Source organism: Gobio gobio (assembly GCF_949357685.1).
Source record: "Gobio gobio genome assembly, chromosome: 7".
NCBI classification, from domain to species: domain Eukaryota; kingdom Metazoa; phylum Chordata; class Actinopteri; order Cypriniformes; family Gobionidae; genus Gobio; species Gobio gobio.
This window is the reverse complement of record NC_137103.1, coordinates 2248142-2320230: the sequence shown is the minus strand read 5'-3', so window position 1 is coordinate 2320230 and position 72089 is coordinate 2248142. Positions and strand designations below refer to the sequence as shown.

The window sequence follows — 72089 nt, the reverse complement described above, 5'->3', positions numbered from 1 at the left end:
GGGAACGAGTCTTGCGTAGCATGCCGTGCTAGTGCTAGCTCAGTGTGTCTCTTCAGTCGATTTTATGAACTGAGTCCCTATGGCGAGACACGGCCTTTTATAGGCTCGCTATGCAAATTGAGGGCTATGCGGGCGGGAACAAAGAAGACGTCCCATTGGCTCCCCCCGCTCAGCCGCCTCGCCATAGGTTGCCTGCAGTTGCAGCAGCACAGCCAATCAGCGCACCTGCGCTCTGCTAGGTGTACTGAGCAGCTACACTGCGTTTTACATGGAATATTTTAAGGATAAAATTTACTTCAGTCTCGAGGAAATACGGAGTACCCCTGCGTTATGCTAACGCAAGACTCGTTCCCTACTCTCAGGGAACCGAGGTTATGTTAATAACCGAGTCGTTTTCTTAATTTGTTTGTCCTTATGGACATTTTTGTCTTTCTGATAATTTTGCCTGTGTTAATGCTAATGTAGCCAATGGTGCTTTTCTTTAGAGGTTGGTTTTGGCTCACGTGGTTTATTTGATCTATAAAGGCAGTGGTTGGCGTTTAGGGTGTGTGCGTTTCACGGTCACGAGTGACGTCATCGGATTTCCGGCGTGGTGCGGGAGTGTTTGTGCGGTAAGGAGCTGCTGGCTGTGGCTGTATTTTATTGCTGGTGTGGACGGGGGTATGATACGCTTGTTTCTTTTAGTGTGGACTGAGGAATCCTGGGGCACTGTTGCAAACCATGATTTGCACTGGATTTTAGTGGCTTGGAGTTTCCCAGGTAATGTGGGATATTCGAACCGGTAAGTTGTTTTAATCACCGAGCCCCGTTTTATTGTGCATTAGCTTGATAGGTCATTCCGAGTTTTGTTATTTTCTACAGTTAACCACGTAGGTAGAGGCAGAGACAGACGTTGCAGTGGGTTTATCGTGAGGACTTCGGCGGCTTCACGCTCGTATATGGGTGTACCGCTTTCCGTGCATCAGAGTGGTGCAGACGACCTTGTGACGCGGCGCCGTGTATAACCGGCAGCCGGATCGGTGGTCTAACGCCGGTGGATTACTGAGTGCTACAGAATCGGGCCTGCTTCAGACTGTTACCCTTGCCGGTGGTTTCAGGGACGGACACTGAGTATCAGCCAAGTGGTAGTTTGGATGGCCGCAACCTAATCCAATTCAACTAACGTTAACGTAGATCCTGTACATTGCCTCGTTGATGAGTTTTTAACCATTTGGGATGACCTTCCAGCAGTGCTCACGGTGTTCTGTGTTTTATCTTGTATTGGAGTTCATTGGTTTATTTATTCGAACGCTTTGTTTATTTACTTTTTTTTTTCCTTTATGAACAATTTCAGAGTATTGGTTTTATGTGGCGTTGTGCTGAACTGTTCCTTCTGTTTTAATTTTTTTTTGTTATATTTCGTTTCGGGTGGCCAAGTGTCACTAGTTGTGTTTTGTTTGATTTAATGTTAGTTTCGCTTTCTCTCCAGGAGTTGGGGTTACCAGCGTTCTGCTCCGTGCGAGGGACGAGTCTTTCCCTCTCTTTAGTGGCGGTACTTTCCGCGTGCAGTGTTCGACACTTTGGTGTGTGTGTGTGTGTGTGTGTGCGCGTGTTTTGCTGTGTTTTTGCTGTGTTTTGCATTCTTATTTCAGAGAATGGGAAAGCTGGGTCCCCAACCCTGGAGTGGAGGTATACGTGTATTTGAATATTGTTTTGATTTGTTTATTATTCATCATTTGGTTTAATTTGATTCATCATTTGATTTGATTCATTGTTTGATTCAGTTTTTGATTTGAATCATTATTTGATTCAACTTTTCATTTGATTTATTTGAGTCATTGTTTGATTCAGCTTTTGATTTTAATCATTATTTGATTCGATTCCTCATTTGATTTATTATTTTACTTGATTCATTATTTGCTCCATCACTTGATTAATTTGATTTGACTCTTTATTTCCTTCATTATTTGATCGGATTCAGTATTTGGTTTAATTCAATTGATTTGATTTATTATTTGATTCGATTTATTATTTGATTCATTTTGCTGATACAATAAAGTTTTATATATTTGTGTATTCCATTTGTCTCATGTCTTGACTCAGCCGTAATCGAGCTTGAGTGCCTTAAGTGTTGTTTTGGTGAAGGGCAATTCCCTGGTATTTGAGCCCCCGGGGTGGCGTAGTCGGCTATTATTGGAGGTGTGGCTTACCCCTACCCGCTAGGGGTGGGTTACCTGTATGGATAACTCCCCTCCCGGATTAACGTATACCAAATTGTGACGTAGCTCCCTTTGATGGATTAGCACTCCGCCACACTAACTACATAAATGTTGGTACAGGTGTGTATTTTTATTGGATTTGTTCATCCAGTAACACACAACAGTTCCTCTCGGGACCTTCTGGTCAAAAATGTCCCCATTTAAACCCATTAAAACTTGTGAAAAATGTTTAATCCCAGGGCAATCTTTGTTAATAGGCTTTCATTCTGTTGGCAAGATTCACAATTAAAATTAGTAATTTTTCACCAAATAGAGCCATTCTCAGTTTTGGCCTATAAAGCAAATACTGTAATTCCCCTTCAACTCTATCAACCATTTTCTGCCAATAGTCACGACCTGCTTCCTTCTTGTTTTTAACACCATTCAAGACTAGTAAAGACAAGTATGTGGACATAATCTTTTATACATTTTGTTTATAATGTTGACAAGTTGCCTCCCAAAACACATATTTCCTTCATCTGTTTAACTTTCATTTCTACACACAGTTTCTGTTCCGGGAAACCTCTTTGTTCAAATGCAGGAATAACAGGTTTTGCTGTGTGACAGAAAAACAACACTGTGTTATCAGTTCACATTTTTAACATGTTTCCAGAACACCTCACAAAATATTGTGTTGTAAAGAGGGAAGTCTGAAGCTGAATGTGAAGCGGTATCTAGTGTTTATAAGGGTTGATCCCCTGAAGGATGTCAAAGCAAGATTTGGGCGTTCACTCATGCCATGTCACAAATATGCTCTTTACTGTTCTCTCATTATTACTGATCACCTGCCACGTTTTTGCTGATCAAGTAGAGCCGGTTCAAGAATCTGATCTGTTTGCTTTCTTTGTTTCACGATTCATGTATAACCATACATCTGTCATCTATAATCTTCAGCTGCTGATGAATTTGTTGTCATTGAATGAAAGGACGGATGAGTTTAATTCACACAATGGCTAAGACGACTGCTTTCTCAGCACTTTAGCAGATAGCAGCGTTTTAAATCATTAAATAATTTTAGACAATCATGACCTTTCCTGATGTTTGTACATCTTTATAGTCATTTCTCCTGTAATAGAATAGAACATCTAGATTGGGACATTTTATTTCATTTGCAAATTGTAATATCACTAATGTTTGATCAAGATTAGAAACTAAGTCAATACATTGGCCATGTGTGTGTGTGTGTGTGTGTGTGTGTGTGTGTGTGTGTGTGTGTGTGTGTGTGTGTGTGATGTCTGTCCAGGGGGTTTCCGATGGATGGAGATTTCCCTCAAGGCTTTAATGTCCATAAAACTCATAATTTTGTGTTTATTTGGCCTCTTTAGCATAGTAATAGCAATATAGTGTATATTTCTATAACTATAACTCTATAACTAGTTTGTTTGTCGTCTCATTAATTATCTCATTAGTTCCCTTTGTTTGTTCTCCTTCATTCTCTGTCCGTTCTTGTGAGTGTTACGTCCATGTTGAGATGGATGTGCTTCAGTTTCCCTGAGTAATCCATGAATTAAAGACTGTTCCTGTATTTTTTACTCGTCTTCGTGAGCTCCAACCGTACCGTGGCAATCGAGGGCATAATGTATTATGTGCAGTTTGTGATTACAGTTGTTTGACTTGTTTATAATAGCCAAGGTCTTGTAAAGCTGTTCTGTATAGGATGTGTTGTGTCTATGCCACTGCTATTCGCCTTATTCCCCTGGCGGCCATTTTGAAAACTCGAACGCCGTTGAGGGGTACACAAACCCAGAAGTTGGACTCCGATACGGTAGCAGCAATGGAAAGTTTGTGGACTACGAATCTAACCGGTCTGCCTGAATTAACAATGCAAAATGTGGAGCAGTGGGCCGATACGGACTGCAACATCCCCCGGGCTGTGTTACTGAAGGGATACAGTAACTGGATCGAAGGATATATCCACAACGTGGAAGGTAAGCAAACTTACAAACTTTTCCGCTAGCTTGTTATGCTAGGATAGATAGCTTAGATGTGATATGGAGTTGTTGACTGTCTGTCTGCTATGTTAGATTTTTTTATACACTTAATGTGTAATTGACAGTTAGTAGGAGCCCATCACACATTTTCATGAGTGTCTTTTCCCTCTGTGCGAAAAAATGAGGTACCTTAACGTTACACCATACAGGTTTCTCAGAGTATGTTCCCGGTTAACACACAAGACATCCTCAACAGAGCGACGAATCGATGATTCACCATGGAAACAGACGCTAAGGAAAAAGCGCGCCTTTCTACTTCCTCTTCTTTTTTTGTTTAATGGCTATTTACATAACCTACTTAGCGCACATCGCCACCTATTTGGTGGTTATGCAATCATGTTTTCACACAGTGCAGCGCCATTGCCGCTAAGAGAAATCGTGACGTGAGAATTCCCGGAAGTGGTAGGTGTACCCTAGCCGGGTCTCACAGACTCTCGTACATTTCATTTGTACAGAGGCTGCGTCTGAAACCTGGAAAATGCTGCCTTCGGAGGACACATTTCAAGGCACCAAGGCACGTCTGAATCTAATGTTAGCGTGCTGTCTCCTGAGATCCCTTCATCTGATTGATTTTTGAAGGCAGCATATTTGTATCCTTCGCTGCCTTTGATATCCCACAATCCTGTGCGTTCCATTCTGTGATAGTTGAGCTGGGGAAAAAGATTGCGTCCGAAAGTTGCGTTTGCTGGTCAGTTTGTGTGTAAATGTACGGGTTTTTTTTACCAACATTTTCCACTTCTGATGTCATTTCTAGCGAGAAATTACTACTGTAGTAATTAAATATGCGTTTAGTTCTCACCAAAGCTCTCTCTATTTAGCTGTAGATCAGTAAACTGTTACACTGCCTTGGAAGTTTCGTGAGGTGCCTTCATGCAGTGAGGCAATGAGTCAGCTGCCTAGGTTTTCAGAAGCAGCGCAAATTTGCCAGAGCTGTCCTAAATTCCTCCCACTACTCATGTGCGCTCAATCATAAACCCATTTGAACCTAGGTGACGATATATAATAAATACTTGTGTATTTTCCTCATATCTACACAACTGTACAGGCTAGAATCAAATTCAGAACAAAACACATATCTTCTTTTATTGAGCAGTATACTTTAATGAAAACCAACTCAAAATAATACTTCCCAGAGTAACAGAATACTAAAAACAGTGAACAGAACAAGCACTTTATAATGACGAGATCAGACGATGAGCAGAGCAAACACGGGGCTATATATGCAAAGACAGACTAATGAACGGAAACAAGAAACAGGTGCATATCATAATCAAACAATGAGTAACTAAGGAAACAAAATGCCAACACAAGAACCAGATCAGGGACCTGTACCATGAAGCCGGTTTAGCTGCTAGCCAGATGTGTTTAAGCTTTGTTTGTGCTAATCCTGGGTTTTAGGTACCATTAAAGTGGTTTGGCTTTTAGCTGTGTTCATCTCCATAGTAACTTACGCTCCACGGCTAACCTGCTCCAGGGCAGGTCATGTTCTGGATAAGAGATCAAACTGAAATTAGACCAATCAGCTGTGAGCAAAGTGACACGCCTCTGATGCAATGAGGCCACGCCCCCTGTTTCTACTCCACATTAAAGGGCACTATAGCAAATGGCTATTAAAGACTAAAGCGTCTGGCTTTTAACAATGCTTATTTATTATAATAATAATTTTTAATGACTTAGATATCATTTAAGTAATTATTATACCCTTAATCAATTACACATGAATCATTTTAGTTAATCAACCATTAATAGGCACTTAGTTAAAATTAATATAAATAGCGTATATAAAGGTCATACAAATAAGCTTTAAAATCAGTAAATAAAGCTATACAAATGACTACATGTGAGTTTAAATGTTCAATTCTCTCTATATATCAACTAAACTAACTTCATAACTTTTACTTGCACTAAGTAAGACCTTTCTTAAAGTTGTCCACTTTCATAGACAGCTCTTTTCTTCTTGCTGTGTAAATTTGTTTAAATTCTTAATATTTTTCAATCATGTAATATTCTGCAGAAGAGAGAAATTAATTTCGCTGCTTCTCTCACGAGAAGTGAATCTCAGTTTGACTGATCCACAGCGTGTGATTGGCTGTTCACTGCTGATGTCACAGCTAAACTCCTAAACTCAGGATCAAAGCCTGAGTTAACAGAGAAAGCTGAATAGATTGGTTTGGTTTTGTCAACTCTAAATTAATCCTTTAACCCTGAGTTTGTTAAACTACCGTCACGGTACAGGCCCAGACCAAGAGGTGCGCTGCGACATAAAAAGTGAGTGCACTGAGTGAAACATGAGTGTGCTGTAAATAAAATGTCATATGCTTGGCATGATGAGAATAAATGCTGCCGTAAATAACGGCCTTTGTTTGAGCGGTGATGAAATATATTGCTCTTGTAAACACTTTTCACAGCATTTAAAGAAATACAAGTTTAGAAACGCATCCAAATGACAGCGAAGCGCAGCCGTACGGTGTTCTGCAGGGGTCAAAAGGATATAAACAGTGAATTTTGAAGTGATATATTCTTGAAAACTCAGAGATGTGGATTCGGAGAGCAGTTAAATGACCACACGAGCTGGTGTTTGTCTAAAGCAGGAGGTCCTTCAGCCGGGGATTTTTACACGGGTGGTGGGAGACGGACGGCAATCACATGACTAGCCGCTGTAAATGATGACCATACCTTCTGACCGCACGAGAAACAATTACCGTCCGAATAGAGCTTCAGCAACTCCTTCAGCACTAACAGAGCGAGCTGGAGAATCACACTTTCCCCGGGACACAACATCACGGCCACCAACAGAACTCAGCACAGATTGTTCTTGCTCCGCTATAACTTCTGGATACTCGGTAGCGGTGCCACGACCGACCGAACGGCTTCGCTCGCATCTTTCTCCACCGCCATTACTGAACTACAACTCAAACTAGCGCACGACATCAACGCCATCGCTCTCAGCCACGCCCTCTGTTCACTGATTGGACCGGCTAAAATTTGTTCGGAGAAAACCTAAGAATATACTGCAGTCCCAGACGGAGAACTGAAGGAAAATGAACATTGAGCAGAAGTAGGAGGGCGGAGCCAGGCTAGGTGGACCCCTCAAGCTCTTTACAACGTTGGAGGTGAATAAGGCATAGGCAGTACCTTGGTCCGTATAATACACAAAAATCATTTGACATCCGTATTCATTATCATGGACTTGACTGCAAAGTAAAAAATGATGTGTCCTAACATTGTAATATACATTGTATACATAATTCACTCACTATATTGCTAAATGCACCTAATTTTCATAAACAATAGAAAAATATATACGCAATATCAAATCGTTCGCTGTAGTTTTAAGGAGAAAATACTCAGCAAAGGTGTTGACTGATGAATTTGCACATGGTTTGTCTCAAAGCATATTAATAAACACCACATAGACATACAAACAACATTAAAAAACTTTATTTTCACCACAGGGGGACTTTATAAGGCTCACATTCATACCAGCAACAATTTTGATTCCATGGGGACTTTAACCATAATATTAGTAAAACCATAATAAAAATCATAATCTGCCAAAAAACGTATATAGTTTTACTATAGTAACACCATTATTAAACCCGAAAGTGACCATTATTATGCAACAGCTATAGGACTTTTATTATGAAAACGCGTTCGTCGGTTTGGTGTTGTGCTTCATTGAGGCTTCCGTAAAACTAAAGGCGCGAGTTCAGCTGCGGTCCCCATATTTACCTCAGAAAGTGAGTAACGCACAACAACACACTTGTGAGGCTAAAGATCACGTTTAAAGCCTGATTGTGTTTGCTGGTCATGCGTGTGTGTGATATCCTCCTGCGGAAGTGAATGAGAATGTGATTGTGTGTGTTTTGTGTAGATGTGTTCACTCAGCCTGTTCCGCGCGCCCGTGACCGCCGGACTGACGCTGCGCGAGCACAACAACGAGCTCGTGCCCGGACTGCCCGACACACAGGTGCGCGTGACACACTGCTTTCTCATCTTCTACTGTTTCAACACAACTTTCAGTTTTTTTTGTCACGATATGAAGACATCAGAGAGTTTACTGTAAAGGGGCCATGCAATGCATTATTTTATAATGCATACATTTATGCATAAATAAATTTACATTGCGCTTTGGACGAGGATTCGAATAGAACTACAAACACGAATAAAAAACTACAAACATGGCGGGTGTGTCAGACTGACGGTTATGCTGCCTTCACAGGCTTTCTGTTTTTTGATATTTAGTCGATTGATACGACATCAGATATTAATGTAAAGATAGTCAATAACACATTCACAACATGCTTTAACATTTCACTAAATATTTTGAGCAAAATAAAAAATAGATTTGTTTAGACTTAAGATAATTCTTTCTGTACACATAATGGCTAATATTGGACTACAAACACGAATAAAACTACAGACACAAATGAAAAGTGTTAAACTACAAACATGGCTGATGTACATAATATCAGAGTTATCATAAATACCAGTTTCCTAGTTAAAAACTGGACATGAACGCCCTCTCAAGTCAAAATTTGAATGCGACTTCCGAAGTGGGAAGTAGGAAATTTCCCAGAGGCAGAGGGTGAAGATGATTATACCCGAGTTCCAGCCAATCACACGTCACGCTCACATGATGCACACACGATGTCGCCACGACACAACGAGAGCGTTGTGTGTTTTTGTGTGAATGATGTCAAAAGCAGGATATAATGGTGTGTGTGTGTGTGTGTGTGTTCAGTGGTCGGATCTGCCCAGTCCTCAGTTCACCAGAGACACTCTGAAGGGTCACAGCCGTCCTGAGAGCAGCAGTAAATCCGCCTTCCTGGACCAGAGGGACACACTGTGGATGAGGAGCGCTGGAGCCTGGTGAGTGTGTGTGTGTGTGTGTGTGTGTGTGTGTGTGTGTGTGTGTGTGAGTGAGTGTGTGTGTGTGTGTGTGTGTCCATCAGACACTAACAGTCCTCTCTCTCTCTCTCAGGCGAGATGCGGGCCTGTACGGTCTTCTGGACGAGATCACGAACAGCGCTGAGGAAGGTGAGTGGCGTTCACATGTCCGTGTGTCACGCGTGTGTTGTGGCGTGTGCTGTGACGTGTGTGTCGTGGCGTGTGCTGTGACGTGTGTCACGCGTGTGTTTCAGTGCCCAGGTTCCTGTCGGTGGGCTCGGCCTGTGCGCTGGCTCTGCTGAGATGGGCGTCTTCCTTCCACGGCTCTCTGTTTCCTCATCTGACCGTGAGTATGAGCCGATACACACACACACACACACACACACACACACACACACACACACACACACACACACACACACACACACACACACACACACACACACACACTCTCACTAACGCTCTGCTTCTGTTTGTAGTTGAGCAGTGATGAGATGGTGGCAGAGTTCTCACAGATGCTGGATTGGTACGTCCTAAAGCTTCACGGCTGCTTTGTTTTACTGCGTGTTTGGAAAAGTTCTGGGAAATTTCCATGGGTACTTAAAGGGTTAGTTCACCCAAAACTGTAAATTGTGTCGTTAATGACTGAGCCTCATGTGGTTGGACACCCGTCAGACCTCCGTTCATCTTCAGACACAAATGAAGATATTTTAGTGTAAATCTGATGCTCTGAAAGGCCTCCATTGGCTCAACTTTACACTCTCAAGACCCTTAAAAGACACTAAAGACTAAAGTTACAAAGTCCATCTCACTACAGCGGCTCTACAATAACTTTATGAAGACGAGAATAGTTTCTGTGCGCAAAAAAACCCTAAATAACGACTTATATAGTGATGACGATTTCAAAACACGGCCTCATGAAGATTCGAAGCGTTATGAATCAGTGAGTCAATTCATGATTTGGATCGCGTGTCAAACTGCTGAAATTTGGCGATTCAAACCACTGAATCGACTCACTGATTCATAACGCTCTGAACCGCTGAATCGACTCACTGATTCATAACGCTCTGAACTGATGAATCGACTCACTAATTCATAACACTCTGAACCGCTGAATCGACTCACTGATTCATAACGCACTGAACCGCTGAATCGACTCACTGATTCATAACGCTCTGAACTGATGAATCGACTCACTAATTCATAACACTCTGAACTGCTGAATCGACTCACTGATTCATAACGCTTCGAAGCTTCATGAGGCCGTGTTTTGAAATCGTCATCACTATATAAGTCGTTATTTAGGGTTTTTTTGCGCACAGAAACTATTGTCGTCTTCATAAAGTTATTGTAGAGCCGCTGTAGTGAGATGGACTTTGTAACTTTAGTCTTTAGTGTCTTTAAGGGTCTTGAGAGTGTAAAGTTGAGCCAATGGAGGCCTTTCAGAGCATCAGATTTACACTAAAATATCTTCATTTGTGTCTGAAGATGAACGGAGGTCTGACGGGTGTCCAACCACATGAGGCTCAGTCATTAATGACACAATTTACAGTTTTGGCTGAACTAACCCTTTAATCTGGGGAATTTTAGATATATTCCAAGTTGGAAACTTAACAGGAACTTACAGGAATTTATGGGAATTAATTGGAAATGAAAGTGTATCATATACACACACAAATATAATCAAAAAGGTAATTTCTGACGGATTTAACTACAAGAAGAGCTTTAATTCTTTCATTGAGCACAGATGTTGACTGTATGAATCATATTCCTGTGATTGCTGTAAATCGTTCTGATGTGCTGATGGGATGCTCAGATTGCCAATGTTGGGAGCAGCTGCTCAATATCTGCGCTAGGGCTGTCAAAAGTGCTCAAAAATAACGTTCAAATATTCCCTCTAAAAACTATTCGAATATTTGGTTGCGCATTTTATCAATGACGCGCATTACGTCAATAACAGGACAAATGAATACACAGAGACATAACTACTTGTATAGGTAGGCTATTTAAGATTCAACATATTTGACAACGTATTACCTACACACAACGAACAAATGAACACACACATTCATGTATATATTTATGAAATATTTGCATGTATATACATTTATATAATCTATAATAAATATAAATGTTTTATATATAAAAATAATATATTTTTCTTTAATATATACATGCTTGTGTGTGTATTTATATATAAATAATAATTAACAGAGTACACACACATATTATGTAAACACAAACTTTTATTTTGGATGCGATTAATCGCGATTAATCTTTTGACAGCCCTAATTTCTACACACATTTTGTTCTCATGTCACAAGTTATATCAAGGTTTATTTTGATCTGTTGTACATGATTCTTCTGTAGTAAATATCGTCACCTGTGTAGATTAGCCACTTCTTCTCCACGCTTTTCCTGATGGTGTATAATTACTCCGAGTCGCCCTCTGTGGTTTCAGAGAACAGCTCAGCGGCCAGTATAAGAATAATCAAGGCTTCAGCCGCCCATCGCCTCTACCACTGCGGCCGTTTATTACACTTTTTTTTTTATTTGAATATTAATTTTCACCTTCAAAATTCTTTTTTTTTAAACTATTTGAATATATATTCAAATTTAGAATATTGGTTGACAGCCCTAGTGTGATGTGTGTGTGATTCAGAGATGAATAAAGTGAAAAAGATCCGCATTTATTCTCAATAGTTCTCTACTGACAACACAAGCCTTTACTTTATCACTTTAACACATCCTTGCTGAATAAAAGTGTTCATGTCTTCCATCAGAAGAGCAATACGAGCAGGACGTGGTGTAGATTGTAGAGGTCATGTGGTTCGAGGCCTTGTGTTGACACTGTGTGTGTGTGTGTGTGTGTGTGTGTGTGTGTGTGTGTGTGTGTGTGTGTGTGTGTGTGTGTGTGTGTGTGTGTGTGGCAGGTCTGACGGCGCTCTGAGGAGCTTCGCTTGGCATCCTCACACTGATAAGTTCGCTGTGGCGTTACTGGACGACTCCATCAAGATCTACAAATCCCACAGGTGCAAACACTGCACTGTTACAACAGCCAATCACAACACACTGCTGTTAAGGGCAAAGGTCAGATCAGTGGGAAGAAGTGTAATTCCGTCTCACGCAGGTGTGTGACTCATTAGCATAATGCCCGCCTCTGCTGGTGATGTGCCCCGCCCTCACACACACTAGTTGAGACTGGAAGAGTTCGGCTGGTGTTGTTCATGTGGAGAATACACAGAAATTCAGATATGATAATGAGCGTGTGCTCTCTGACCAATCACAGCAGAGCAGTTCTCAGAGAGGCGGGGCTTAGACAGACTGAAGTGTTTCAGACACTAGCCGCGTTTCCATTACAGATTTGCGCAAAACTTTTGCAATATTTTCTAAAAGTCGACAAAAAATGTTGCGAAATGACAGCGTTTCCATTAACTGATGTTATGCGACTAAAAAAAATGTTTTCCTCTCGTGATAAATCATTCCAAAAATCATGCTACGTATGTTGTTAGGTTTATGTTTATCCCAGCCACTGCGCGCCATTATTATTAATGGAAAGAGACGTGTGTGTGTGTGTGTGTGTGTGTTATAGCACTGATGGCCAGGAAAGCACCTTATACTGGAGCGGCACATATGACAAATTGTGGCATTTTATATTCTATTGTTTTTTGAGTTTAATAAAGAACTCGTCTTCTGTCCAAACATACCATCATCTGTAAAGAATGATCGACTTTTACATGCGCAGGTCATTGTGACGCATTGCCACATACAGAGACGAGCGAAAAGTTTGAATCTTTATGGTGGTAACTCAACGTTTTTTTTACCACTTCGTTATTTTGGCTCGGAATTTCGTTTTTTGGAAATAGAAACTGAATTTAGAAATGCTTTTGAAATGAAAAACTTTGCGTTTAATAAACAAAATATATATTTGAAATGAAGACAGCGTTTGGAGTGGAGAATAATCTGTTCCCTGAGTCACGGGCTTTGCTGTTATCGTGAGTGTACACTAATAAAAGTAGACGGTTTATAGTTTATAATTATGTCTTGCACTGATCTGTATGGCTAAACATGACGGAGTATTTTAAGTTTCCACTGGAATAGCCTAAGGAAAAAATTCATCAAAAGGCGACGACTTCGTCAGAAAGAGGGTTAAAGAAAACGTAGCCTATTTAGTTTCATATAGTTAGGCTATGTCCAAATATTATAATATTGTAATTTCATATGTTGATTATGAAAAGTGAGCAGCATGAGTAAAGCTAATCAGATGCGCATATGTCTGGAGACATGGATTTTGAGCACAATTGAATTGTGTTTTCTAGAAAGTCTTTCTTTAAAATTAATTTTGTTTAGTATAAATTGTATTTTAATTTTGATCAATGTTTAATCCACTATTTGGCTGTAGGCTATATTTAATAAATAAGAAGCAAACCAAGATCGCTGGGAATGGATTGACCTAGTCTTTGAGTATGGCTGAAACTATAGCGTCTTTCTGTTTTAATACATTTCTGGAATATATGTCATAATTACAGTAGGCCTATAGATAGTTATGATATTTGTGGCTGCACCGGGTCCGTCATTATAAAGTTACACTTTCCTTATTAGGAGAAAATATGTCGTTTTAATGGCATAAGATCTCGTACATACTTGAGTGGAAAAAAAATGATATGTAGGCCGTGTGTGAGAGCAATGCGTGACCGTACCAGGTGACCTGTAAATGCGAAAAAACTGTTTCCATTGCAGTTTTGCGAACATTTCCTTTTTCGAATTGCCTGAAAAACCACCTCATGCGAGCGTAAAAACTTTTTTGCGATATATGGGAGTTTTTGCGAAATTGACGCGTTTCTATTAGGCGTATTTTCAATTCACAATTTCAATTTGCGCAATTTGAAGGGTAATGGAAACGCGGCTACTGAGAGAAGAGCTGAAGCGTCAGATTATGAGAACATTACAGTGTGTGTGAGCCTGTTGGAGATGCCAGAAGAACATTGTGTGTGTGTGTGTGTGTGTGTGTGTGTGTGTGTGTGTGTGTGTGTGTGTGTGTGTGTGTGTGTGTGTGTGTGTGTGTGTGCAGCTCCACCAGCCCGACGCTGAAGCACCGCTGTCAGAGGTCAGTGTGTGCGCTGCAGTGGAAGCCTCTGTGCGGCTCCGCTCTGGCTGTGGCCTGTCAGTCCTGCCTGCTCATCTGGCACGTGGACCCCGCCTCGCTCTCCACCAGGTACAGCATCACACACACACACACACACACACACACACACACACACACACACACACACACACACACACACACACACTGCTGTGGCCTGTCAGTCCTGCCTGCTCATCTGGCACGTGGACCCCGCCTCGCTCTCCACCAGGTACAGCATCACACACGCACGCGCGGACACACACACACACACACACACACACACACACACACACACACACACACACACACACACACACACACACACACACACACACACACACACACACACACTGCCCCTGCCCCTAAACCTAACCCTCACAGGAGACTGTGCAGTTCACTTTCTGTGAAAAAAACCTCATTGTGTGTGATTTATAAGCATTTTGAAAAGTGAGGACATGGGGAACGTCCTCATATTTCACCCTCTTTTTGTAATAACCATGTCATTATACACATTTGTGTCCTGATATTTCACAAAAACATGCCCACACACACACTCACTCACTCACACACTCACTCACTCACACACACACACACACACACACACACACACACACACACACACACACACACAAACACTCACTCACTCACTCACTCACTCACTCACTCACTCACACATACACGTGCACACACACACGCACACGCTCTCACACGCACACGCTCTCACACGCACACACACGCTCTCACACGCTCTCACACGCTCACACACACACACTCACTCACTCACTCACTCACTCACACACACACACGCGTGCACACGCACACACACACACACTCACACATACACACACACACACACACACTCGCACACACACACACACACACACACACACACACACACACGCTCTCACACGCTCACACACTCACACTCACACACTCACACACACACACACACACACACACACACACACACACACGCTTCTGAACGCCTGCTCCCGTCTCTCAGGATCATCTTTTATTGCTTCAGCTCACTCTTATAGTCATGGAGAGCTTCGTGCCTGATCCAGACATCACAGCTCTTCACAGTACACTTTAAATACACTTAACAACACTATATATATAACAACTATACTATATACTCAAGCAATAATGAGTTCATATGACTAATGATACACCGGGTGTTGAATATGTGCACGTTTAGGGAGCCCGGCCAGAGTCCGACTGGAGCCTGTGTGTTTTTTATCCTCCCTATTACACATTGTTGCAGCCATTAAAATAGTTCACTTTTGTTTTTAATGTCAAAGTAGTTATATTTCGTTTTGTTTTTTTATTAAGTTAATTTAGAAAAATGTTTGTAGCATTTTGTAGTTTGTTAAATTAAAGTTTTTGCTTTTTAAAGTGGCGGCCAGCGGTAGTGAGTTAACCCAACGCTTTAGCCTCTCATATCAACACTGGACTTGTCTTGCTTATAAAGTCCATATAAACACTTAAAGCATGGTTTAAACGTTTAGCCTCTATCACCACACTCACAGTAAAAAAGCCCTTTTTGACAAGATGAGGCAGGCAGATCGCAACGAAACGGGCTACACAATCTAAAAAATAAAAATAAAAAAACATGCAGGTTGTCTTGCCTTACACCTCTCCGCAAAGTGAATATAAATCCGATCTTCAATTCCCGCGCTATATGCACATTTAACGGAGTTCATATCAACGAAAGCAACAGATATGAGCATTTTCATGTGGGGCGGCAGTGGCTCAGTGGTTCATGTAGGTTGTCTACAAACCGGAAGGTTGGTGGTTCGATCCCCAGTTCCACCTGACCAAGTGTGGAGGTGTCCATGAGCAAGACACCTAACCCCAGCTGCTCCCGATGAGCTGGATGGCGCCTTGCATGGCTGACACCGCCGTCGGTGTGTGAATGGGTGAATGTGAGGCAATGTGTAAAGCGCTTTGGAAGGCCATTGGTCTGTTAAAAAGCGCTATATAAATGCAGTCCATTTACCATTTTATTCATCAGCTCATTTCAACATCATAGACGGCATTATGAGAACGAGCGACCTGAGCACTGTAAGAGCCTTTAGTCTCATTAGTTTAAATGAAGATGCTTGTGTTTTTGAGCATCTCAGACTTTTTTAATTTTTTTATTTGCGGCGATGTGTGTTGCATAGCGCCGTCCTCTAAACACTGAGCCGGTCTTCACAGTTGCGGAGTCGCGATATCATGGTCTCATGTAGGGCTGTAACGATTTGACCAAAAATAAAAACCTCGATTAATTGAACATTTGACCTCGATTACGATTAATGAACGATTATTTTGCTCTTTTTTTTTGTGCCCTCATAAGGTTTTTGAGTAAGTTCCTGATAAGGTTTGTACTGTAAATATTTTCTACTATTAAAGGTGGATTTTTTTTTTCTAATGAAAAAGTGCATTTCTTTGTGATTTTAAGATTTTATCAGATACAGATAAATTAGCACAGTAGACCTACATTACATTTATCTGAATGCATCATTGAGAGAGTGATTGTGTGTGAATTACTCATTCTGTCTCTTCATTATGAAGCTGTGGTTTGTACTTACTGCAAAGGTATTAAAATATATGCTATAACGGTTGAGTTTCTGAGCTCCTTTAGTGAATTTACTTTAGTCACAGGACAGCGTTGACACTGTGTTTCTGCGCGCGATCTTCACGTGATGTGTGAGCTAGATCTGAGTGTTCGTTTGTCACAATATATCAGGCATTAGTTCAACATAATACACATCTGATGGTCGAAACTCGCTTTAATGTTCAAACTGGCAGGGCTTAAACCACATACACATGACAAGCTTTGTGAGGAGTTAGGTGAAAGATCTGCCTTCAGGGCGCGCGCGTTTTCAGAGACGCGACACGGCTCGGCTCTGTGTCTCAGAAAACAGCTGAGCCCTGAGCGGAGAAGTTTTCTGTATTGTTGCTTTTGAATAGCGCACAATCGCTTTAAATGTTGAAACTGGCAAGCCTTTAAACGCATACTTGACAAACTTTATGAGCACGAAAGTGAAAGCGGCTTCGGGGCTTGCGCGCGCCGTCTCTGTGTGTGTGTGTCAGCGCGTAGGCTATAAGAACAGCAATTAACTGACCTGTGTAAACTGAGTAAAACATGCAGTTCCTATAGTGATTCTGGGCATCTATAAGCACAGATAACTGCTCCTGCATCTCTGTGTGCTGCAAACTGCACTAGCTGTGACTGACGGGCGGAGTCACGTGACTAAAACCCAAATAACCCACATGGGAAAAATACGTCGGTTAGAGGTTCTGAATGTCGGTTTCGGTTATTTTTCGATTAATCGTACAGCCTTAGTCTCATGTTGTTTCCACCAGCGCAGCACATCTCATTGGTTCTTTTAATTATTGAATGTCTAAAATATAAAATGAAGGAGAAGCCTAAAAAGGCCCAAAGCCCGACCCACGTTTGAGGTATGACGGGAAAATTGTCCCGAAGCCCGGCCCTAGGGGCGTAAAGAAGTGGGGGCCCGTCGGGCTCGGGCAGAAATGCAGGCTCTACAGGACCTGATATACTTAAACACACTCGTGTGGCGTCATCTCGAGCTAAATCAGGCTGAAGCGGAGTCTGCTTAGAGTTTGAAACGCTCATCAGCATAAACTCTGCAGAAGTCGGCTCTGGCTGGTGAACATCTCTACACCTCGTCTGTTTGTGGAGGTGTTGATACTCGGCGTGATGAGACGTCATGCTCGGCCAGATTCTCCTGGAGCTCGTGCGTCTTCGGTTGAGGAGCCGCGCAAAGTTACAAAATTTGACGTGCACATCGCCAAGAGAAATGGGGTCTCACACACTCAACACACACTACCGCCCGCTCCGCTGACGCCATTTTGCAGACGCATCGAGTATAAACAAGGCTTAAAGCTACACTGAAGTTGGCAGTTTGATTAATGCAAGTTCATTCTTCAGCTTAATCTTTGTGTGCTTCAAGTTCAATCTTTGTGTGCTAAAAAGGCACATACGTTCCTGTAGAGATAGCAATACACATTCTCCTTTTTTGCCAAATAAATGAAAGCATGTCATCATGTCTTCTCTCGTACTTTAGGGGTGTAACGGTACACAAAACTGACGGTTCGGTAAGTAACTCGGTTTTGAAGTCACGGTTCGGTACAGCAGTTTTTAAAAATGGCTATTTATTTATTTTTATTAAACAGTGGTTTACTGAAAAAATTGTCCGTCCTTAAATGAATTAAATTCTAACTAAAAGTTTCTTAAAGATAATGCTGTAAACTATATAGGGAGCCCTTACTTGCACATTATTACTATAATATTAAAGGTTAACAACAGAGCCCAAACTATGAGCCTATATTCAGCTTATATTTATGTTTAGTTATAGGATAATCAACACTCAAATAACACATTGTGTGCAAACATGTAAACTTCACATAAGGCAGTTTTTGCATTAACTCCTAAATCTAATTATAAAATTATGTTTTTTCTCCAATTCGTTGTTGAAATATAATCTTAGTGACTGTCATTTTCATGACAGATTTATCTAAACATAGCATTAAATAATCAAGACATAGGTTAAGTAGAATTAATATATATATATATGTCATATATTTAGTGAAAGAGTTGATTTCTCTAGTGATTAACAGCTGTGGACACTGAAGGACTTCTGAGGTAGATGATGCTACAGGACATTGTTCTCCAGCTGTTTGACGTCTTTCTGCGATTGAAACACTGAGCGATTACACCACATATGATACGTTTCAGTAAGTGTTATCCTCAACATACCATAAGATATTAATTCATGTTTATGAATGAATTGACGCGCCTATACAGTGATCAGTCGTCACATCATAGAGCGTCAAAACGGCATTTATCGTTTGAGTTTCGTGATAAAATGAACTGAATACTTAATATGTTCGAGTGGGAACTAGGATTAGCGTGTGTTCTGCGCTTAAAACAAGCGACCGTTAAAGGTTGCATTCTGAACCGTTCGGTACACACATGCACCGAACCCAAAGCCCTGTACCCAAACGGTTCAGAACCAATATGTGTACCGTTACACCCCTATCTTACTGTATCAACATCTCCCCTAGCTCTCCTCACAGATGGTCCCAATAATGTGCTCAAGTCAAGTCAAATTCAGTTTGTGCATGATTACATCATATAACTATTTTTTTAATACTGTATTCTAACTTGTGGATAATTAAGCTAAATATCATATGCTGAAGTACATTTCTGGAGTGTTAACGATTAAAAGAAAAAACAACAACCGAAAACCGTGAGCCGAACTGTGGGTTTTGTGACCCGTGCCACCCCATAATATGCCCCTAAAACACAGTCATCCGTTGCAGTTTTCATTTTATTTATTGTTTTTGGTGTTTATTCAAGTGCATTTGTTTGTGAACAGACTGAGAGTCCATTGCTTTTATTGTTTTGTTAATTTATTGTGGACATTTAAAATGTTTTCCGTTGTTCATTGTTAAATAGTCTTTAGAAATAAAAGTGTATTGATCTTTGAAAAGGTGTACCTGCATTATTATGCCATTATCATTACTTTAGATGAAAATGGTCTCAGAACGACAGTATTATCGTTTATCGCAATCATTTCTTGGCCAATTTATCGTCCAGCAAAATTTATCGTGACAGGCCTAGCAACCCTTTCTAAAGTAGAATCAACGCGTATCGTTATCGCTTTCTTCATCTTGTTAGTGAAGCAATAATTCTACCAATAACTCTAATGAGTCTGTATATGAGTGCAGCCAGAACAGGAAGTAGAGGAGTAATCTGACCAGGTGTGTGTGTGTGTGTGTGTGTGTGTGTGTGTGTGTGTGTGTCCCTCAGGCCGTCGTCCGGCTGTGCGCAGGTGCTGTCTCACCCGGGTCATTCCCCCATCACGTCCATGGCCTGGTCCCCCACGGGCTCTCTGCTGGTGTCTGCTTCTCCTGTGGACACCGCCATGATGGTAAGCAGGAGCCATGAGCCGACCTCAGGAGTGTGTGTGTGTGTGTGTGTGGTGCTGAGGTGTTGTTGTGCAGGTGTGGGACGTGGCGGCTGAGAGCTGTGTTCCTCTGCAGCGGGTGGGCGGAGGCGGCGTCACACACCTGTCCTGGGCTCCGGACGGCAGCCGGCTGCTGGCCGCCACACCCTCCGCTCTCTTCAGGTACAGTCACATGACACACACTCTCTCAGGTACAGTCACATGACACAAACACTCTCTCAGGTACAGTCACATGACACAAACACTCTTCAGGTACAGTCACATGACACAAACACTCTCTCAGGTACAGTCACATGACCCCAGTTATGGTGCGTTCACACCGGACGTGATTCGCGCGAGTGATTTACATGTTAAGTCAATGCAGAGACGCGAAATGACATTCTGCGGCGAGATTCACGCGATTGAGGCGGCGTGAAGGACGCGAATTGAGCGTTTTGAACGCGCAATTCGCTCAAATCGATCAAGTTGAAAAATCTGAACTTTGGCGGATATTTCGCGCTGCGTTAACCAATCAAGAGCTTGCTCTAGTACTGACAACAATAAGGAGAAAATCTGTATATTAATATCTGGTTCAGACAATATGATTATCACTGTGATAACATTAAATTACATGAAACACAACACAGTCTCTTTTTGTTAAATGCAAGTTTATGATCAATAATACAAAGGTAAGCAAAAGGTATAAGAAGCTACACATGAAACAAAGCAAACAATTCAGTCAAACATTCAAAGTCAGCGCTAATAGGCTAACGTTACAACTGCAACGTACAGTTATAGCCTAAAAATATAAAGTAATGAAACTTCACTTTGCCCTCAGCCTAAACGATTCGCCAGGGAACAAATTATAGATCCATGAGAGCAAAGATCGGCCGTTACAAGACGAATTATAGCTGGAGCCGCCACAGATCATCAGAGCCAGCGGTAGAAGAACTGGCTGAGGAAAGGCTGATCTCACCGGGTTAATGAGCGCCGCTGATCCACTGGAGCTCACACACACACACACACACACACACACACACACACACACACACACACCACAGAGACATCAGAGCCAGCGGCAGAAGAACTGGCTGAGGAAAGGCTGATCTCACTGGAGCTCACACACACACACACACACACACCACAGATCATCAGAGCCAGCGGCAGAAGGACTGGCTGAGGAAAGGCTGATCTCACTGGAGCTCACACACACACACCCACACACACACCAAAGATCATCAGAGCCAGCGGCAGAAGGACTGGCTGAGGAAAGGCTGATCTCACCGGGTTAATGAGCGCCGCTGATCCACTGGAGCTCACACACACACACACACACACACACACACACACCACAGAGACATCAGAGCCAGCGGCAGAAGAACTGGCTGAGGAAAGGCTGATCTCACTGGAGCTCACACACACACACACACACACACCACAGATCATCAGAGCCAGCGGCAGAAGGACTGGCTGAGGAAAGGCTGATCTCACTGGAGCTCACACACACACACCCACACACACACCAAAGATCATCAGAGCCAGCGGCAGAAGGACTGGCTGAGGAAAGGCTGATCTCACCGGGTTAATGAGCGCCGCTGATCCACTGGAGCTCACACACACACACACACACCACATCACATGTTCAAATAGGCACTCTTTATATAAATAAACCACTGATTTGAGCTTTAAACTACTACATTATCGACTGAAAAAGTCTTAAAACTACGTTTTGTCACACATTAACAGTAGATTTTAACAACAAAAAAAAGACGTGTAAACACAGCCCATGTCAGCCATTTCTCACTGAGACGAGCCGCTGGCAGAAGCTCCGCCCATGAGGAGAATCACGTCTGTTGCAGTGAATGTCACGCGCGAATGAAGCGAGTAAACTCAATGTTCAAGCGTCCGGTGAGAACGCTACATTACAGGTCAGCTGGTGTTGTGTTGATGTGCAGATGTGCTGGTGTTGATGTGCAGATGTGCTGGTGTTGATGTGCAGATGTGCTGGTGTGTTGCAGGGTTTGGGAGACGCGCATGTGGACCTGTGAGAGATGGCCGTGTCTCAAAGGTAGCTGTCAGGTAGGACAACTCCTCACACTGGGCTGGGTTAGGCTCCCTGGCTCACTCACTCACTGTGTGTGTGTGTGTGTGTGTGTGTGTCAGTCGGCCTGCTGGAGTCCTGACGGAGGCTGTCTGCTGCTGAGCATTCAGGGAGAGCGGCTCATATACGCGCTGACCTTCTCTGACCTCACAGGTATGAACATCAGCACATCGTCTCCGGCTTTATAACACACATCATCACACACACACGTCTGGACACACTCAGGAACTGAATATTCAGTGGTGGAAAGAGGACTGAAGAAGCATACTCCAGTAAAAGTACCTGTCCTAAACACTACTCAAAGTAGGAGTAAAGTAGCCCTTGTGAAAGTACTCAAGAGTTTATATATATGATTTGTAATGAAGTGTACCGCCCCTTTAAACACTTAACTCTGGACGCGTTCTCTCCTGGCTCAGTTGATAAACTACGCTGAGATGAGGATGTGTGTTGGCGATTTCAGTCTTCATACAGTAACCAGTAACAACACCCCTTCATAAAGCTCCCTAACTGTGGTTGATATGACGAGAGCCACACACGTGACGCATGGAGACAGGGCTTATTATTCGCCTTGGCCAATCACATTGACTGGACAAAAATAAACATATTGTAGGTTTAGGGAAAATAGCAGTAACAGTAGATGCAGCACTTCAAATGTACTCAAGTAAAAGTAAAAGTACACTGTTTTTAAACTACTCAATAAAGTACAATTCCTGAGAAAAACTACAGTAACGAGAGTATGTGTAATTCGTTACTTTACACCACTGGTGAATGGGCTAATACTTGAATCTCTTGCATACATGAGCGCTCAGTCGTGTAATTTGTACTTCCTCTTCTTCTGATAGGTTAGATGATGGTCAGGTGACACTGAGAGTGCTTGTGTAGTGTGTGTTTAACAGCAGAAGACACTGCTAAGTCATGAAGGCTCTGCCATGTTAGCATGAAGGACCTGATCTTCTGTTTCAGGAGGGCCTAAAGCCGCCACAGTGGTGGCCGATCTGTCTGAGACCAGCTTCCCTGGACCTGATGGAGACCTCACGTAAGACCTGCACTCCTCATGTACTCAAGCGGATCTGATTAAAGAGTGTTAGACCTGAGCTGTGTGTGTGTGTGTGTGTGTGTGTGTCAGTGTTGGTGGAGAGGTGTGCTCGCTCTCCTGGGATCCCCGAGGGGAAAGACTCGCCGTGCTTCTCAAAGGTAAAGTATCGCAGACATCACTAAACTGTAAACTGGCTTGAGCAGCTCTAGTTGTTTTCCTGCACACTGAACCACATGACCTTTAACCAGTGGTCTTGAGTGGTCTTGAGTAACCAGTGGTCTTGAGTAACCAGTGGTCTTGAGTAACCAGTGGTCTTGAGTAACCAGTGGTCTTGAGTAACCAGTGGTCTTGAGTAACCAGTGGTCTTGAGTAACCAGTGGTCTTGAGTAACCAGTGGTCTTGAGTAACCAGTGGTCTTGAGTAACCTATAGTCTTGTGTTGCTCTGCAGGAGATTCCCAGTCGGATCATCACCCGTCCGTCATAGCTGTGTTTAAGACGCGCTCCGCTCCTGTCTTTGAGCTGCTGCCCTGGTGTGTATGAGTAACACACCCACAGAAATCACACACACTCCACCCAGAGGCCGACTGACCGCGGTGATACTGGTGTATCCTTAGGGGCCAAGCACTGGAGGTTCATAGACGCTTATCGTAATTGATGGCCTTCTTCTTCTTCCTCTTCCGCCACCACCTGTCCAAAGTTGCACTCATGTTTGTGCTAATAAACGTCATTTTAAATGTTCATTCTGGACTCCTCCTAGGCTGTTGCTCCGATTTTCACGAAAATTGCACCAGATCATCTTCAGACCATGCCGACAAAATGTTACGGAATTCAAGTTGATTGGTCAAAAAACGTAGTGCCCGCCAAAGTGAACGTGAGGCTGTATCTCCGCCACGCTTTAGCTGACCAAACCTGGTGTCTGTTATGCCAGCCTGAGGCGACCTGCACAGTTTCAGCACAGCGCCACCTAGTGTTCCGGAGATATGAAAGAAATGCCTGTTTTTCTTATAACTTCGGAGCGCTTTGGCATAGAGACAGAGCGTATTTAGGCCACGCCCACACCGGGGCGGAAAAGAATCCAACGCTCTCCATTGACTTTGCATTGCGTGAGGCTGCGTCCTTGTCATCTCGGACTTATAACAAAAAACAGAACAATGTCTAAAAGCTGATATGTGACAAAGTGTACAGCAAACAAGCTAAACAACACAGAAATAAGTTTTTATAAGCTGTCGACCCAAAAAATGAGAGTTTAAGGAGACAAAAGTGGATAAAGGCAGTAAAACGTGACGCTTCAGCTGAAGATTGGGGACATTTTGGGATCCTGACACTCAGTATGTCTCAGTTTGTCTATGTGTGCAGTAAATATGTTGTCACTGTTAAGTCAAATATCCAAATGTCAGTTTTATATGTTATATTTCCTGTCTCTGATGACGTTCTCCTCTAGTGTGTGTACTTCTCAGTGTAATATAACGTGTCTCAATGGCCTGTATCCACTTTTTTGTCCTTAAATGCTCGTTTTTTGGGTCAACAGCTTATAAACACTTCTGGGTTTTTGGTTGTGGGTTTTGTTTAGCTTGTTTGCTGCACACTTTGTCACATATCAGCTTTTAGACATTGTTCTGTTTTTTGTTATAAGTCCGAAATGACAAGGATGCGCTTCACGCAATGCAAAGTCAATGGAGAGCGTTCGATTGTTTCCCCCCGGTGGGCGTGGCCTTCAGATTTTGACGCGTGTCGCTCTGTCTCCATTTTCCCATATCGGCCATTTTGGGGCGTCGGCCATTTTGAATTTTGTCGAAAAAATTATATTTTACGTACGGATTGGCATTTGCCCTGACCGTACTCAAAGTTTCTGGGCAGAAAAATCCTAATAAATTAGCCTTTTATAGTCTTAATACATTCCCTGGGTTATGCCGAGAATATAGATACCAATTTTGCCATATTTGGCCATACTTCCTGTCCGCCATTTTGTTTTTCTTTAAAAACATACTTTTTCAAACTCCTCCTAGACCGCTTGTCCGATTTTCACCAAAATCGTATCGTATCATATCATCTTCAGACCGTGCCAAACTTATGGATTTTGTGTCGATGGAAGAAACTGTTTTCGTGTACCGCAGCAACAAAGTTGAGGCATGATGCCAAGATAACTCTGTATCTCTCTATCTCTGCAAATCTATTTGGCCACAGCGCCACCTATTGGTCAAATGTTATTAAATCACATTACTAGTGACTGTATTTATGATTTTTCAGCCATTATGCCTAAAATGATCTTGAATCGCTCATTGTTGCAGTTGGTCTGACGGCCAGCCATGTTTGCCTTTGTGCTTGGCCCCTTAATGGCTCCTTGCAGATATATGTTTGTATTATTGTTGCATGTACAGTGATGTGTATCATAGTCAATAATGATAGCTCATGATCTTCAAACTTCTGCTGACTTGATGTGTTCTGAAGTATCAGATTGACGTCAGTCCAGAGCCGGTTCTGATCCGGATCCAGTCTTAACCTCTGTGTGTCTTTCTCTGGTTCAGTGGGTTTGTGATGGGCGAGGCTGGAGCAGAGCCCAGATTCATGCAGTTCCACCCGCACTTCCTGCACGGCGCTCTGCTGACTGTGGTGAGTCTCGGTGTAATGTTCACAAACTGCCCCTACGAGCAGTGTGTGGAGGATCTGGGGTTATCAGTCCACATTCACACTACACTTACCACAATTACCCTAACACACACAGGGTTGGGTGTCCTTTAAACGTTAGTGATCTCTCTCTCTCCCTCTCTCTCTCTCTCTCTCTCTCTGGCAGTGCTGGTCTGACGGCCGGATCTCTCATGTGCCGTTCTACTTCAGTGGTGCTGGGCTTTTATCAGGAGAGTCGCAGCAGCAAGTGCTCTCCAGCAACACGACCCATGCGTCCGCCAACAAACTCTACACTGAGCTCATTTCCTGAGCACATTCACCTCTGCAGAGCCAGTCCACATCACCTGCCACCTGTCACAATAAACTATTTTTGCAGCATATTGTGTGTGACTTGTGTATATTTGCAGAGCCCTTTGACTTGACTTGGACTGCGGAGAGACGTCTCAAAGGCTGGAGTCAGAGGTTAGTTAGCCTGTCTTCCAGTCAATTAGATGAGACCATTCACAGGAACTCATTTGCCGATCGATCACAATCCTACCAAAAAGTATTTTTTTCCTTCTGGTGAACAACCCAAGACTTGACCGAATCCGATAGATCCCACCAGATTGCTTTTGAGCAACTGCGTCCAGGATTTCAAGAACTGGTACTGAATTGTTCAATCAATCAACGGTCAAGTGTTTGACACACTGCCGATTTTGCAGGTTTGCCCACTTACAAAGCATGTAGAGGTCTGTAGTTTTCATCATAGATACTCTTCAACTGTGAGAGACGGAATCCAAAACAAAAACCCAGGAAATAGTCAAGCAATGTGCACTGTTCACTATACACATAAAACTAAATTACGGCTGATTTCTGTATTTCCGGGAATGACCCCCGAAAAGAGAGGTAGAGAGAGAGAAAACAAAAAGTATTCCCCAAATGTATATTCAAATACTTATTTAATAACTTTAATATTTAACAGCAAATAATCAAAGAAAGTAGGTTTCTATTGATAGAGATATTTCTCATGCCAGTCTGTGCGTCAAGTATTCGCTGTGTTTTTGTTCATTTCTGTGCATGTGAGCCAGAAAAGATGTTCAAGGAGACAGAAAAGCACATCCTGTTGTTTTCTTCAGTTTTCAAAGGCAGGTCATTTTGTAGTTATTTTTAAATGTACACAAATAAAAAATAGACACTGACAGTAGGGATGTAACAGTACACAAGACTGACGGTTCGGTACCTCGGTTTTGAAATCGCGGTTCGGTACAGCAGTTTTACAAAATTGCTTTTTATTTATTTTTATGTTTAACAGTGGTTTACTGAAGAAGAAAAAAAGTGCCTGTCCTTGAATTCATTAAATTATATCTAAAAGTTAATTGAAGATATAGGGAGCCCTTACTCGCACATTAATATTAAAGGTTAACAACAGAGCCCAAACTATTAGCCGTAATTCAGTGGCTATTTATTTTTAGGTCTAATAATCAACACTCAAATAACACATTGTATGCAAACATGTAAACTTCACATGAGGCAGTTTTTGCAATAACTTCCAAATTCTAATGATAAAATAGTTTTTTCTCCAATTCGTTGTTGAAATATAATAATTTATACACAGTGTGTGTCATTTTCATGACAGGTTTATTTAAACACACATGAAATAATCAAGACATCACTAACAGGTTCAGTAGAATATAATGAATATAACGGCTAATATAGAGCATATATTTAGTGAAAGAGTTGATTTCTCTAGTGAATATGATTCTGTGGACACTGAATGACTGCCTGAGGTAAATGTGATGCTGATATTGTTAGTTTACAGCCGTTATATTGACGTTTTTCCGCCGTTGAGACACTGATTGACGATTACACCACATATACACATGACAGTGAGTTGTAATGTATCCTCAGCATACCTTCAGATGTTCATTCATGTTTATTCTTTAGGAAGAGATGATCGATCGCCTTCACAGATGATCGGCCGCTTGAACTGTGATCAGTGACCAGTCACGCCACATTAAATAGCGTCAACGCGGCATTTATAGTTTGAATTTTGAATTGACTCTATGCACGAACTCTGCTTACGTATTTCCGGTAGAATCTCAGACCGCGTCTTTACTTCCGCATAGCGCATTCTACACAGCGAATTGTACTCCCGGCAAAACTCATTCATAACATTTATTTGACAGCGGTATATAACTTAATTGAAGCATTATATTAAATTATATTATATTATATAGTTTATAACTAATGGCTTCCAGAAAGTTTAAATATCAACGGCGTGAAGACAGTAGTTCGGCTGATCACTGTTGTGTCCCGTTATGTGTGGCCTCCTCAAAGTTCAACTCTGCTGAGTTTCCACACTTTTCCTGTGGACGAAGAAACACGCAGAAAGTGGATTCACAGCATTCGACGTGAGCGATTTAACCTCACATCTCATACAAGGGTCTGCAGTCGTCACTTTAGAAGTGATGGCCTGATCGAGCCCTAAAGGACGCCGCTTGCGGAGGAAGGAGCTGTACCGATCTTATTCCAGTGGAACGGCTACTCCGCTGCTGAACCAAGGCGCACTGGGGAATGGCAAAGAAGGGAGGATGACAGCCAAGTGGATGCGGATCCTGGGACAACAGATGCCCAGCATCTGGAACATGAGTATTGTTCAGCTCCAGAACCCGCGGCAGTAGATAATGCACTGAATCAAACCGAGGAGCTCCGTAAAGAGGTGGACCGACTAAGGAGACATGTGGAGGAGTTGGCGGTCAGACAAAGGTTTTGTTTGGGGCGATTTGCTGCTGCCGATGATGATATAAGGTTCTACACCAGGTACGATTTAAACCCGTATATATATGTAATATATGTGTGTGTGTGTGTTTTCTTTAAGTAATTAAATTTAGTTTGTGATTTATGATTGATAAATATTTAAAACATGTCCTACATCTCATTTAGGTTCGTGACTTATAGCAATTTAATGACTTTCTGGAAACTCATTGAACCTGCATCCCACAACATGATTCGTGTGTCAAGAGCAACTACAATAAGGAGTGAAGCTGGAACAACAGGCAGTGCATGGGTAAATAAATAAAGAGAAGAACAAAACTTTACATTTTCAGTGGAAGCCAACACATTATATGTACATAATTGCAAACCTTGCTGTTTTTAAAGGGTCAGTCTCTGCAGCCCATTGATGAGTTCTTCCTCTTCATGGTCCACCTCTCAGTTGGCCTAGCACAGCGGGATCTGGCCCACAGATTCAACATCCATCAGTCCACAGTTAGCAGAATTATTACAACCTGGGCCATTTATTTGTACACCGTTCTTGGGTCTGCCCGCATCTGGATGTTTGAGGAGGAAGTCAAGGCTCATCTACCCACTGAGTTCCAGGACTACCCAGACACACAAGTGGAGATCGACTGCACAGAGCTGCGTTGGCAAACTCCATCCTCTCTCCTGCTTCAAAGGGAAGTCTTCTCCACTTACAAGTCCCACTGCACCTTCAAGGCATTAATCGGCATGGCACCACATGGGGCAATCACCTTTGTGTCTTCCCTTTAGCAGGTTCTGTCAGTGACATAGAGCTGTTTAAGTAGTCTGGGATTGTGTCTCTGTTGAAACCTGGAATGGCGATAATGGTCGACAAAGGGTTTCTTGTTGATGACTGTGCCATGCAAAGTCTACAGACCTGCTTACAGATGATGAGGTGAGGGAGACACAGTCCATTGCTCGGCTAAGGGTCCGCGTTGAGGGTGAAGCAACACAAGCTGTTCGACACAGTCATCCCTCTTTCCATCACAGGGAGAATAAAACAGCTGTACACAGTTGCTTGCCTCCTTGTAAATTACCAAAATGGACCCTTAGTAAAAGCATGGGCAAAGGATTAAAGACGAGATAACATTGTTTAGGAATTGAATTTGGATTTATTTTGTTATAGAAACAATAGAATAGAAACAATATAAACATGTAAATATAAATAACTTTTTTTTTTTTTTTTACATCTGTAGGCATCTTGGCAGGTAAAAGTAAAAAAAGAAATAGTCAGCTTTCTCTCGAATGTTCTGAAACACTTTGATGTCTTTGTAGATGCGCTGGACCATCATGTCATCCTGTGCATAAACGACAAAATCACACCAGTCCAATCCTGAGATCAGCATTTGTCCTTGAACTTGCCAATAGTATGCATGTTGTTGTTTCAGTTCTGGTGTGCCATTGTTGAATTTAAGGTAAGGACAGTCCACGTAACTTTGGACATTTGATTTCTAAAAGACCAAAAACATGGTGCTCTTTAGGGTCAGAAATAATCCCATCAGGAGCCCCCAGCTACGGTGCATCGGGGGGAATTAAGGATCCACAAGGGTGGTAGTTTACTTCTCTCAGCAGAGAGTATTCCTCGATTGCAGCAGATTCCATTTCAAGAGCTCTCTTCATGTCTGCTGTCTAGCGAGTTCCCTTGTAGATTCTTTCAGCCAGGTGTTCAGAATCAAATCTCCCTCAAACCTGATGCTGTTACCCGGGGCTTTCGGACAGAGTGCCAATCAAGCGATGTACTCTGTTCTTTGGTGGCATTGCTCTATCTCGTGTGCCATATCCAAACTTACCTCGAGTGACCTCATGTGTGGTTGTCCATGTTCACTGTGGACAAACAAGCAAACAGATGTTTCAGGGCAGAGGTGGCGTGGTGGGGCATCTTGATGGTGAGGAATGTTGCGTGTTGTTGCTGCTGATATGACAGGACACTTCCAGACTGAACTTTGCCAAAGGCAGAATCCACCAAAGGATCATCACGTGAACTCCTGATAGTGGTGACCCAAGGGGCTACAGCACTGGGAAAGTGCTTATACGCCTCTGCTCCTCGGAGGACTGAGAGGTCTGGCAGCTCACTGGTGACACCCTTGTAAAGAGTCCTCCTGAAGTGAAAAAATAAAAGTACATTCCCTTACCCAGTGAGCAAAAAGTTGTCTAGAACATGTCTAAAAGACGTAATTGTTAGACATCCAGAAGACGTCCTCACAGGAGACAGAATGAACGTCTGTTCTCAACTAGTTCTGGCTGTCAGTGGACGTTAAGTTTGTGGCCAGATTAGACTTTTTTTTCCAAGTCATTCATAAACTAATTCTAGATGTCAATGGACGTCCAGATTTTAGCCAGTATGAACGTCGACTTCTTGACTAATTCTGGATGTCAGTGGACGTTTACATTGTGGCCAGATTGGACATCTTTATTCACGTCATTCATCGACTAATTCTGGACGTCCATGGACGTTTAAATTATAGTCAGTATTAACGTCTGTTCTCAACTACTTCTGGCTGTCAGTGGACGTTCAGATCATGGCCTGGACGGACGGACGGGATATCAACAATCAATAAATAATGCTCATTGTATTTATAAATGTATTGCGTTTCCAGTAGTTCAGTTTTTATATAATTTGTATAAGTAAATTAGCATTGTTCTAGGTTTGTGCCAACTCTGCTGCGTTTCAGTACAGCTGTGAACTGGAGGAACTGCACTGATGCCAAGCTGTGAGTAGTGTAGCAATCTGTACAATATAATTAAATTAAACAAAAACAAGAATGAGGAATTAATGTTATATGTAAATTCTAAACATACCCATATACTGTAATTACCAACATCATTAAATTGAAACCACTAATGAACCCCTTTACTGACTACCCCTGTCTTTGTACAGCTGTAGAACCCACAAACAACTTCTGTTTAAAACATGCATTTCATTCAGCTGTCTTTTGTGTCCTCCTACTCTCAATCTATGGGGCTTCTCTGACTTCCTCATCGACCTGAGACATGTCGCCCTCACGCTGATCTCTCCTGTGAACTGATCCTTACTGGAAACTAAGAAATTACTCATAGTCAGTAACAATTTACACAATTTGTATGTACACTGCACAAACAAGCACTTTAGGTATAAGGGAAAACAATATACGTAAAACTATATGTTCAACTAAATATATAAATAATTCAAAGACCGGTATGCTAGGTCAGGAACGCAGACGCTAACGTTAGTCGGATTTAGCATGAAATGAAAGAATACTCACCCTCAAAGCTGTCGATGTAGCTCGAAATATATAATTTGAAGCCCTTCGTACTGTTGGGTGTGACAGCTGACTGCCTCACAATACGATTAACGTCATTCACGTTAATAGCGGGAAGCTCTTGTAAACAGTGTTATTTGCCATCTCCACCGAATTCTCCAGACAGTCGCAGCAACGGAAGTAGATGGGCGGACTGAGACAAAATGCAGAAGTGATCGTGCATAGAGTCTATTGTTTGCTTTATTTCATGTGTAGCTTATTATACCTTTTGTATTATTGATCAAACATAAACTTGCATTTAACAAAAAGAGACTGTGTTGTGTTTCATGTCATTTAATGTTATCACAGTGATAATCATATTGTCTGAACCACATATGAATATATGATTAATATAAACCATATGATTTTCTCCTCATTGTTGTCACTACTAGAGCAAGCTCCTGATTGGTTAACGCAGTGCAAATATCCGCCAAAGTTCAGATTTTTCAACTCGGGCAATTCGCGCGAATCACGCAACAAACAATAAATTCGCACTGCAGAATGTCTATTCGCGTCTTTGCATTGACTTAACATGTAAATTACTCGCACGATTCGCATCCGGTGTGAACACACCAGTCGGCTCCACCTGAGACTGTCGTCCCTAAGGCTCCAAAGGGCTTCCTCGTCCCTCCGGCTTTGCCTTGGTCAGTTGTCGCTCTGACGTTGCCATGGACTTATGGGCCTTCGTCTGCAGCTCGTCCCTACACCGCTTTGACTCATTCTGGCTCCGCCTTCCCTCCGGCTCCACCTGAGACTGTCGTCCCTCCGGCTCCACCTGAGACTGTCGTCCCTCCGGCTCCACCTGAGACTGGGTCTGGTTCTCCATCAGCCTCATCTCAGTCTTCCATCCCCTGGTTCCATGGCTCCTCCCTCCCCTGACTCCGCTGTGGGCTCACTTCATAGGATTTCAGCTGGGGATTTCCTCTTGGCTCCTCTTGCACCGCTGTCATCTGCTCCCTGGATTCTCCCGCTGTTTCCTCCACCCAGTGTTTAGTCTAAGGGTGCTTTCACACCTGCCTCATTTAGTTGGGTTGAACTGACTAGAGTTGGTTTTCCCCTTCGGTGCGGTTCGTTTGGTCAGGTGTGAAAGCAGCAATCGCACTCATTAGTGCACCAGAAGCGGACCAAACAAGCGCAGCGAGAGCTCCTTGAAGAGGTGGAGAACTCTGGAGCGGCTCGTTTGGGTTGAGAACGTGATCCGACCTCCAACAGACCCTTTCGCCGTTTGCAGTGCATTAGAACGTTGTTTTCAAGCCGCATCTGCGCAGTCGCAGTTTAGGAAATACGCCATGGCCAATGAGGGATGTGGATGTTGTCATGTGACTGCATTTTGGTTCGTTTCAACTGGTTTGGACCAAAGCAATCAGTGAGGTGTGAAAAGGAACCAAAAAAGCTGAAAAATGCTACAATGTATAATTGTTTGCCCTTGATTCTAACCAAATGAACCGAACTAGAGATGTGAAAGCACCCTAAATAATTTATCAGTGCACATCATTATTGTGTTCTTCTAATCTTGAATCAGAATAACAGCGATCATCTCTGATGACAAGGGCGGGGCCACCTGTCACTCACATGAGATCCACCAATAGCAAACCACAACCATCCAATCAAATCCCCACAGACACACTCAAGCCCCACCTACATTTGTTCTTGTTTGAGAAGCGCTTCACTCGATATACGGCACACTAGAGGAGAAAAGAAGACTTAAACAGTGGGGTTACAGATGGATGTTCATTGCTGAACAGTTTGATATGGTCAGACTAATTTGTAAGTAAAAAAATGTAAAATGAAATGTAATTTTTATAAAGGTGTTGTGTTTGAGCATACCCAAATACAATAAGAACTTCACAGATCTTACAAGAATAAAACAAGTTTAATATTTTTTTATATTTTTAATGATCATAGATAATTTGGAATCATATCGCACCAAACAATTTAGTGAAAGTGGTTGCAATGTGCGGTTTGCTGTGGCGGTGTGTGATGAAAAGAGCACTTTATTGTGTCATAACCATTAACTAATGCAGAGAAGCAATGAGGAGTGTTTATGAATGATTCGTCACTCAGTCTGCATTCGCTCAAATAGTTGTGAAACGCGGGCTATAATGGTTGCTACGCACTTGATTATAGATAAAATAATCTCTCTTTATACACACGTTGTGTTGTGTGTAACTTCACCCATATGCAGCAGTGATACTGTAGATTAATTTACTGACTTGACGACTTTGCATTCCATTCAGTCATTTCGTTCATTTAGCCTATACTTGTAGTTAAAATATATTTTTTCAATGGCTAATTTCTCCGAACACGTACACATATGTAATCTTTGATCATATTCTGAATTAGGAAGATGCAGCCAAAGGTAAATTATGACCAACGCAATGAAAGAACCGCTCATGTGCGAATATGACAGATAGGCATACCCGAGAAAAAATACAGAAAATAATGTCATTTCAGTCTTGTTCACATATAGCGAGAAATAATATTATTTTATTCAATTGTCCAGTGTTGCTTATAGAGTATTAGATGTTTGTGTTTATGCCTATGCTAACTTTGCGAAGAGTCCACTAACAGAGAGCAGCTAGGCTACAAAACATGTCAAATAAATGGTTTAGTTTTACTTTTATAAATTCAGCATGATCATATTACAGATACATTACTTTTCAAATAAATAAATGAACTTGAAATGATTTTACTTCATGTGTAGAGACTGCAGATACAGTACATGGCCAAATAAAAAAGACTTTCAATAATCCGGGAATAAGTTAAAGGGTTTGTTCCCCCAAAAAGAAAAGAAAAACACCTAATGTAACTCACCCTCATGTTGTTCCAAAACCTGTATTAGTTAGAATGTCGTTAACCAAACCATTTCAGTGCTTCTTAGTTAGAATGTCCATCAAATTCAAGATATGCGGCAAAAAAGGCCCTGTTTGAGTTTGAGTCCGAGTGTTTTTACTCTGGGTTTGTTACCCTCACATGTGTTTTATTGAACTAAATACATCGTCATCTGATCAAATGCATGCGCAGGTTACTTTTCTTGTGCACCCAAGTCCTTAATCTTATAATGTAAAATATAATCTTATGCATCCTGTTTATATATATATATATATTAAAGGGTTAGTTCACCCAGAAATGTAGATTGTGTGATTAATGACTGAGCCTCATGTGGTTGGACACCCGTCAGACCTCCGTTCATCTTCAGACACAAATGAAGATATTTTAGTGTAAATCTGATGCTCTGAAAGGCCTCCATTGGCTCAACTTTACACTCTCAAGACCCTTAAAAGACACTAAAGACTAAAGTTACAAAGTCCATCTCACTACAGCGGCTCTACAATAACTTTATGAAGACGAGAATAGTTTCTGTGTGCAAAAAAACCCTAAATAACGACTTACATAGTGATGATGATTTCAAAACACGGCCTCATGAAGCTTCGAAGCGTTATGAATCAGTGAGTCGATTCAGCGGTTCAGAGTGTTATGAATCAGTGAGTCGACTCAGCAGTTCAGAGCGTTATGAATCAGTGAGTCGATTCAGCGGTTTGGAGCGTTATGAATCAGTGAGTCGATTCAGTGGTTCAGAGCATTATGAATCAGTGAGTCGACTCAGCAGTTCAGAGCGTTATGAATCAGTGAGTCGATTCAGGGGTTTGGAGCGTTATGAATCAGTGAGTCGACTCAGCAGTTCAGAGCGTTATGAATCAGTGAGTCGATTCAGCGGTTTGGAGCGTTATGAATCAGTGAGTCGATTCAGCAGTTCAGAGCGTTATGAATCAGTGAGTCGATTCAGCGGTTCAGAGCGTTATGAATCAGTGAGTCGATTCAGCAGTTCAGAGCGTTATGAATCAGTGAGTCGATTCAGTGGTTCAGAGCGTTATGAATCAGTGAGTTGATTCAGCAGTTTGGATCGCCAAATTTCAGCAGTTTGGCGGTTTGACACGTGATCCGAATCATGATTCGACTCACTGATTCATAACGCTCTGAACCGCTGAATCGACTCACTGACTCATAACGCTTCGAAGCTTCATGATGCCGTGTTTTGAAATCGTCATCACTATTTAAGTCGTTATTTAGGGGTTTTTTGCGCACAGAACTGTTAGCCTTCAGTAAATTAACATGTCTATGAAAATGATTCATAAAACATATAAATATCAGTTAAGCATATGTTTACTTTCTTCACTGACGAAAACGGAAAAACGTAGTCATATCTGCTCACTGACATGGTTTTCGAGCTGTTGTTGTCTAATGTTTTGGCGTTCAGAACATCTTAAAATGCACATAAGTAGATCATGGATATCTACATTTTCTCGGGGGAGGTCTAACTATCTCACATGTGGGATCTCAGTGATTATAAACCTGCCAATATTGTATGATTAAGGGATGTACAATATGGTCATGCAGAATAAGGCATTAATATGTGCTTTATAAGTAATAATAAATAGCCAATATCCTAATATGCATACTAATAAGATACTAGTTAATAGTGAGAATTGGAGCCTAAACTAAAGTCTTACCATTTGTTTATACCCTCACTGGGGCTGAGCCGCCCTAAAGTGAACATCCTATAATCGCCCCTGGACTATAAGCGATATAACATGAGTAACAACTGCAATATCACACCAGCTCTGCTGCTAGCATGAGTGCAAATGCGATAGCCTACTGATCTTATACAGCAGTTTATTAAAATAAATAAGTTAATATTGTGTTCAAATAAGAAAGTCATATTTGGAACGACATGAGGGGAGGGGGGGGGGGAGTAAATGGTGATAAGAATGTTTATTTTTAGGTGAACTACCTCTTTAACAACTGGTTCAGATAAACGTGTGCCCCCTAAAAGCACAAATGGCCCCGACTGGCCCCCCTAGAACCGCCACTGTAGATGTGAATTATTAATATTATTGCTGACTATTTTACAATAAATGCCCTAAACCTCTATCTGAGCCAGAATGAGCATGATGTGCTGAAGATCAGCCTCTGTGCCTTTCAGATGTATATGATTATGATCGTGCAGCTAGAGCGCATGTGTGTGTGTGTGTGTGAAGAGGGTGATTCCGATATGGGATGCTCACTGTTACGCGCACCAGCACGCGCTTCATCACAGGGCAGCGCGGTCACGTGATCTGGAGGAGTCCCGGCCGGCCGGACAGAGGCATGTCCGCTCATCTGCGCGTCGGAGATCCAGCTCACACTCTTCCAGCATCCCCCCGGTCCGAGGACAGATGCGATCCGGCCCCATACAGATGTGACACGGTGGCCTGCAGCGAGCAGCGTCGGTGAAAGCGCTGCGTCAGCACTGAACCCGCGCGTCCGTCCGTCGCGTCGCGTCTGCCGCAGGTAGGCTCTCCGTCTGACCGCTGCGGCGTTTGCACGCGTTATGCTTCACATGTCCGTCCGGTGAGGAACTTTCCGCACAGTTTCCGACCGATGTAGAGGAGCGTTGATGCGCGCTCCCGGTCCTAGGACGCGGATTACGCGCTTATAACGCGTGCCATCATCTTCATGTTCTGATGGGCATTGGTTTCAGCGGATGGATGGGATGATGACGCATGTGTTTCGGGACGGGACAAGATGTCAACACACACACACACACACACACACACACACACACACACACACACACACACACACACACTCGCTTTCAGAACACAAGTCATAGCATGCCATCATTTACAGGGCTTTGCGTGAACCCGGTGACTTCCTTTCTTCAGTGGAGCACAATCTGAGAGATTCTGAAGAATGTTCACGCTGCTCTTTTACATATGATGCAGGTCATTCAACATGGGGCTATTCATAAAACACTTCAAATAACCTGATTATAATAAATGTGTCATTTAGCTCGGAGTCAGATAACATCTCCATCTGGCCCATCTCTCTCTCTCTCTCTCTCTCTCTCTCTCTCTCTCTCTCTCTCTCTCTCTCTCTCTCTCTCTCTCTCTCTCTCTCTCTCTCTCTCTCTCTCTCTCTCTCTCTCTCTCTCTGTTTGAAGGAGATTTGAGCACATATTCATATACATTGTTGCCACAGTTACTTTGAAAAAGTAATCTGATTACTGATTACTCCTTTAAAAAGTAACTAAGTTACTTTACAGATTACTTGATTTTAAAAGTAACTAAGTTAGATTACAAGTTACTTTATTAGTTACATTCAGCATCTGTCGACAACACCTCTGCAGCCTCAACATAGAAATGACAACCGGTTTTGCCAACACACTTTACTGGAAGTGCATTTTTAACAGTAACGTTCAAAAATGTATCTCCTGACATTTTAAATTGAAATTAAAAAATATTGCCTGAAAAAAAACAAAAATAAGTTTGAAAAAGACAGTCTTTCTTGACTTCACTTTATATAAATACTCTCACCGAGACGCAAGAATAAAGCAAAAATATATATATTTTTACTAATTAACACGTTACTGCCATCCCTGTTCATATATTTGTCGCTGTTTCGGATCCAAGACCATGTCTAATTAAATGAGGGAATCCTCTTGCTAAACTCTATTTAAATTCGAATCAGCAACACAATCTGACACAATCTGTCCCACAATTGTTGTTTCTGATGCTCAATTGCATTAAAAAAGTGTATTTTTCAGGCTAGATCTGCCGATGCGCATGTGCAGTCCTAATAGTGGCACCATGACTTTACCAGTCAGCGATTGGCTCTTTAATTTAGAGGGCGGGACTTATTTCGCCATGTTGAGCGCCAGTGTTGGGGGTAATGCATTACAAGTAACTTGAGTTTCGTAATCAGATTACTTTTTTCAAGTAACTAGTAAAGTAACGCATTACTTTTCACATTTACAACAAAATATCTGAGTTACTTTTTCACATTTATTGACTGACAGCTCTCCTGCCCCCATGTTGAGAGAAATCATGAGTAAGGTTATTGTAGTTCTAGAATAAATGTGAGCATTTATTTATCTCACTTGCACAATAAAGATTCTGTACTCCTCAAAATGAATCAAATCAGTCAAATGCTAAATCAGAGTACTATGCAAACCTCCAATAATGAAATGTTAAATGCATTTAATCTACCCTTATTGACCAATGCCTTGCTGATGACCATTGATGATTCAGTTAAACCATGGCAAAAATTACTTTTTTTATTTTTTTTATTGGTAAAACTATTTTATCCTGCGTTCTATTCTTCCATTATCTCAAATGGCAGCACAGCAGAGCTGCACCTCTACTGTTCATGTGTGAATTTGCATTTTTACCTCAGCCTTTTAACCTTGGGTTTATTGTTTCAATTTTGGTATGAAGAGGCCTTTACCTTTGCTCAAAAATATATATATTTTTTGTTATAAAAAAAAAAAAAAACAAGAACAGCCCAGGTGAGAAAAAAGTAACACAAAAGTAACATACGCATTACTTTTCTTAACTAAGTAACTCAATTAGTTACTTTTTCAGGGAGTAATGCAATATTTTAATGCATTACTTTTCAAAGTAGCTTTCCCCAACACTGCTGAGCGCTGCACTTTCCCCCATTCACAGGCAAGGGAAGTTTACTTACATAGCACATTTCATACACAATGGTACTTCAAAGTGCTTTACACAGAATAGGAATTAAAATATTCATAAGAACTAAAAAAATATAGCCTGAATCACTAAGTTCAGAGTATCCCTATATGGAGTATACAGCATAAGAGATAAAAAGACTGAATATGTCCAGTTAAAGAAGAGATGCTGTGTGATTTGTCTATTTGTCTACTTCCATAAAGAGACACTTAGGGCCCTTTCACACCTGCCTTTTTTGGTCCGGATTTTCAGACTTTTCAGTTTGGTCCGGATCAAAAGCACAGGTGTGAAACCTCCCCTGACCACGGGCCAGACCACACAGACGACATTTGATCAGACGAAAAGAGTTAGTCTCAGTCCGAAAAAAAAACTGAACAAAGGTTCGGTTCGTTTCTAGTGTGAAAGCATTTTCTGTATGGTTCGTACTTTCAGACCATTTACAGGAAGTTCCTGTTTATGTTTAAATATTATAACGTTATTTTTAAACTTCATCTAGGCTGCATTGATTATGAAAAGTGAAAAGATGCGCAATATGTCAGAAGACAGAAGGTCAGAAATGATTTTGAAAGAATTTTTGTATGATTTTGCGTAGAAAGCCTTTCTTTAATGTGAATTTCGTTTTGTATAAATTGTATCTTAATTTTAATCAACGTTTAATCAGATAATTGCCTGGATCTAATAAATAAGAAGCAAATAGTCTATAGCAGACAATAATGGCGGAAGCGATCACATGCTTTACACATGAACTGGAGCGTCTCAAATAAACCCAAACTCAGCAGATACTCGTCTCACAAACATGAGTAATATGTGTATATAAAGCTTGAAATGTCCACTTTTAAACGGAACGAAAAGAAAATAGTAAAGCAATGCGACTGTTCAATAGTGGCAACGATATGCGTCCGTTCATTCACTCTTGTCAAAGACGCTGACGTCAGACGCACGTCCGTTTACAAACCAATCAATGTCCAGATGCCGCCCACATAGATGAAGACGAGTGGACACGAGTGTGTCATGTGCAGTTCTTTAGTGCGCTCGCATGACTTCAGTGTGAAACCAAACCCAATTTTTGTGTGTTCATACCTAATGCTAGAAAAGTCACCAAGTTTCATATCATTCTGATGAAGCTGTGATTTTTTACATTTCAAAACAGAACATTTTCCGGTCAGAAATGAGCGAAGAGTACCAGAGGGTTAATATTGAAAATATAGCTGCAAGCAGCAATACCGGGGCCAAGCGCAAAGAAGAAGACAAGACATGCCAAAATGGCTGGCAGTGTCAGATCAACTGGAGCAATGAGCAATTAATCACGTTTTAAGATGATTTTAAGCAAAAGGCTGAAAATGCATTGTAGTCTGAGAGTGTCAGACCAACTGCAACAATTAACAATTATACAGTTTAAGAAGATTAGGCAAAATGGCTGAAATATCATATATTGAGTCACTGATAATGTAAGTTAATGGTTTATCACTTTTGACCAATAGGTGGCACAGATACGAAATTGATGTGGTGTGGTCAGAATAAGGGAACAATGACACATGCAAAGTTTGATGCCAATATGTCAAAGCATTGCAGAGATACAGCCTCAAGAGTCATTTTGGCATAATGGCTCAACTTCGTCGCTGCGGTTTACAAAAACGGTTTCATCTATTGATGCAAAATCCCTAACTTTTTGTTGACACAGTCTGAAGATGATACGATTAAATTTTGGTGGAAATTGGACAAACGGTCTAGGATGAGTTTGAAAAAGTAGGTTTTGATCAAATAAGAACATTGAGGACAGGATGTTTGACCAAATATGGAAAAATTAGTATCTCTGTTCTCGGCATGAGCCAATGACTGTATTATGACCAGTTTCATTAAACTAGGCTAATTTAATCAAAAGTTATTAGCATGTTTGTAAATTTTGTTATAACCTCTGACCACAAGGTGGCACTGCCCCAAAACGTTTTGAGTACCTTCAAAGCATGGTGCGGAAGACATGATTTTTGGACAAAGAGTTCAAAAGTTATAAGCAAAAATAGCCATTTTTTGTATCTCCGGACCAGTAGGTGGCGCTGCGCCGAAACGCTGCATGTTGCTTCAGGTCATGCTTGTGATGACATATACCAAGATTGGTTTGAATACGATAAAGCGTTGTGGATATATAGGCTTATGAGTGTTTTTGCAACCGCTACGCAAAATTTGTGTGCGCGTTTATCAAAAAAGATTTGACGAATCAACTTGATTTGCAAGATTTTTTGTCAGCATGGTCTGAAGATGATCTGGTTCAATTTTCGTGCAAATCGGACAAACCGTCTAGGACGAGTTCGTAAAAGTAGGTTTTTTGGAAAATTAAAAATGGCGGGGAAATTATCATGACCGAAAATGACATCATAGGTTGCAATTGAATCGGCATGAGCCAATGACTCTATTATGACCAGTTTCAATATACTAGGCTAATTTAATCAAAAGTTATTAGCATTTTTGTCAAGTTTGTTATATCTTTTGACCACAAGGTGGCACTGCCCTAAAACTTTTTGAGTACCTTCAGGGCATAGCAAGGAAGTCACATACCGAGTTTAGTAACAATATACTAATGCATTTGTAAAATATAGCATTTTTTGACAAAATTCAAAATGGCCGACAGCCAAAATGGCTGATATGGTAAAATTGAATATCAGACGACTCGGCATGCGGTCCTGAATGTAACGAGACCACTTTTATGATTTTTGAACAAACGGTTCAAAAGTTATAAGCAAAAACAGCCATTTTTTGTATCTCCGGACCAGTAGGTGGCGCTGCACCGAAACACTGCATGTTGCCTCAAGTCATGCTTGTGATGACATGTACCAAGTTTGGTTTGAATACGATAAAGCGTTGCGGAGATATTGCCTTAAGAGTGCTTTTGCAACCGCTACGTAAAATTTGTTTGCGCGTTTATCGCAAATGATTTGACGAATCAACTTGATTTGCAAGATTTTTTGTCAGCATGGTCTGAAGATGATCTGGTTCAATTTTCGTGCAAATCGGATGAACCGTCTAGGACGAGTTCGTAAAAGTAGGTTTTTCGGTTAATTAAAAATGGCGGGAAAATTATTATGACGGAAAATGACGTCATAGGGTGCAATCGAATTGTCTTGAGCCAAGGAATCAGAGGAAAAAAGAATTTCGTTTCTAGCCCTTATGGTTCAAAAGTTATTAGCATAAACATGAGTCTAATTTTGGACTGATGGTGGCGCTAGAGGGATTGAGTTAGAGACTCAAAATTTGCTACGGTGACATTTCAGACTGTCCTCTATTAGTGTGCCAAATTTCACAACTTTTTACCATACGGTTCTATGGGCTGCCATAGACTTCGTGGCGGAAGAAGAAGAAGAAGAAGAAGATGAAATATAGCTGCAAGCAGCAATACCGGGGCCAAGCGCAAAGAAGAAGACAAGACATGCCAAAATGGCTGGCAGTGTCAGATCAACTGGAGCAATGAGCAATTAATCACCTTTTAAGATGATTTTAGGCAAAAGGCTGAAAAATGCATTGTAGTCTGAGAGTGTCAGACCAACTGCAACAATGAACAATTATACAGTTTAAGAAGATTAGGCAAAATGGCTGAAATATCATATATAGAGTCACTGATAATATAAGTTAATGGTTTATCACTTTTGACCAATAGGTGGCACAGTTACGAAATTGATGTGGTGTGGTCAGAATAAGGGAACAATGACACATGCAAAGTTTGATGCCAATATGTCAAAGCATTGCAGAGATACAGCCTCAAGAGTCATTTTGGCATCATGCCTCAACTTCGTCACTGAGGTTTACAAAAACGGTTTCATCTATTGATGCAAAATCCCTAACTTTTTGTTGACACAGTCTGAAGATGATACGATTCGATTTTGGTGGAAATTGGACAAACGGTCTAGGATGAGTTTGAAAAAGTAGATTTTGATCAAATAAGAACATTGCGGACAGGATGTTTGACCAAATATGTCAAAATTAGTATCTATATTCTTGGCATGAGCCAATAAATGTATTATGACCAGTTTCATTAAACTAGGCTAATTTAACCAAAAGTTATTAGCATTTTCGTAAATGTTGTTATAACCTTTGACCACAAGGTGGCACTACCCCAAAACTTTTTGAGTACCTTCAAAGCATGGTGCGGAAGACACATACCAAGTTCCGTAACGATAGACTAATGCGTTTGTAAAATATAATATTTTAGCACATAATTCAAAATGGCCGAGAGCCAAAATGGCCGATATGGTAAAATTGAATATCAGACAACTCTGAATACCGTCCTGAATCTAACGAGACAACTTTTATGATTTTTGGACAAACAGTTCAAAAGTTATAAGCAAAAATAGCCATTTTTTGTATCTCCGGACCAGTAGGTGGCGCTGCGCCGAAACGCTGCAAGTTGCCTCAAGTCATGCTTGTGATGACATGTACCAAGTTTGGATTGAACACGATAAAGCATTGTGGAGATATAGCCTTATGAGTGTTTTTGCAACCGCTACGTAAAATTTGTGTGCACGTTTATCAAAAACGATTTGACGAATCAACTTGATTTGCAAGATTTTTTGTCAGCATGGTCTGAAGATGATCTGGTTCAATTTTCGTGCAAATCGGACAAACCGTCTAGGACGAGTTCGCAAAAGTAGGTTTTTTGGAAAATTAAATATGGCGGGGAAATTATCATGACCGAAAATGACGTCATAGGATGCAATTGAATCGGCATGAGCCAATGAATGTATTATGACCAGTTTCATTATACTAAGCTAATTAAATCAAAAGTTATTAGCATTTTTGTCAAGTTTGTTATAACTTTTGACCACAAGGTGGCACTGCCCCAAAACTTTTTGAGTACCTTCAGGGCATGGAGTGGAAGTCACATACCGAGTTTAGTAACAATACACTAATGCATTTGTAAAATATAGCATTTTAGCACATAATTCAAAATGGCCGACAGTCAAAATGGCCGATATGGTAAAATTGAATATCAGACGACTTGGCATGCCGTCCTGAATCTAACGAGACCACTTTTATGATTTTTGGACAAACGGTTCAAAAGTTATAAGCAAAAACAGCCATTTTTTGTATCTCCGGACCAGCAGGTGGCGCTGCGCCGAGAAACTGCATGTTGCCTCAAGTCATGCTTGTGATGACATGTACCAAGTTTGGTTTGAATACGATAAAGCGTTGCGGAGATATTGCCTTAAGAGTGCTTTTGCAACCGCTACGTAAAATTTGTTTGCGCGTTTATCGCAAATGATTTGACGAATCAACTTGATTTGCAAGATTTTTTGTCAGCATGGTCTGAAGATGATCTGGTTCAATTTTCGTGCAAATCGGATGAACCGTCTAGGACGAGTTCGCAAAAGTAGGTTTTTCGGTTAATTAAAAATGGCGGGAAAATTATTATGACGGAAAATGACGTCATAGGGTGCAATCGAATTGTCTTGAGCCAAGGAATCAGAGGGAAAAAGAATTTCGTTTCTAGCCCTTATGGTTCAAAAGTTATTAGCATAAACATGAGTCTAATTTTGGACTGATGGTGGCGCTAGAGGGATTGAGTTAGAGACTCAAAATTTGCTATGGTGACATTTCAGACTGTCCTCTATTAGTGTGCCAAATTTCATAACTTTTTACCATACGGTTCTATGGGTTGCCATAGACTTCGTGGCGGAAGAAGAAGAAGAAGAAGATGAATAATAATAATAATAGGAACGGGAACGGTTTCAATAGGTGCCTTCGCACCTTCGGTGCTTGGCCCCTAAATATAGCTGCAAGCAGCAATACCGGGGCCAAGCGCAAAGAAGAAGACAAGACATGCCAAAATGGCTGGCAGTGTCAGATCAACTGGAGCAATGAGCAATTAATCACGTTTTAAGATGATTTTAGGCAAAAGGCTGAAAATGCATTGTAGTCTGAGAGTGTCAGACCAACTGCAACAATTAACAATTATACAGTTTACGAAGATTAGGCAAAATGGCTGAAATATCATATATTGAGTCACTGATAATGTAAGTTAATGGTTTATCACTTTTGACCAATAGGTGGCACAGATACGAAATTGATGTGGTGTGGTCAGAATAAGGGAACAATGACACATGCAAAGTTTGATGCCAATATGTCAAAGCATTGCAGAGATACAGCCTCAAGAGTAATTTTGGCATAATGGCTCAACTTCGTCGCTGCGGTTTACAAAAACGGTTTCATCTATTGATGCAAAATCCCTAACTTTTTGTTGACACAGTCTGAAGATGATACGATTCGATTTTGGTGGAAATTGGACAAACGGTCTAGGATGAGTTTGAAAAAGTAGGTTTTGATCAAATAAGAACATTGAGGACAGGATGTTTGACCAAATATGGAAAAATTAGTATCTCTGTTCTCGGCATGAGCCAATGACTGTATTATGACCAGTTTCATTAAACTAGGCTAATTTAATCAAAAGTTATTAGCATGTTTGTAAATTTTGTTATAACCTCTGACCACAAGGTGGCACTGCCCCAAAACGTTTTGAGTACCTTCAAAGCATGGTGCGGAAGACATGATTTTTGGACAAACAGTTCAAAAGTTATAAGCAAAAATAGCCATTTTTTGTATCTCCGGACCAGTAGGTGGCGCTGCCCCGAAACGCTGCATGTTGCTTCAGGTCATGCTTGTGATGACATATACCAAGATTGGTTTGAATACGATAAAGCGTTGTGGAGATAGAGGCTTATGAGTGTTTTTGCAACCGCTACGCAAAATTTGTGTGCGCGTTTATCGAAAAAGATTTGACAAATCAACTTGATTTGCAAGATTTTTTGTCAGCATGGTCTGAAGATGATCTGGTTCAATTTTCGTGCAAATCGGACAAACCGTCTAGGACGAGTTCGTAAAAGTAGGTTTTTTGGAAAATTAAAAATGGCGGGGAAATTATCATGACCGAAAATGACATCATAGGTTGCAATTGAATCGGCATGAGCCAATGACTCTATTATGACCAGTTTCAGTATACTAGGCTAATTTAATCAAAAGTTATTAGCATTTTTGTCAAGTTTGTTATATCTTTTGACCACAAGGTGGCACTGCCCTAAAACTTTTTGAGTACCTTCAGGGCATAGCAAGGAGGTCACATACCGAGTTTAGTAACAATATACTAATGCATTTGTAAAATATAGCATTTTTTGACAAAATTCAAAATGGCCGACAGCCAAAATGGCCGATATGGTAAAATTGAATATCAGACGACTCAGCATGCCGTCCTGAATGTAACGAGACCACTTTTATGATTTTTGGACAAACAGTTCAGAAGTTATAAGCAAAAATTGCAATTTTTCGTATCTCCGGACCAGTAGGTGGCGCTGCGCCGAAACGCTGTATGTTGCCTCAAGTCATGCTTGTGATGACATGTACCAAGTTTGGTTTGAATACGATAAAGCGTTGCGGAGATATTGCCTTAAGAGTGTTTTTGCAACCGCTACGTAAAATTTGTTTGCGCGTTTATCGCAAATGATTTGACGAATCAACTTGATTTGCAAGATTTTTTGTCAGCATGGTCTGAAGATGATCTGGTTCAATTTTCGTGCAAATCGGATGAACCGTCTAGGACGAGTTCGTAAAAGTAGGTTTTTCGGAAAATTCAAAATGGCGGGAAAATTTTTATGACGGAAAATGACGTCATAGGGTGCAATGGAATCGTCTTGAGCCAAGGAATCAGAGGAAAAAAGAATTTTGTTTCTAGCCCTTATGGTTCAAAAGTTATTAGCATAAACATGAGTCAAATTTTGGACTGATGGTGGCGCTAGAGGGATTGAGTTTGAGACTCCAAATTTGCTACGGTGATATTTCAGACTGTCCTCTATTAGTGTGCCAAATTTCACAACTTTTTACCATACGGTTCTATGGGCTGCCATAGACTTCATGGCGGAAGAAGAAGAAGAAGAAGAAGAAGAAGAAGAAGAAGAAGAAGATGAATAATAATAATAAGAACGGGAACGGTTTCAATAGGTGCCTTCGCACCTTCGGTGCTTGGCCCCTAATAATAATAATAAGAACGGGAACGGTTTCAATAGGTGCCTTCGCACCTTCGGTGCTTGGCCCCTAATAATCCGCTTCTTTATTGAATATGACTGCTGTTCTGATGATATGATGTGATTAGATGAACCTTAGCGCTTGTGTCAGATGGACATCCTGAACCCGTGGCTCTCCGGACACACACAGCTGTGTTTGAGAGAGGATGTCCAGCTGCTTTCTGAAGATCCAGAGCGGTGAGAGTAATGTGCACATGTGACCCCACAGCTTCCTCGAGGTCACGGACAGAGCCCAGGTTTGATGGACCGCATGAAGATCATTAAAAAGCGCCTGTCCATGAGCTTGCAAAGTGTCCGGCGTTTGGACGAGAGTCTCTCCGAGCTTCCGGAAGACACCGGACTGGACGAGCCGCCCCTGTCACAGGACACTGGTGAGAACTGAGAGTCTGCGTACACACACACACACACACACACACACACACACACACACACACACACACACACACACACACACACACACACAACACATTCCTAGCATTAGGATCCTTTGGAAGCGAATGTTATTTTTAGTCCAGTGATCATGTATAGCTCTTCTCTCCTTGTCATCTCACTAACACTCCAGTGGGCGGGGCCAAAGTTGTGATGATGAAGCAGGCGTTGATCTTCTGCTTTCTCCATCTATTATAGGCTCATTCCACGAGTTGTTCTCTGGGCTTGGTTACAATAAAAGCTGTTTTTGGACTAACAAGGATGTTACAGGATGTTCTTATAGTATGAGGACCTCTTATATGCTCAAGGAAAATTTGATTTCTCAGTTCATGAAAGACGTGTGTGTGTGTGTGTGTGTGTGTGTGTGTGTGTGTGTGTGTGTGTGTGTGTGTGTGTGTGTGTGTGTGTGTGTGTGTGTGTGTGTGTGTGTTTTTACAGGTGTAGTCCATGGGAAAATGTGGTCAGATGGAGAGAGTGACCAAGCTTCAGGAACCTCCTCTGATGAAGTCCAGAGTCCTGTAAGAGTGCGAATGCGCAACCTTCACCAGCGCATCTATAATGAGGTAATGATGCACATCTTCAGTGAGCAACACACATTCCAACACACACATGCTGAGCCTGAATTATATACTAAATAAGGTAAATGCTGTCTCAAGGATGGGGTTCTGATCGGTAGAGGTCAAAGCACAGGTCAGCCTGTACACTACAGCTCACTGACCAGAGGAAAACATCCAGTCTTCCTGATGAGCAGATCATTGACACCTGTCACACTAACATTATTAGGGATACCTTATTTTTTGCCATTGTTATTTTTTCCCTTTACATTTCTTTTAGTAGGTGAAAGGGATCATGATTTTAGGATTGACTCCTACATCTAATATTCACTAGCCCACCTGAACCTGACTGTGGTTCAGAAAGAGCAGTGTGTTATGGGTTATGTCACTCTCTCTCTTTCTCTTTCTCTGCCCTAGCCTTTGTTTTTGTTTTGTCTGATTCGTGTGTCAGCTGTTCAGATCACATTTTGCCATCAGCGTGCCCACTCATTGTCTTTCTTTGCCACTTATTCTCTTGTTTTCCTCTGTTTCTTTGTCATTGTGTTTTGTGCTACTCATCTTCACATGTGCCCAGTTCTCAGTCTTGTCAGTTGTTTATTTGTCTCTCTCTGCTTTCTCTGCCCAGTTACTCTCCTGGAATCATGTCTTTCCAGAACACTCCCTCCATTGAAATGCCCACCCCAGTGTCGACTCTTGGCATTGTCCCTGGCTCTGGTTTTTGGATTCCCCCTTCGATCACTGGGTTGGACTGTCTATTGCTGTTTGACCACTGCCTGCCTCTGAACCCGGTCCTGAACTATCCTCTTCTGCGTTCCTCCCTCCCTGTCTGACTCCTCTCTTTCCTACCATGTTTTGGTTGCTTGTGGTCTGTGATTTTGACCCATGACTCACTACTCCTCAGTTACCTCCTCTGGTTGGAGTTTGGCCCTGAGCTGTTTTTAGGGATTTTTTCAACTTTCAACAAAGTAAAACATTTCAAGAGAGTCTGCACACTCTACCAAAGAAGAAATCTTCAAATGCAAGATAAAAATGTATCCTTTACTGAAAAAAATGGGCAAACATTTCGGTCACATGTGACCTTTGTTAATGCCAAGCTTACCATTGACCATTCATCCATTCAACAAAAAGCATTTATCTGCTTTTGGGTTCTTCTTTCTAGAAATCCTGACATCACACATTGGCCAGAGATGGACCCAGTGAATGGATTGCCATGTGTTTAATCTTGCTTCTCGTCGTTTGGGCTTGTGGCTGGGGTGCTGCAGTCTGGGAGTCTCCATGTTGTGCAGATCTCCAGCTTTTCAACTGAAGTGATCAAGGTATTTAATAGATCTGTCTTCAGTAAGGAGGCATTCTGGGAACTGGCTGCTCTTCGACAAGTTAGACGGTTGGTGGCTCAGAGTGCCCTGTGTCTTCAGAGCTCCCGTCCAGCCTCCCTTTCCCACCTCCTCTTCCAAATTCAGCCAGTTCCTCAGGCCCGCCTCCGCTGTTTCCCTTCAGCCCCTCATCTTCTCCTTTAACACCACACTGTGTGGATCTCCCTCACTTCTTCCGGTCTTCAGCTCTGCCCCGACAAGAGGATCCCCGACTCTGCCTCCAGCCACTGATCCTGTCACTCAACCTTGGTCCATCAACCTGTCGGCTCCATCTTGGCTCCTTCCTGGGCTTCATCATGGACCATTGTCCTTACGGCTCCACCGGGCACCCGCTTCCCTCCGGCTTCGCCTTGGTCAGACATCGTCCTGCCTGCACCACAGATTGCCGAGCTGTCTCTAACTGGCTCCCCCTGGATCCTCCCACCATCCACTCCCCCACTCCGCCCCTACTTGGTTATGTTCTTCCTCCAGAGCCCCATCCCTATGTCACGAGGACGCACCTTCTCGGGTGCACTCTCTCTGTTTGCTCTGTTCCTGTTCTGCCAGTTCATTTTAGTTGCTTTGGTTACCCATTAGTTCATCATTCTGTTCAGCTGTTCCTGTTTAGCTGCCTCATTTAATCTGTGTACTTCCTGTTTTGTTCAGTTCTGGTTCCGGTCACATTTATATTAGATGTGGTTGTGTTCTCCAGTATTCATCTACGTGTTTTAGTGAAAAGCATAGTTTACCCAAAAATGAAAATTCTGTCCTCATTTACTCACCCTCAAGTTGTTCCAAAGCTGTATGAGTTTCTTAGTTCTGCTGAACAGAATAGATTATATTTTGAAGAATGTTTGTAACCAAGCAGAGAGAGCAACCAGTAGGTGCGTTTACATGGAGCACTGTAATCGGTTTAAAAGTCCAATCCGAATGAAAATGCCCCATATAAACACCTCAATCGGAATAAAAATGGCCAAACCGAATGAAATTGTAATCGGTTTGAGAGGGGTGGGATAAACCTTTTCATGAACCGATTAAACGAAAAATTCCACCATGTAAACGACCTGATCCCATTACTCTGAGTGCACGTCTTTTTGTGACATGATATATAGCACGCGCGCCTCCACAACTGAAGAGCTCACACCAGGCTAATGTTGACTGAGAGGAAAGTTCATTTTTCTGAGGTATTAAACTTTTTATTTAGTAACATGTTATGAACATGATGTTGGAATAATGGCACAGACATAGCCTGGCTACAGCATCTCATCTTGACAGCGTTTGTCCTTCAACTGCGCCTGACAGAAGAATTTATTTTTCTGAGGTGATTCTTACACTTTACAACAAATAATGAATAGCTTTTATAAAACTGTATAAGTCCTGGTGGCCGTTGAGAGTTGCCATTGCAACGGGAAACATTCAAGCTGCTGGAGAGGACGTGTCGACATTTTGTTTCTCGTAAATTAGATAATTTACTCTCGTAAAAGTTAAAGAACTGCTTCAAATTGGTTAAGTAACATTACCCACAGTCTACTTTATTTACTTTTGTTAATATTTATACCTTTGTGATTATGGTATCTTTCCTTAATAATCTGAAATATCTATGCGCTTAGTACTAGTAATGATGTGGGGCACGTCTTGAATGCTTTCATTCTTGTTTCACCGTACATCCTATGTTTTTATTAATAATTTGGGTGCATTTTATAGTTAATTTTGTGTTTTTCAAAATAAATGAATTGAATTAATTTTGATTCCGCATTCATCATTCACAGCTGTTGAAATAGCCATTGTATAGGACATAAATTAGTTTAAACTACTGCATGTCCGCCCACAGAAAAATAAATAAATATAAAAATTACCAACACAGAACTATCCACGATACTAACGTTACGAATCTGATGCGGCAGACAAACTGTGCGCATGTCACAAAATGATTCAGACTGAAAGTCAGCACATGTAAACACCAGATCGGTTTAGATAACGTCTCATGTAAACAGTCCAGCGAATCTTTCAATCGGAATGATTTTAATCGGAATGACAAAAAAGTGTGCATGTAAACGTGGCTATTGACTACCATAGTAGGGAAAAAAATACTATGGTAGTCAATGGTTGCTCTATCTGCTTTGTTACAAACATTCTTCAAAATATCATCTATTCTGTTCAGCAGAGCAAAGAAACTCATACAGGTTTGGAACAACTTGAGGGTGAGTAAATGATGACAGAAGGTGAACTGTCCCTTTAAGACTTTGATATTGGATTTATATTCATTGTATGGTTCATTGTTAGAGCCACAACATGACAAAGGGGGTTCTACAGAAAACATTAGGGAACCATTGCTTTAGCCTATGGTGGCCTAATACCAGGTTCACTTATAAACCAGGTACACCTTATGTTCGAACATGGTGTCTGTTATGGCCAATCCATGCTAATTACAGAAGTCCAACAATACCACTCGAGTTTGGATCAGGCAAGCCGTCCCTCCCAGTCAATCTCCTCCATATCTCTCTGTCGTCCCCAACATGGCCATTAAAGTTGTCCAGCAGTATTATGCAGTCACCAGTTGACCCTTCCATCAGCACTCTGAGATGCACTATATTGCCAAAAGTGTTGGGACACCATCCCATTGTTAATCTGTTGGGTTTAATATGGAGTTGCAGCTCTAACAGCTTCAGCTCTTCTGCTCTTCTTTCCTCAAGGTTTAGGAGTGTGTTTATGGGGATTCTTCATTTGTGATGTTGGACGAGAAGGCCTGGCTCTCAGTCTCCGCTCTAATTCATCCCAAAGCTGTTCTATCGGGTTGAGGTCAGGACTCAAGTTCCTCCACACCAAACTCGCTCATCCATGTCTTTATGGAGCGACGCTTTGTGCACTGGAGCAGTCATGCTGGGACAGGAAGGGGCCGTCCCCAAACTGGTCCCACAAAGTTGGGATCATGAAATTGTCCAAAATGTCTTGGTGAAGCATTAAGAGTTCCTTTCACTGGAACTAAGGGGCCAAGCCCAACTCCTGAAAAAAACTTTTTTTACATTTGCATTGCACTTGGTGATGTGCGGCTTGGATGAGCTGCTCGGCCATGGAAACCCATTCCATGAAGCTCTACACACTGTTCTTGAGCTCATCTGAAGGCCACAGAAGTTTGGAGGTCTGGAGCTCTTGACTCTGCAGAAAGTTGGCCACTTCTGTGACCCTCAGCATGTGCTGACCCCGCTCTGTGGCTGAGTTGCTGTTGTTCCCAATCGCTTCCACTGTGTTATAATCCCACTAACAGTTGAGCGTGGAATATTTAGTAGTGAGGAAATGTCCCGAATGGACTTATTGCACAGGTGTCCACCGATCACGGCCCCACGCTTGAGTTCTCTGAGCTCCTGAGAGCGGCCCATTCTCTCACTAATGTGTGTAGAAGCGAACACACACACACACACACACACACACACACACACACACACACACACACACACTCCTGAGAGTGGCCCATTCTCTCACTAATGTGTGTAGAAGCGTCTGCAGGCCTAGAGCTTGAGTTATACACCTGTGGCCTAGAAGGGGTTCAACACCTGAACTCAGGGATTTGGAGAATACTTTTGGCAATATAGTGTATATTCATCAAGAGAGCTGCCCCATACAACTGCTCTTTGGCCCATTACATCTTTATATCTTTTCTCCCCTTCAGGACATCAATAAACGTCTCTCACTGCCAGCGGATATTCGTTTGCCAGAGGGTTACCTAAAGAAATTTGCCACAAACAGCCCCCCATTTAACAAGCCTCTAAGTCGAAGGTTTCGCAGAACGTCACTTGTAAGTCTTTCTTTGTCATGATCTATCAGTATGACATGTATTTATATTATATATCGATATATATTCCGGCTTGATTGAAAAGCCATAATTTGATGTGTTAATTGTCATAATCTAGAAGTTTTCTTTGCATAAAGATGATCAATATTGTCAAACTGAAAGCATTAAAATGAAATTTTTTTTTTTGTTAAAATAAATTAGTGTTAATTAATGGTGTTAATTATTTAAAAGATTTTTTATCAAATATAATTTAAAGTTTTAAAGTTTCTTCAGAAGGGTAGTGAATTATTGTTAGTCATTTTGATGCAAAATGAATTGATCTGTAAATCAAAGCAAAATTTCCTTTAAAATCAAATGGGATCAATAATTCAGCATCGCCGTAGACAGTAAAGAGTAGTCAAAATCAGGATTTTCCTCAAATTTAACTTTTGCATAAAAATAATTTCATTACATTTTATTTCCAAATTGTATTTCCATGTCTTCATGTGAAGAGTCAAGTCCTGTAGTTTTGATTGGTCTCATAAGCATATACGGTTCGAGTAAGCAGACTTTAAAACGTCTTAGCGTTGTTATTTTCTATTAGGCAAGTTCACACCAAGTTGAATGTTCAGTGCGAAGTTAAACATTTGAATTGGTCTGAACAGACACATTAACTGCTGTTCTTTCTTGTATAAAATCAACGAAATGCATAAAAACAAGGAACTCTGAATGTCCGATCTCTGTGTATGCCGAGGTTCATTACACTTTTATTTAATGCTTGAATTAGGTCAAACATCTCTCAGTGAAAGCCCATTGAGTCCTATTGATGATGCATGTCTTTGACACGGCCAGCTAATCGCTGAGATTTGTCTTCCTTTCAGTCAGAAATCGGCTTTGGCAAATTAGAGTCATACGTCAAACTGGACAAACTGGGAGAGGTGAGAGACTGACCAGTGAATGTAGTTTCTGCTGAACTATATTAAATCCTTTTGATTGAGTCTTACATTAGAAGTGTAAATGTAAAGGCCATTGCACATTACACAGGCTGATTGTGTGTGTGTGTGTGTGTGTGTAGGGCACATATGCCACAGTGTTTAAGGGTCGTAGTAAATTAACGGATAACCTCGTGGCTCTGAAAGAAATCCGGCTGGAGTATGAAGAAGGCGCACCCTGCACCGCCATACGAGAAGGTACAATATCCACCACCATTCAAAAGTTTGGGAAGTGTAATTGTAGAGAATCATGCAGATTTGATGATATTTCTCTCTCTGCCAGTGTCACTCCTGAAGAACTTGAAACATGCCAACATCGTCACGCTCCACGACATCATTCACACAGAGAAGTGCCTTACACTCGTCTTCGAGTACTTGGTGTGTGACGTGCTTATATATCACTCATCATTGCATTTCTAATTCTGTCCACCCCTTTCTAACACATCTGTGCTCTGTGTGTGTTTCAGGAGAAGGATCTCAAACAGTATTTGGAGGACTGTGGGAGCATAATGAGCATTTATAATGTAAAGGTTAGGGGGCGAAGACACATCCTGCCAGCTGTACCTGCTTGTCATTTTAGTTTACATTGAGTATCACTGACAAATAATATCATGCATGAGGGGAAAATGATTGAGAACAATTTCATGTCATAGCACAACACAACGTCATGTGGCCTGAATAGACTAAGACAGAGATTTATTGTGAATATCAACTCAAATTTCTGTCAGTTCATCGCATAAATCCATTATAAGGCTTCAGAAGACTAAGGAATATAGTGTATAGGGCTCAGAAGAGACAAGTTGAAGGGCAGATCAGGAGAGAGAACGAACGAAAGGAAGAAAACGAGAGCTTTAACTCAAGTCCTGACTGGGGGGCTTATTTGACTCTATTGCTATGAAAACATTTTGTAAACATGGTTTGTAACAGTAAAGGTACACAAGCACCTGATATTGAAATGACTTTATTGTATTCTTTGTGTCCACCCTGTAGATTTTCCTGTTTCAGTTATTGCGAGGTCTAGCTTATTGCCATCGGCATAAAGTTTTGCACAGAGACCTAAAACCTCAGAACCTTCTGATCAGCGACAAGGGAGAGCTCAAACTTGCTGATTTTGGTAGGCCCAACCACTCAGACCCAAATATACTTATATGTAGACAGAACAAGAATGATCGCGTTTACAGATGAATGGTTTGTTTGTGTGTGCTGTAGGTCTTGCACGTGCAAAGTCAGTGCCCTCAAAGACTTTCTCTAATGAAGTCGTCACTCTCTGGTACAGACCTCCAGATGTGCTGATGGGATCAACAGAGTACTTCACCTCCATTGACATCTGGTGAGGACACACACACACACACTTCACATCTGTTTGGATTGCTCTCATTAATACAAGTTGAATGTTGAAAATTTGTAGGAAATATACCTATACCCATACTTTAACGTCATCCACTTCTGAGTAGTGCTCATCATGAAAATTAAGGATTTAAAAGCCAGTCAACTAATATCAACATGCAGTGTGTTGCGTGAAATGAATAATAATACAATGTCCCTGCCTCATTGTTTGACGTATTTAACTAATATATTAAGTATAATGCTTTATTGTATGGACTTGCTGACACAGACTCGCTGCTGTGAGCATGTAAGATTTGCTGTTGCATGGATAGACAGACATGGGCGGCAGTGGCTCAGTGGTTCATGTAGGTTGTCTACAAACCGGAAGGTTGGTGGTTCGATCCCCAGTTCCACCTGACCAAGTGTCGAGGTGTCCATGAGCAAGACACCTAACCCCAGCTGCTCCCAACAAGCTGGATGGAGCCTTGCATGGCTTGACACCGCCGTCGGTGTCTGAATGTGAGGCAATGTGTAAAGCGCTTTGGAAGGCCATTGGTCTGTTAAAAGTGCTATATAAATGCAGTCCATTTACCATAGACAGACATACATCCCGTAGCAGATCTAGGCAGGTGGAGTTGGGGGAGGTGGAGGGGTTCAGAGGGAATAGCCTATAACAAACAGTGAACCAGACTATTTAAATGTTGAGCAAGCAATCTCATTGGCTGCATGATCTGCTTGCCCCATGTGGTAATGATGTTATTGCATGTAAATAACCTATCTAGAGTTTCATGTCTGAAATGGATATGTACAACTGTGACGCGAGCAGGAGTAGCAAGCCTCGAGGACCACGCTCATGAATTTCTCCATCTGGCGAGCCCAACAGATTATCCAGATCGCTCTTTGTGTGCCTTCTATTACACCAGCCTGAACGAGCACACAGAGGCTGACCTGCCTGTTCTCGTAGAGTAGATGCTAGTGAACTTCAATTCGTTGAGTAGCAAGTCTTCAGCCCTGCTCCTAACCCTGCTCCACAGAGCGTTTGCACGAGCCCACCACAAACAGTGAGCCGAAGCCTGTTGTGATTCACAAGCCCTCACCCGAGAATAGGGCGGAGCAAGCCCCAGATTCTGAGCCTCGCAAGATGTCTGACCAGGTGTGGTCAGGTGTCTGTCATCGTGGGAGTCCTCGTAGAGTTTGAGGGGATGGAAAGGAGCCCCATGGACACTCCCGACATTGAGGGTAAGCAGCAACCGGCTATTTAATTATTTGTTTAACCCCACTGGTCCGGTCCAGTTCAAGTTTTCCTGTGTCTACACTGGTTCCGCCCAGCTACAAGTCTCCTATGATCCCTCCCAGCCTCCCTCTCCCACCTCCTCTTCACACTTCAGCCAGTTCTTTTGCCCAGCCTCCACTGTCTCCTGTCAGTCCCTCGGCTCCTCCATCACTGCCTCTCCTCTGTGGTGTGGATCCAGCTCGGGCTTCTGGAATCCAGCACCTCCTGGACGAAGGTATTCCCTGGCTCTTCCTCCAGCCGCTGATCCCGTCGCTCCACCTTGGCCCATCATCAAGACTCCTCCGCCTTGGCTTCTACCTCCTTTGGCTCCACCTGGGACCATTGCACTTACAGCCTCACCAGGCTCCATTGATCCTCCGGTTCCACCTCGAGCAGACGTCGCCTCACCTGTGCCATGAACTTCCGAGCCGTCTGATGCGCTCTGTCCCTCTACTGCTATGGCTCCATCTTGCTCTGCCCTCCCTCCGGCTCCACCTTGGCCCTCAGTCACTCCAGCTCCACCTCAGCTCTCGGGTTCTCAGGTTCCACCTCGGGGGGTCATTTTGGTCCATCTGCTCTCTGTCTCTGCTCTGGGCTCCCAGCCTTTCGCTTCCGCCTCCATCCGTCATCCCCATGGCTTTGTCAAGGAGATCTCCACTATGGCTCCTCCCTCTATCATCCTGGCTGGACTCTGGGTTTCCATCTGGCATCTCCTGCTCCTGGCTCCTCCCAACCTCCACTCCCCCATGGACTGTTTTGCCTGATTGTGTTTGTTTACATGCCGCTCCAGCTCCACGTCCTCCACCAGAGCGAGCTACTGTCAGTATGCTTCTGTTTTGTTTAGTTTCAGTGTTTTGGTTCAGTCTTTCAGTGTTTTGTTCAGTTTATCTTTGCTTATGTTCTCTAGTTAATTAGGTAGTTAATTAGTTCATCACACCTGTTCTACGTTAATTTTCTCTGTATGTTTATAAGCCCTCAGTTCATTCTGTTCTTTGTTCTGCGATATCTTTTGTTGGTTGTATTTTCTCCTGAACTTGCCTTATAATTTGGATATAATTTTAAATACTACTTTCTTCAGAGTAATTCTTCATCATGCATTACTGCTGCCAACCTGTGGCGATTTTTATGATGTGGCATAATTTTCCCTCAGTAGTGTTATGGGTATTAGGCTGGAGAGCATTTCAGAGTTATATATATTTAAGCATTAAGGGGCTGTACAGAGCTAAAGGATGAGACTGTTCTACATATCATTCTACAGATGAATTATGCACAAAGTAGAGAAGAAAACATGTATTAGAGCAACTTTATAAGTGCTATGCAGGACATATCTTGACAAGAGGAGAGGACCTAATGCGGAGGAGAATGCATAAACAGGCCTTTATAAAGGGGGCATTCCCAGTCTGGATGACCTCGCCGAGGAGGTCACTAATTTATCTTTAAATATCCGGGAATATGACAATTACACCTTGATTCACTGGTTCAGGTGTGTTTGGAGAAAACCTAAAACTTTCATGGGTATCGCTTTAAGTTTAGCCAACTAGGGAAGAAGTGATCAGCTGGATGTGACTCTGAAGAACTCTTCCATCATTCCTTGCTATGTGTTTTGCTGGCGTTAGTTAACCAGCACACTTTCTATTTGGCCTGGGTAGCATATCAGGATATACTTTCATGCATTTCTCAAATAGACATTCATGAAACTGTCTTCTTTGTTTCATTAACATAGGGGTGTAGGTTGTATATTCTACGAAATGATCACCGGACGTCCCCTCTTCCCTGGATCGACAGTGGAGGATGAACTTCATCTTATATTTCGTATCTTGGGTAAGAGCTGTGACTCTAGTGATAGAAAGTAGGTGTAGTTGGAGTCTGTTTTGATTATAATCTCATCTCCAGGTTCTCCTACTGAGGTCTCTTGGCCAGGAGTCAGTACCAATGAAAACTTCCTTTCATACAACTTCCCCCATTATGACGGGGAACCTCTGATCACTCATGCACCCAGGTGTGTGAAAAGCCTTTCTGTGCGTCTGCTGTTGAGGAGCTATATATGAGCTACGATGTTTTTGTTGGGAAAAGTTTCTAGTGTGACTCTGAGGAAGGGTTAAACAAAGAGACAATCTAGTCCAAATTGAGGACAAGAACAGGAACAAGCCAAGGACACCAGATTACACCACTGCCCATAAAATACCATTACTAAAATATCTTACATTGGGACTGGAAAGCTACGGCTATAATATGTTTTGTGTAATTTTGTTCTACAGGATCACTAATGACGGTCATGATCTGCTATGCCAGTTTTTACAGGTAAAGTACAAATTCTGTTTTGCCTTCGCAGAGAAAGCCTCAGAGGTCAAAAGGTTTATGATCATTGTCTACTTTAATGATTTAGAAGATGCTTTTGGACTTTTGGCCATTCACTCTAGATGTGTGTGTTTTTGTAGTTTGAAGCAAGGCAGCGAATTTCTGCAGAAGTGGCTCTTCGGCACATTTATTTCAGAGAATTGGGAGACAAAGTGCAGGATCTGGATGACAGTAAGTATTTCACACTAGTGATATTATAGCGGTATAATCTTATTTTTAACCGTAGTTTCACAAATATATGTTTGTAAGATGTGATGCTATCTCATTCATCAAAACATTTGGGAACATCCAAGATGGCAGTGTCTGCTTGTAAGCTAATGAGGACTGTTTTGTAGGGACAATCTTGAACACAACTATGTGTACACATTTATAAAGTCGGACATTCACAGTTGAAATGTTATAATTATTATAAACTAAAGGTTTTTTAACTCTGTCTCCGCAGCTACCTCCATCTTCTCCGTGAAGGAGATCCGGCTGCAGAAGGACCCAGGGAAACACTTTCCAGCTCAAAGAGAGTTGGGTAAGTTCAAGGATTTGGCGTTCCTTGTACATTGTAGAAAAAAAGAAGCAGTTAGTGACCAGTGAGAGTTTGGGGCATGGCTACTGTAGCAGGTGAAGAGTTTGGGGCGTGGCAACTGTAGTCAAGTCAAGTCAAGTCAACTTTATTTATATAGCGCTTTTAACAATGTAGATTGTTTCAAAGCAGCTTTACAGTGTTAAACAGGAAAATAATGCAGCATAATTTTATTCAGCTGTATAGCCATTCTGGAAAAATTTAAAGTATCATACAGTGACAGTGTGGGCTTTAGATCAATAATTTGATCAGTAATTTAGTTTAAATGGTTAATTTAGTTTATTATTTAGATGTATTTCGATGTTTAGTTGAAAAATTTAGTGAAAAACTGTAGCAGACTGAGAGTTTGGGGCGTGGCTACTGTAGCAGACTCAGAGTTTGGGGTGTGGCTACTGTAGCAGACTGAGAGTTTGGGGTGTGGCTACTGTAGCAGACTGAGAGTTTGGGGCGTGGCTATTGTATCAGACTCAGAGTTTGGGGTGTGGCTACTGTAGCAGACTGAGAGTTTGGGGTGTGGCTACTGTAGCAGACTGAGAGTTTGGGGCGTGGCTATTGTATCAGACTCAGAGTTTGGGGAGTGGCTACTGTATCAGACTGAGAGTTTGGGGTTTGGCTACTGTAGCAGACTGAGAGTTTGGGGTGTGGCTACTGTAGCAGGCGGAGAGTTTGGGGTGTGGCTACTGTAGCAGACTGAGAGTTTGGGGTGTGGATACTGTAGCAGACTCCGAGTTTGAGGTGTGGCTACTGTAGCAGGCTGAGAGTTTGGGGTGTGGCTACTGTAGCAGGCGGAGAGTGAGGGGTGTGGCTACTGTAGCAGACTGAGAGTTTGGGGTGTGGCTACTGTAGCAGACTGAGAGTTTGGGGTGTGGCTACTGTATCAGACTGAGAGTTTGGGGTGTGGCTACTGTATCAGACTGAGAGTGAGGGGTGTGGCTACTGTAGCAGACTGAGAGTTTGGGGTGTGGATACTGTAGCAGACTCAGAGTTTGAGGTGTGGCTACTGTAGCAGGCTGAGAGTTTGGGGTGTGGCTACTGTAGCAGACTGAGAGTTTGGGGTGTGGCTACTGTAGCAGACTGAGAGTTTGGGGTGTGGCTACTGTAGCAGACTGAGAGTTTGGGGTGTGGCTACTGTATCAGACTGAGAGTGAGGGGTGTGGCTACTGTAGCAGACTGAGAGTTTGGGGTGTGGATACTGTAGCAGACTCAGAGTTTGGGGTGTGGCTACTGTAGCAGACTGAGAGTTTGGGGTGTGGCTACTGTAGCAGACTCAGAGTTTGAGGTGTGGCTACTGTAGCAGACTGAGAGTTTGGGGTGTGGATACTGTAGCAGACTGAGAGTTTGACGTGTGGCTACTGTAGCAGACTCAGAGTTTGGGGTGTGGCTACTATAGCAGACTCAGAGTTTGAGGTGTGGCTACTGTAGCAGACTCAGAGTTTGAGGTGTGGCTACTGTAGCAGACTCAGAGTTTGGGGTGTGGCTACTATAGCAGACTCAGAGTTTGAGGTGTGGCTACTGTAGCAGACTCAGAGTTTGAGGTGTGGCTACTGTAGCAGACTCAGAGTTTGGGGTGTGGCTACTGTAGCAGACTCAGAGTTTGAGGTGTGGCTACTGTAGCAGACTGAGAGTTTGGGGTGTTGATACTGTAGCAGACTGAGAGTTTGGGGTGTGGCTACTGTAGCAGACTCAGAGTTTGAGGTGTGGATACTGTAGCAGACTGAGAGTTTGGGGTGTGGCTACTGTAGCAGACTGAGAGTTTGGGGTGTGGCTACTGTAGCAGGTGGAGAGTTTGGGGTGTGGCTACTATAGCAGACTCAGAGTTTGAGGTGTGGATACTGTAGCAGACTGAGAGTTTGAGGTGTGGCTACTGTAGCAGGTGGAGAGTTTGGGGTGTGGCTACTATAGCAGACTCAGAGTTTGAGGTGTGGCTACTGTAGCAGACTCAGAGTTTGAGGTGTGGCTACTGTAGCAGACTCAGAGTTTGGGGTGTGGCTACTATAGCAGACTGAGAGTTTGGGGAGTGGCTACTGTAGCAGGTGGAGAGTTTGGGGTGTGGCTACTATAGCAGACTCAGAGTTTGAGGTGTGGCTACTGTAGCAGACTCAGAGTTTGAGGTGTGGCTACTGTAGCAGACTCAGAGTTTGGGGTGTGGCTACTATAGCAGACTGAGAGTTTGGGGAGTGGCTACTGTAGCAGGTGGAGAGTTTGGGGTGTGGCTACTATAGCAGACTCAGAGTTTGAGGTGTGGCTACTGTAGCAGACTCAGAGTTTGAGGTGTGGCTACTGTAGCAGACTCAGAGTTTGGGGTGTGGCTACTATAGCAGACTCAGAGTTTGAGGTGTGGCTACTGTAGCAGGCTTAGAGTTTGGGGTGTGGCTACTGTAGCAGACTCAGAGTTTGGGGCGTGGCTACTGTAGCAGACTGAGAGTTTGGGGTGTGGCTACTGTAGCAGGCTTAGAGTTTGGGGTGTGGATACTGTAGCAGACTGAGAGTTTGGGGCGTGGCTACTGTAGCAGACTGAGAGTTTGGGGCGTGGCTACTGTAGCAGACTCAGAGTGTAAATTATAGTGTAAATTATAGTGTAAATATAACTGCCTTCAACAAAAGCACAATCTATGTTGAATCCCATTGTTTGCACATCTGCTGTTTGTTTTAATATGTCGTTATGTATTTCAGCGGTGGTCCATCGAATGGGATCCGCCCCACCTGAACATTTCCTCTCTGAAGGAGTAAATCGTCTTCTACATCCCCCCCCACTCTCTTCATAGACCTGCTCATACAGTCTTTGCTCTCCTTTGCATTTGCTGTGTAACAGGTTGTTTGTCTTTCTTTGTTTACAAAGTTCTCTCTTATTTTGAATAGTCTTTTGTATTGATTTATTTGCACATATTTTGTCTCTGTATGTAAATATCTGTATAAAATAGAATGAAGTGAGAGAAAATCATTATGATAGGCATCTGGTACCAAAGATGTGTAATGCCCCTAAAAAGTGTTTGTTAGTTAACTTTCCTTCTGTCTTGGGAATCTATGGCAGCCCAAATAACCACAGGGTAAAGGTTGTGAGATGGCATAGCCATGGCATGGTCTCTAATCGTCAACAAATTCAGGATTTGCCCCTCAACTTGCCCCTTGCCACTTCATTTTCTGCCAATATCTGTTTTGCCGTCTTTCCCATTTTCCAATTGGGCCAAGGATAATTATCAGCCATATTGCAATGTTCACCATCTTGGATTTTAGCTGAAGTTTAGCCAAATTGTAGCTGCTTTTTCTTTTCCAACAAAGGTGTAAAAACGAGTCCCACATCATGTCTTCAAACTATGTTTGAGATCAAGCACTTTGAACTACCACTGTATATGAAGTGTATTATAAAAATAAACATGCCTTGCCGAAACAAAAATAACCAAATGGATGTTCATAATTTAACAATTCATCAATCGCTTGGCAATATGTGATGGTGAAGATGCCAAACAGGTAAGGAAGATGGATCTTTTCAGTACCATTGAGCACTGAATATTGAGTCCTTCTCAATCGAAGGTCGTCTTAATTTGAGAATCCTTGGAAGGCAGCCTATGTTTTGCGTCTTTGATTCAGTATATTTTGAAGAATGTACTCTAAAAGACTTGCACTGAGCTGAAGAAATTACGTTTGGTTGTAAATTAATCACATAATGTTAATCTGCCCATGATGCTTTAAATTCATTTTAGGACTTCCGTTTGAGATGCTGTCCAACAATACCAATACTTTCAGACACTTCCATAAGCCCTGTGGATCTACAGTTGTGGTTTGGCATCATTACCATTTTGTTTTTTATTCACTTTATCTCTCTCAGCTCAGGGGAAGTCTCATCAACTAAGTGTTTAGTTATAACTCCTATTGGGGTGTTTGTGAAGATGTCACTGAGATGATGCAGACAACAGGCACATGTGCAACGCATGCAATCAACATCCAACAGAAGAACTCCAACAAAAGATTCACCATATTGGCACATTTGGAGCATGGTGTTCATTTATACATGTAAATATGCTTCATTTCACTAATACACAATCACAGGTGGACATATGCATACTGTGGTATAATAAATTAATCTGATTGCAGCTTACAACAGTAATGTTTTATATTTGAATATATTTATATAGGTCTTTGCACTGGTTAGATGCTTCTGTATTTCATTGGCTCTACTGTACTCTGCACAATGACAATAAAGTTGAATCTAATTTAATGTAATCACACAAACCTGTTGTGCCTTCATCCCAGGCGGATCCATTTGAAGCAGAAAGTAGAGTTGGCTCTTCTGGGCAAACAATTATACACACATTGGGTCAACAAAGCACAAATCATCAGCCAAAGTTTGTTAGCTAAATGAACTAGTAATACTTTACAATAAAGTTCAAATTATAGTATTTAGCATCATTTACTAACCATGAACAATGCAACACTAAAAACTTTTTACAGTCCTATTCCTTTTGATTTCTGAAGGATCATGTGACTGCAGGTTTATGTTTGTGTTATTTGACTTTTAGTTGGATATTCCTTGTTTCCTTTGTTCCCTATGTTTCTTGCCAGTCAATTGCCACCATAGTTATCCATTTATATTTGCCTGCCCTTATCTCCTTTAAGCCCTCAGTTTTCCCCCCATGATTGAGGTGGAGGAGGAATTTGCCAGCCACTCAACCATCAGACTCACCTTGGACCCAGAGCCCAGCCAGCCTTTTGTCACACCCGCCATGGACAATGAGCCAGAGACCCCCAAACCCACCATGTTCCCCGGCTCTGCGCTTGGACTTCTCAGTCTTCAGCCCTGCCTTGATGAATGGATCCCCTGGCTCCACCTCGGCCTGTTGACCAATCAGCCTCACCTTGGCTCTATGCTCCCTCGTCTCTGCCTTGGTCAGGCACGTGCTCTACTGGGCTCCACTCATTAATCGCTCTGGCTCCACTGCTGGCTTCCAAGCCCTTAACTCTGCCTCAGCCCCACAAGCCTCTGGCTCGGCCTTGGACCTCCAGACTTGCAGCGTCACCCAGTGTCTTTTGCTCTTCTGCTCAGCCCAGGTATCTCTCTTCTCTCCACCTCTGTCGGGAGTCCCCTTGGTTCCGCCAAGACTCAGTGCTGAGGCCTCACCCTGGCTCCTCCCTCCATCGGTTCTGCTGTGGGCTTTTCTTTCTCATGGCTTGACCTGGTCGCTCCCTGGCTCCTCCCTCCATCGGTTCCGCCGTGGGCTTTTCTTTCTCATGGCTTGACCTGGTCGCTCCCTGGCTCCTCCCTCCATCGGTTCCACCGTGGGCTTTTTTTTCTCATGGCTTGACCTGGTCACTCCCTGGCTCCTCCCTCCATCGGTTCCGCTGTGGGCTTTTCTTTCTCATGGCTTGACCTGGTCGCTCCCTGGCTCCTCCCTCCATCGGTTCCGCTGTGGGCTTTTCTTTCTCATGGCTTGACCTGGTCGCTCCCTGGCTCCTCCCTCCATCGGTTCCACCGTGGGCTTTTTTTTCTCATGGCTTGACCTGGTCACTCCCTGGCTCCTCCCTCCATCGGTTCCGCTGTGGGCTTTTCTTTCTCATGGCTTGACCTGGTCGCTCCCTGGCTCCTCCCTCCATCGGTTCCACCGTGGGCTTTTTTTTCTCATGACTTGACCTGGTCTCTCCCTGGCTCCTCCCTCCATCGGTTCCGCTGTGGGCTTTTCTTTCTCATGGCTTGACCTGGTCGCTCCCTGGCTCCTCCCTCCATCGGTTCCACCGTGGGCTTTTTTTTCTCATGGCTTGACCTGGTCACTCCCTGGCTCCTCCCTCCATCGGTTCCGCTGTGGGCTTTTCTTTCTCATGGCTTGACCTGGTCGCTCCCTGGCTCCTCCCTCCATCGGTTCCACCGTGGGCTTTTTTTTCTCATGACTTGACCTGGTCACTCCCTGGCTCCTCCCTCCATTGGTTCCTGTGGCCAGTTTAATAAATAAACACATATCACCTGAACAAAATATTCCAGTACAGTTTAGTAGTAATGACTTTATGAATTTCTTCACCAAAAAAAATCGAAAACATCAGAAATACAATTATAGATGTACAACCGTTGACAGGGTTTTACGATTCAGCCTCAATTATCACCCCTGAAGAACAACTGCAGTGCTTGACAACTATAGGACAGGAAGAGCTAAATAAACTAATCATTGCTTCTAAACCAACAACATATTTATTAGATCCAATACCAACTAAACTACTGAAAGAGCTGTTACCTGTAGCAGAAGAGCCTCTTCTCAATATTATTAATTCATCTTTAACTCTAGGTCATGTCCCAAGATCATTCAAGATGGCAGCTATTAAACCTCTCATTAAGAAACCACAACTAGATCCAAATGAATTGGCAAATTACAAACCCGTTTCAAATCTTCCATTTCATCTAAAATACTAGAAAAATCTGTGTCTGCTCAATTGTGCTCTTACTTACAAGAAAACGATATCTATGAAAAATTTCAGTCTGGATTCAGAGCCCATCATAGCACAGAAACCGCGCTCGTTAAAATCACAAATGACTTACTCTTAGCTGCTGACCAAGGCTGTATCTCAATACTAGTTTTACTTGATCTTAGTGCAGCATTCGACACCATAGATCATAAAATACTCTTAGATCGTCTACAAAATTACACTGGTATTCAGGGACAGGCATTAAAGTGGTTTAGATCGTATCTTTCAGAGCGTTACCAATTTGTCTATTTAAACAGGGAAAAAATCTTTTTTATTCTAGCTTTGTGCACTCTTTTTTTATTAACACATTAATAAAAACACTAACCTGGTCTTACCAGACGCTCGTACATTTCATTTGTACATAGAGTCTGGCCACTCTCCATTGACAAGCGTTTACTTCCTTGAAAGCGGGAACTCTAACGTCCGCTAACATTTGGTCGTGACGTATGTCACGCGCCGTTCACCTTTAATTCTCACAGTGTCAGTGATAAAACCTCGTACATATCTCGTACAATCATAACATGATGGTATATGCTGTACATAAAATGTCACATGCTTGGTATGATAAGAATAAATGCTTCCATAAATAACAGCCCAATTCAAATGTTTACATGGTTTTCTTCTTTTATTTTTTGAACGGTGATGAAATATTTTGCTCTTGTAAACACTTGCCAGCATTTAAAGAAATACAAGTCTAGAAATCCATCCAAATTATAGCGCACGCAACCGCACGGTGCTCTACAGGGGTCTAAAAAGGATATAAACAGTGAATTTTTAAGTGATATATTCTTGAAAACTCACAAAGCGGAGAAAGTAATGTTTTTGTCAAAGACTACACCCAGACCGATGCTCAAATGGCTTTTTTCTGAGTCTTCAAGAAGATGTGTAATAGCACCCCCTACCGTATAACAGTGAAAATCTGTGGAAAACCTGGAAATTCAGTCAATGGCTGGGAAAGAGTTAAATGGGAGGGATAATGTCTATAATTAAACACTGCTGTCCAAACGAGGCTTCTTCAACACACTTCAATATTTGAAAGATCAGAGTCATCAACCCGGAGACGGGTTTATTGAGGATGCCGTGTCGATGAGGCAATTATTAGATAGGAATATTCGAAAGTTCAGTCTCATCACACCGGAGACGGGTTTATTGAGGATGCCGTGTTGCTGAGGCAATTATTAGATAGGAATATTCGAAAGATTGGAGTCATCACGCCGGAGACGGGTTTATTGAGGATGCCGTGTTGCTGAGGCAATTATTAGATAGGAATATTCGAAAGATTGGAGTCATCACGCCTGAGACGGGTTTATTCAGGAGGCCGTGTCCGTGAGGCAATTATTAGATAGGAATATTCGAAAGATGGGAGTCATCACGCCTGAGACGGGTTTATTGAGGATGCCGTGTCGATGAGACAATTATTAGATAGGAATATTCGAAAGATCAGAGTCATCACGCCGGAGACGGGTTTATTGAGGATGCCGTGTCGATGAGACAATTATTAGATAGGAATATTCAAAAGATCAGAGTCATCACGCCGGAGACGGGTTTATTGAGGATGCCGTGTTAATGAGGCGATTATTAGATAGGAATATTCAAAAGATCAGAGTCATCACGCCGGAGACGGGTTTATTGAGGATGCCGTGTCGATGAGGCAATTATTAGATAGGAATATTCGAAAGATCAGAGTCATCACGCCGGAGACAGGTTTATTGAGGATGCCGTGTCAATGAGGCGATTATTAGATAGGAATATTCAAAAGATCGGAGTCATCACGCCGGAGACGGGTTTATTGAGGATGCCGTGTCGATGAGGCAATTATTAGATAGGAATATTCGAAAGATTGGAGTCATTACGCCAGAGACTGGGTTTATTGAGGATGCCGTGTCGGTGAGGCAATTATTAGATATGAATATTCAAAAGATCAGAGTCATCACACCGGAGACAGGTTTATTGAGGATGTCGTTTCGATGAGGCAATTATTAGATAGGAATATTTGAAAGATCAGAGTCATCACGCTGGAGACGGGTTTATTGAGGATGCCGTGTCGATGAGGCAATTATTAGATAAGAATATTCAAAAGATTGGAGTCATCACGCTGGAGACGGGTTTATTGAGGATGCCGTGTCGATGAGGCAATTATTAGATAAGAATATTCAAAAGATCAGAGTCATCACGCCGAAGACGGATTGAGGATGCCGTGTCGGTGAGGCAATTATTAGATATGAATATTCAAAAGATCAGAGTCATCACACCGGAGACAGGTTTATTGAGGATGTCGTTTAGATGAGGCAATTATTAAATAGGAATATTCGAAAGATCGGAGTCATCACACCGGAGACAGGTTTATTGAGGATGCCGTGTCGATGAGGCAATTATTAGATATGAATATTCAAAAGATCAGAGTCATCACACCGGAGACAGGTTTATTGAGGATGTCGTTTAGATGAGGCAATTATTAGATAGGAATATTCGAAAGATCGGAGTCATCACACCGGAGACAGGTTTATTGAGGATGCCGTGTCGATGAGGCAATTATTAGATAGGAATATTCAAAGATCGGAGTCATCAGACCGGAGACGGGTTTATTGAGGATGCTGTGTCAATGAGGCAATTATTAGATAGGAATATTCAAAGATCAGAATCATCACGTTGGAGACAGGTTTATTGAGGATGCTGTGTCGATGAGGCAATTATTAGTTAGGAATATTCAAAGATCGGAGTCATCAGACCGGAGACGGGTTTATTGAGGATGCTGTGTCAATGAGGCAATTATTAGATAGGAATATTCGAAAGATCAGAGTCATCACACCAGAGACAGGTTTATTGAGGATGCCGTGTTGATGAGGCAATTATTAGATAGGAATATTCAAAAGATCGGAGTCATCACGCCGGAGACGGGTTTATTGAGGATGCCGTGTCGATGAGGCAATTATTAGATAGGAATATTCGAAAGATCAGAGTCATCACACCGGAGACAGGTTTATTGAGGATGTCGTTTCGATGAGGCAATTATTAGATAGGAATATTCGAAAGATCAGAGTCATCACGCTGGAGACGGGTTTATTGAGGATGTCGTGTCGATGAGGCAATTATTAGATAGGAATATTCGAAAGGTCAGAGTCATCACGCTGGAGACGGGTTTATTGAGGATGCCCTGGTGATGAGGCAATTATTAGATAGGAATATTCAAAAGATCGGAGTCATCACGCCGGAGACGGGTTTATTGAGGATGCCGTGTCGATGAGGCAATTATTAGATAGGAATATTCGAAAGATCAGAGTCATCACACCGGAGACAGGTTTATTGAGGATATCGTTTCGATGAGGCAATTATTAGATAGGAATATTCGAAAGATCAGAGTCATCACGCTGGAGACAGGTTTATTGAGGATGTCGTGTCTGTGAGGCAATTATTAGATAGGAATATTCAAAGATCGGAGTCATCACGCTGGAGACGGGTTTATTGAGGATGCTGTGTCGATGAGGCAATTATTAGATAGGAATATTCAAAAGATCAGAGTCATCACACCGGAGACAGGTTTATTGAGGATGTCGTGTCGATGAGGCAATTATTAGATAAGAATATTAAAAAGATCAGAGTCATCACGCCGGAGACGGGTTTATTGAGGATGCTGTGTCAGTGAGGCAATTATTAGATATGAATATTCAAAAGATCAGAGTCATCACACCGGAGACAGGTTTATTGAGGATGTCGTTTAGATGAGGCAATTATTAGATAGGAATATTCAAAAGATCAGAGTCATCACGCCAGAGACAGGTTTATTGAGGATGCCGTGTTGATGAGGCAATTATTAGATAGGAATATTCGAAAGATCAGAGTCATCACGCCAGAGACAGGTTTATTGAGGATGCCGTGTTGATGAGGCAATTATTAGATAGGAATATTCGAAAGATCAGAGTCATCACGCCAGAGACAGGTTTATTGAGGATGCCGTGTTGATGAGGCAATTATTAGATAGGAATATTCGAAAGATCGGAGTCATCACACCGGAGACGGGTTTATTGAGGATGCCGTGTCGATGAGGCAATTATTAGATAGGAATATTCGAAAGATCAGAGTCATCACGCTGGAGACGGGTTTATTGAGGATGATGTGACGATGAGGCAATTATTAGATAGGAATATTCAAAGATCGGAGTCATCACGCTGGAGACGGGTTTATTGAGGATGCCGTGTCGATGAGGCAATTATTAGATAGGAATATTCAAAAGATTGGAGTCATCACACTAGAGACGGGTTTATTGAGGATGCCGTGTCGATGAGGCAATTATTAGATAGGAATATTCAAAAGATCAGAGTCATCACGCCGGAGACAGGTTTATTGAGGATGTTGTTTCGATGAGGCAATTATTAGATAGGAATATTCGAAAGATCAGAGTCATCACGCCGGAGACGGGTTTATTGAGGATGCTGTGTCGATGAGGCAATTATTAGATAGGAATATTCGAAAGATCAGAGTCATCACGCCGGAGACAGGTTTATTGAGGATGTTGTTTCGATGAGGCAATTATTAGATAGGAATATTCGAAAGATCGGAGTCATCACGCCGGAGACGGGTTTATTGAGGATGCCGTGTCGATGAGGCAATTATTAGATAGGAATATTTCGAAAGATCAGAGTCATCACGCTGGAGACGGGTTTATTGAGGATGATGTGACGATGAGGCAATTATTAGATAGGAATATTCAAAGATCGGAGTCATCACGCTGGAGACGGGTTTATTGAGGATGCCGTGTCGATGAGGCAATTATTAGATAGGAATATTCAAAAGATTGGAGTCATCACACTAGAGACGGGTTTATTGAGGATGCCGTGTCGATGAGGCAATTATTAGATAGGAATATTCAAAAGATCAGAGTCATCACGCCGGAGACAGGTTTATTGAGGATGTTGTTTCGATGAGGCAATTATTAGATAGGAATATTCGAAAGATCAGAGTCATCACGCCGGAGACGGGTTTATTGAGGATGCTGTGTCGATGAGGCAATTATTAGATAGGAATATTCGAAAGATCAGAGTCATCACGCCGGAGACAGGTTTATTGAGGATGTTGTTTCGATGAGGCAATTATTAGATAGGAATATTCGAAAGATCGGAGTCATCACGCCGGAGACGGGTTTATTGAGGATGCCGTGTCGATGAGGCAATTATTAGATAGGAATATTCCGAAAGATCAGAGTCATCACGCTGGAGACGGGTTTATTGAGGATGATGTGACGATGAGGCAATTATTAGATAGGAATATTCAAAGATCGGAGTCATCACGCTGGAGACGGGTTTATTGAGGATGCCGTGTCGATGAGGCAATTATTAGATAGGAATATTCAAAAGATTGGAGTCATCACACTAGAGACGGGTTTATTGAGGATGCCGTGTCGATGAGGCAATTATTAGATAGGAAT

At 42.1% G+C, this 72089-nt stretch overlaps 2 protein-coding genes across 2 annotated transcripts; both read left to right on the top strand.

Moving 5' to 3' along the window:
* The first annotated feature begins 7898 nt into the window (after nt 1-7898).
* Nucleotides 7899-26344, top strand: aaas (achalasia, adrenocortical insufficiency, alacrimia). Its single transcript, XM_079821507.1, has 17 exons — nt 7899-7968; nt 8103-8198; nt 8973-9100; nt 9213-9268; nt 9373-9464; nt 9598-9644; nt 12052-12150; nt 14190-14333; nt 20068-20188; nt 20262-20386; nt 22222-22282; nt 22367-22457; nt 23268-23340; nt 23431-23498; nt 23790-23871; nt 25867-25951; nt 26133-26344. Exons 2-17 carry the CDS (start codon nt 8103-8105, stop codon nt 26274-26276), a joined length of 1512 nt encoding a protein of 503 aa, XP_079677633.1. The 5' UTR covers nt 7899-7968; the 3' UTR covers nt 26277-26344.
* A 10772-nt stretch (nt 26345-37116) lies between these two features.
* LOC307128841 (cyclin-dependent kinase 16) lies at nt 37117-63605 on the top strand. The gene is made up of 16 exons (XM_079820849.1): nt 37117-37353; nt 47802-47964; nt 48461-48585; nt 53596-53721; nt 54579-54635; nt 54773-54887; nt 54973-55067; nt 55157-55219; nt 55680-55803; nt 55899-56019; nt 59012-59109; nt 59182-59287; nt 59547-59589; nt 59727-59817; nt 60089-60166; nt 62894-63605. Exons 2-16 carry the CDS (start codon nt 47835-47837, stop codon nt 62983-62985), a joined length of 1464 nt encoding a protein of 487 aa, XP_079676975.1. The 5' UTR covers nt 37117-37353; nt 47802-47834; the 3' UTR covers nt 62986-63605.
* The last annotated feature ends 8484 nt before the right edge of the window (nt 63606-72089 follow it).

Coding starts and splice junctions, on each gene's coding strand:
- LOC307128841 (XM_079820849.1), top strand. CDS start 47,835: ATGGACCGCATGAAGATCATTAAAAAGCGCCTGTCCATGAGCTTGCAA. Junction 59,110..59,181: donor TCTTATATTTCGTATCTTGG/GTAAGAGCTGTG, acceptor TCTCATCTCCAG/GTTCTCCTACTGAGGTCTCT. Junction 59,288..59,546: donor CTGATCACTCATGCACCCAG/GTGTGTGAAAAG, acceptor TTTGTTCTACAG/GATCACTAATGACGGTCATG.
- aaas (XM_079821507.1), top strand. CDS start 8,103: ATGTGTTCACTCAGCCTGTTCCGCGCGCCCGTGACCGCCGGACTGACG. Junction 12,151..14,189: donor AAGATCTACAAATCCCACAG/GTGCAAACACTG, acceptor GTGTGTGTGCAG/CTCCACCAGCCCGACGCTGA. Junction 20,189..20,261: donor CTGTGGACACCGCCATGATG/GTAAGCAGGAGC, acceptor GTTGTTGTGCAG/GTGTGGGACGTGGCGGCTGA.